The sequence below is a fragment of the Panicum hallii genome, chromosome 9 (genome assembly GCF_002211085.1).
Source record: "Panicum hallii strain FIL2 chromosome 9, PHallii_v3.1, whole genome shotgun sequence".
In the NCBI taxonomy this organism is placed as follows: domain Eukaryota; kingdom Viridiplantae; phylum Streptophyta; class Magnoliopsida; order Poales; family Poaceae; genus Panicum; species Panicum hallii.
The window spans coordinates 42789249-42861337 of NC_038050.1; positions in this window are offsets into that span (position 1 = coordinate 42789249).

The window sequence follows — 72089 nt, forward strand, 5'->3', positions numbered from 1 at the left end:
AAAATTCAGCAACACTGCTAGCATCATCAGTTTTATGACAAGGTATAAAATGAGCCATTTTGGAGAATCTATCAACAACCACAAAAATGCTATCCCTCCCCTTCTTAGTTCTAGGCAATCCCAAAACAAAGTCCATAGATATATCAAGCCAAGGGGAAGTAGGGACAGGCAAAGGCATATACAAACCATGGTTGCTCAATCGTGACTTAGCTTTCTGACAAGTAGTGCAGCATGCAACAAGGCGCTCGACATCACGGCGCATCCGTGGCCAGAAGAAGTGTGCAGCCAACACCTCATGTGTCTTGTAGATACCAAAGTGTCCCATGAGGCCACCTCCATGTGCTTTCTGTAACAACAAAAGACGAACCAAGCTTGCTGGAACACATAGCTTGTTAGCGCGAAATAGGAACCCATCCTGCATGTGAAATTTGCCCCATGGTTTGCCATTCATACAATGTGTGAGGATATCATTAAAATCAGCATCGTTGACATATTGATCTTTCACAGTTTGCTAGCCAAAGATTTTAAAATCTAGCTGTGAGAGCATGGTATATCTACGAGACAAAGCATCGGCAATGACATTTTCCTTCCCGTTCTTGTGTTTAATGATGTAAGGAAAGGACTCAATGAATTCTACCCAGTTAGCATGATGATGGTTCAGATTTGTTTAGGTACGAATATGTTTCAAAGCCTCATGATCAGAATGGATTATAAACTCGTGATGCCAAAGATAGTGCTGCCATGTTTGCAAAGTGCGAACTAAAGCATAAAGCTCCTTATCATAAGTAGAATATCTCAGGCTAGCACCGCTTAATTTCTCACTAAAATAAGCAACCGGTTTTCCTTCTTATAACAAAACAGCACCTAGCCCAATACCGCTAGCATCACATTCAAGCTCAAACACTTTATTAAAATCAGGCAATTGCAAGAGGGGAGAATGTGTTAACTTATCTTTCAAAGTGTTGAACGCTACCTCCTACGAGTTGCCCCAAGCAAATGGCACACCTTTCTTTGTAGCTCGTGCAAAGGGGCTGCAATGGAGCTGAAATCACGGACGAACCGACGGTAGAATCCTGCAAGTCCAAGAAAGCTCCAAATCTGTGTGACCGTCGTTGGTGTAGGCCATTCCCGAATGGCATCAATCTTGCTGCTGTCCACCTCAATGCCTTGCGGAGTCACAACATAACCAAGAAACAAAACACGTTGCGTGCAAAAGATGCATTTTTCCACGTTACCAAATAAGTGAGCTGCACGCAACGCATCAAAAACAACACTCAAATGTTCTAAATGCTCTTCCATAGTCTTCCTGTAGATAAGGATATCATCAAAATAGACAACAACAAACAATCCTATGAAGGGCCTTAGAACTTCGTTCATCAAACGCATAAAGGTGCTGGGAGCATTAGTCAAACCAAACGGCATAACCAACCATTCATATAACCCAAATTTTGTTTTAAAAGCCGTTTTCCATTCATCACCCAGTTTCATTCGAATCTGATGATAACCACTACGCAAATCAATTTGAGTGAAAAGAATGGCACCACTAAGCTCATCTAGCATATCATCAAGGCGTGGTATAGGGTATCGATAACGAATGGTGATGTTATTAATAGCGCGACAGTCTACACACATATGCCATGACCCATCTTTCTTTGGAACAAGTAAAACAGGAACTGAGCAAGGGCTAAGAGATTCACGAATGTAACCCTTATCAAGCAATGCCTACACCTGGCGCTGGATCTCCTTTGTCTCATCTAGATTCGTACAGTACAGAGCGCGGTTTGGAAGCTGGGCGCCGGGGATGAGGTCGATCTGGTGGTCAATGCCGTGGAGTGGAGGAAGACCCGGTGGCAAGTCTTTGGGAAACACATCAGCGTACTCCTGCAAAAGGTTAGAAACAGCAGGGGGAATATCCAAAGACGGGGCATCATCAAGTGAAGCGAGCATACTAGAGCATACAAGTGCATAGCAGGGCAAATGATCATCACGTAAAGCATCAAAATCAGCACGTGTAGCAAGTAAAATAGGAGCATTCAACTTGATTTCAGAATTAACAGGGGTAGCTGGTGTAGGGGCGAGTTGTTTTGCCGCTTTAATAGCCCGAGCAAGATCATCTTTTATAATTTGGTCAGGGGTAATTGGATGTATAATGATTTTCTGACCCTTAAACATGAAGGAATAATGATTCGAACGACCATGATGTAAACTATCCGTATCATATTGCCAGGGTCTACCAAGTAACAAAGAGCATGCTTCCATAGGAACAACATCGCAATCAGCATAATCAGAATAAGAGCCCAACGAAAAAGGAACGCGTACCGAGCGTGTTACTCTGATTTTCCCACCATCATTAAGCCATTGAATGTGATACAGGTTCGGGTGCTTGCGAGTGGGCAAGGACAACTTCTCGACCAAAGTTGTGCTCGCCAAGTTGTTGCAGCTGCCACTGTCGATGATGATGCGAATCGACCGTTCTTGTACAACGCCTTTGGTGTGGAATAGCGTGTGCCGCTGGTTGTTCTCGGGCTGGGCAACCTGTGTGCTAAGAACACGCTGCACAACAAGACTCTCATACCGATCGGCGTCGCCGGGAGCGACATGTACGTCCTCAGGAGCTGCATGGTCAGTGGCAAACATAGTATGTTTAGTTTCCTAGGAATCACTAGCGGACGAGTACTCACCATTGTCACGTATGAGCAAGGTATGTTTGTTTGGGCAGTCCCGAATCATGTGCCCAAATCCTTTGCAACGATGGCACTGAATATCCCGTGTACATCCTGTGGAAGGAGCAGCGCCTGTGGACGGGGGTGCTGCAGGTTTGGCCGGCCTCTCGCGCGGTGTAGTGCTGGTTGTGGATGGCGTAGGCAGGGCAGGTGCTGAGCTGGTTGCCGGGCTTCTTCCTGCAAAAGAGTTAGAATATGTCTTTGAGCGGCAACCCTGCACTTCACGTTCAGCTTTGCAAGCATATGCAAACAATGTGGTCATATCAGAATAATCCTTATAATCAAGTATGTCCTGAATTTCGCGGTTCAACCCACCGCGAAAACGTGCCATAGCAGCATCGTCTGTCTCAAACAAACCACAACGAATCATACCTTTTTGTAACTCCTGATAGTAGTCCTCAACAGATTGTTGACCTTGTCGAAAGCACTGCATTTTTTCAAGCAAATCTTGTGCATAATACAAAGGGACAAATCTGTGTCGCATGGCAGCTTTTAATTGAGTCCAAGTGGTGGGAGTGGTAGTGGGATGTCTTTGTTTATATTCACGCCACCAAATTAAAGAAAAATCAGTAAATTCACTAATAGCAGCTTTAAATTGAGAACTAGCAGGAATATCATGGCATGAAAATTTCTGGTCGACCTCTAGTTCCCAATCAAGATATGCAGCAGGATCATATTTGCCATTAAAAGATGGAATTTTAAATTTAATCTTAGCAAATGGGTCATTATGTTGATGACGTACCACACGGCGGGCACGACCGTTGTGAGTTCCCTCTTCCGGCTCCGTGTCACCGCCATAATCCTTCTACAACTCCGTGATCATTGTGTTCAATGCGTCGAGCCGTGCCATGATGGTGTCGAGCGTGGTCTTAGCGGCCGTCTGAGCGAGGTCGAGCTGATCGAACCTCTCGGTCGACGACGTGATCGTCGAGTCAAGCCGTTCATGCATCGTCTTCATGTCCGCAGCAAGTTCGTCAACTCGTGTTCGCATGTCCTGCAGCTGTTCATCCATTGTGCCTTCGTCTCCTGCCATAGTTAGCGCAAACACAAAAACAAAGCCTACGACAACAAGGGTGTAACGGCTCACAAGGCGCTCACAGTAGTGCTGTTATCAAATTCTTATCCGTTCTTACCAAGCACACAGGGGTCATCTGCAACCAACAGGTAGAACCGGTGAAAGATTGGAGGAGCGATTGCCTGGAGAAACAAAGTCTGCTCGTCGTATAACTATGTGGAGTTCTGGGTAGGCTGCACTCAATTCAAGGGTTAGCACAATCAAACAATAATGCAAGGTTGAATTATAGTGCCAAACACATAATCAAAGCTGCTGGAAACAAAGTGCAAAAGTTGAGCAAGGGTGTGGGGGTAAAGGAAACACAAGAGAGAAGAACAAGTAGCAGCAGGTGCGCACACCTGGGCGTCCTGCGTGATGCGCCCAAATGAGGTAACCTCCTTTCTGTTCCCCCTTTTTTTGTTTCTTCATTTCTATTTTTTTTCTTCGCGAGAAACTCACAAACTGATTATATCAACAAAGGAATACAAATGATCAAGTTACCACACTCTCTCTCTCTCTCTCTCTCTCAAGATCCTGACGTCCCTTTGTATGGTAGGACTTCCGAGGCGACCAAAACTTTATCAATTGAGGTCGATCAGGATTAGGCAAACCTATTTTTTTTTGTTGTAAACTTGCCAAAAGAAATACACAACCGGTGGACAGGGAGGCGTGATCCGGAAAAAAAAAGGAAAGGGGAGGGTCGGCGCGTGAGAGGCGCGATCAGGAAACACGCGCGCGGTTGTGTTTCTCTCTTTCCCTTTTTTTTGACTTGCCAAACACACAAGGCAGGGGGGGCGGGGCGATCAGGGGGGCCGCGATCGTAGGGGTTTGCAGTGCTGACCAGGAGAGCGCGATCCCGAGGGGCGCGATCCAGAGAAGCGCGATCAGGGGGAAATCAGTGTATGCTGGAAAGCTGTGTGGTGATGGAGATGGCGGCGGTGCGAGAAAAAGAAAGAACGAGAGACACAATGCAACCAGCAACAATTTAACGCGTAAGCACAAAAATTCGACAATGCAAATTATTGAAAGAAAGTGCAAGGCTCAAAAGGTTGCTGGGACAATGATCTAACCTAAAATATATTTTTGTTTTGGTTTTGTGGACTGTAGGAAAGGGAAGAACACTAGATAAACTCACCGATCAACCTGGAAACCTGATACCACTTGATAGAGTCGGAGTGCCCGATCTTTCGGTGAGTCGGCGAGCAATCTGATTATCACTCGAAGGTGGAGTTCTGAATTACACGAGGACAGTGCTATTTTGCTCGTGTCAAGAGTAGCTAAAGCTAAATGTAAACAAAACTTGAGTCTGGAAAGAAATGATGCCTCTATCTAAATAGAGGGAGAGAGGGGCGCAGCCCCTAGGAGAGGGGCGGCCAGGGAGGGGGCGCAGCCCCTAGTGGTGGCCAGCCCTAGGCGCCCACACAAGGGCCTCAGAGCCAGCATCTATTCTTCTGGGCCTTCATTCTTCAGTAGCATGATGAAGTTCAATTCTCTTGCACGGGCCCGAGTGATTGGCCCAGAAGGAGGTGGCGCTTGGGGTGGAGGAGCATTTGGTGTCGCCGGTAAAGGTACTGCTGGCGTAGATGTACTCGTGTTGTAGTTGATGTCCTCATCAAGAAATAAATAGAACTCCAGTACGCCGCCATCGAGCTTAAGAGACCCATCAAAGTACATGGTCCAGTGCTTTGGCTTGTTGACTAGAGTTGGGATTTGATTCTCCCTCCATTTAGCCATAAAATTGACTAGAGCTTGAGACTTGATTGCAGTGCGTGGCTTGAAGTCGATAGACAAAGCCCTCAGTTCCACTGCCCACTTTGATATATGCTCCGTGGCATCTTGATTATGGAGAATATCTGCCAACGGAAAATCCGTAATCACAGTGATCTTGTACTCGTCAAAATAATGGCGCAACTTTCTTGATGTAATCAGAATTGCATATAAAAGTTTCTGAACTACCGGGTATCGTACCTTGGATTCGGAGAGTACCTCGCTGATGAAATATACAGGCCTCTGCACTCCAAATGCATGGCCTTCCGCACCTCGCTCGACTACAATAGCACTGCTGACAACATGAGTTGTTGCCACAATGTAGAGTAGTAGATCTTCTTGTCAGACTCGGGGCTGCGGGGCTATGTACATAACGTAGTTTAAACAAGGTTAAGAGATAAAGCCCATCTTATCTCTTATTTAAGTTGTTTTCTACTCATTTGAGTAGGAGATAAAGCTAGTCGATACAGAAGGAAACTACCTGAGTTATACCTGGGTACGATTCCTTAGCTCGTATTGATTAGATCCATGTAACCCTGACCTCCCGGATATATAAGGGGGGCAGAGACCCCCTCAAAACATCTCATTCTACACCCAAGGGAATACAAACCACCATACAGGATGTAGGGTATTACGCGCCTCGTGGCCTGAACCTGTCTAAAGTTTTGTGTTCCTTGCACCTTTGAGTTCCTGATCTCGGCGTCTCCTCACCTAAACTTACCACCTTGGGCATACCCCTCGGTGGGCAGCCGGTAAAACACCGACAGCTGGCGCGCCAGGTAGGGGAGAGCATCGAAGATCCACCGGCGAACTCGATGGCATCTTTCCAGTTCACCAGGTTAGTTCCCTCTTAGGGCACGACATTTGTTTTTGGCTCGTGGGTTTGCATTGCAGATGGTGCAGGCAGTTTCCGTCGATTCCGTCGACATGAAGCCAAAAACTTCCCCGGCGGGTCCCCGCAGCGACCTTGACAAGTTTGTTGATGATCTCGACGACTTGTCAAACCATGCATCTGCCGCAAGAACCGAGGTGGAGTCTGCTTCCGGCGCGACTTCATCCGGTGCTGCGGCAACCTTCCTTGGGTTGGACTCATTCCAATCTAAGGATTCGCGTAGCCGATCACGACTCGGTCCACGCAATTTGGCCACTGATCTCTAGGAGGCCGATATCTCTGGGTCCCTCTTCGCATTAGAGAAGGACTTGGATTCTCTGCTCCAACTTGAAGGGCTCGAAGCCACCGCACGTCGGGGGGCTTCTGGTTGTTTTGGTACCAGCGATCTGATGATCACCTCTACCCCGGAGGGATGTTTCGTGCATCGGAAAGGCATGAAACCTTCTGATCTACTCGAGGCTGAGGATCGACTTGTGGCCCACCTCGAGCCTTTGCCTTTTCAGGAGGGTAGGCCGTTAGCCACCGTGGTGGAGGAGTCGACTGAACTAGTCGACGAGAGCTCTGAGGAGCTCATCTCCCGCCAGGTGCTGATGGCAGAAGAAGGCGAGGATGATGGCAACTTGCCCATCGGCGAATTTGATGCGGTCTCCGAAGACGAAGCCACAGCCAACACCGGCGATGAAAATGACGCCGATCGTGAGGCATGGAGGACCCGGAACAGGGATCGCGCCGCTCGCCGAAGGAGGGTCAATGAGCGCATACGATCCATGCATCGCGAGCTCGACGCCGAATTCGCTGCCGTAAGCGAGCGGGGCTTCGGACTCCGATGGCCAACATCACCAGGGTTACAGCCATACTCGAGCGCAGTAACGATCCGAATGTGCGTCAAGCACTTCGTTACGTGCAGAGGGCCTAGATTCAGCTTGATCAGTCAAATCCTGCATCTACTCTCAGGGAGGAGCGCGTGGGCGAAAGCCGAAGCCAGGCTCCTAGCCGAATGGCAGGCGGCCGTCCTCGACCTTAATGTAGCAACAACAATAACGCTCGTGGGAGTCAGGCCCTTAGCGGGAGGCAGCAGCCACCTCCAGGGGGTAACCCGCGACAGGCCAATCACCAGCCTCCTCCAGAAGACCTGCGCTAGCACATCAATGAAGGCCGCGATGCGCGGTCCGTGATCGATTCCAGGCGCAAAGTACGCGAAGAAGTTGAGACAGAAGGTACTGACTGTAGCGATCGTTTCTCAGCTTTCTCTGCACGGTTCAGCAGCTACAAGTACCCTGAGGTCTTCAAGCCGATCGGTATCACCAAATATGATGGTAAGCAAGCTCCTCAGCAATGGCGACGTTGCTACTCCACCGCTATTGAAGTCGCAGGGGGCTCCAACATCACCAAGGTCGTCTACTTCCCGATGGCCTTGGACCCTGCACCGCTCACATGGTTGGAGAGCCTCAGCAACAACTCGATCGACTCCTGGGAGCGGCTCAAGAAGGTCTTCATCGACAACTTCCAGGGGGTGATCGCTCGTGCAGGTACTCGTCACGATCTTGCTCAGTGTAAACAGGAACGTAACGAGCTCCTACGATCCTACACACGCTGTTTCTTTGATGTCCATGCCACCATCGCGAATATCTCAGAGGAGGACATCATGGACTACTTCTACAACGGCATCAACGATCCAGGCATCTATAGAGACTTCGGGCGGAACAGGCCGAAGACTGTTGCGGGGCTGCGTGACATGATGCATGACTGGTCCGAACAGGAGGAGAAGATGCGGGAGCGGTTCCCGAGGCGCCAAGATGGCAATCTGAGGCGTCCTCATGATAACCGCAACGACAAAAGCCAGCAGGACTATCCGGGTCCACCCCGAAAGTGCAAGATAGATGATCTCATCGCGGCTGTGGATCATCCCTCACGAGGGAAGAAGTCGACGACGTAGGAGGAGTTCGAGAAGCTCCTGCAGAAGAAATGCCCATGGCACCCAAGTGCCAATCACGCGGCAATTGATTGTTACCACCTCCGGAGGACTTTCAGCAATTCCGGTGGTGGCAAGAAGAACAAGAAGCCAATGGACAAAGAACCCAAAGATGACATCCAAGGGGACCAAGAGCGCAACTCGAAGTTCCAGGATGCTTCAAAGACCGTCAACATCATCTTCGGAGGGGATGGAGACTTCGGTTCCAGGCGGGAACAAAAACTGCTTCTCCGAGAGTTCATGTCTGTCGAGCCGGCGGCACCACGACCACTCCGCTGGTCGGAGGTGCCCATCTCATTCTCCCGCGATGATCAGTGGACAAGCTTTTCGGAGCCTGGTAAGTTCCCCCTGGTTTTGGACCCCGTGGTGGCAGAAGTCAGGCTCACCAAGGTGCTCATCGACGGTGGGAGTGGTCTCAACCTCATCTTCGCCAGCACTTTGAGGAAAATGGGTCTGGACTTCACGGACATGCTGGTTTCAAGCAAATCTCCTTTCTACGGCATTGTCCCAGGTAATGCAGCGCTTCCACTTGGCATGGTGGTTCTTCCAGTCACTTTCGGTACGAGGGAGAACTACCACACCGAGTTCGTTAAATTCGAAGTTGCTAACTTCGAATCTTCTTATCATGCTATACTGGGTCGTCCAGCACTCACCAAATTCATGGCAGTGCCACATTATGTTTATCTGCTTCTTAAGATGCCAGGACAAAGTGGGATACTCACTCTCTGAGGCGATCTGAAGAAGTCATATGATTGCAACCAGTAGGCGATCCAATATGCTTCGACTACGTGTGCCAGATGCTTAAGGGGAAGTACTCACGGCTGCGCAGCAGCTCTCCCAAGCCGGGCTGGAGATCCCTTCACGAAAGGCTAGCAAGTTGAGCATCCAGTCGACTGGTGACGTGGCCCTCAAGTCAATCCAGCTCTAGGAGGGTGACTCATCTAAGACCGCCGTCATCGGTGCAGGCTTAGATGAAAAATAGGAACTCGCGCTCGTCAGTTTCCTTCGGGCTAACCGAGACATATTCACGTGGAAACTAGCGGATATGCTAGGGGTGCCCAGGGAGCTGATCGAGCATAGTCTGAATGTACACCCAAAGGCTGTGCCCAAAAAGCAACGCCTTCGAAGATTTGCTCATGACAAGCGTGAGGCAATTAAACGGTAAATAGCTAAACTCCTCACAGCTGGCTTCATTAAAGAAGTGATTCATCCAGAGTGGGTGGCTAATCCCGTCCTTGTAAGGAAAAAGAATAATGAATGAAGAATGTGTGTTGACTACACCGATCTCAACAAGCATTGCCCAAAAGATCACTTTGGGCTACCGTGCATTGATCAAGTTGTCCACTAGACAGCGGGTTGTGTACTCCTTTGTTTCCTTGATTGTTATTCAGGATATCACCAGATTGTGCTCAAGGAGGAGGATCAAATCAAGACCGCGTTCATCACCCTGTACGGGACTTATGCCTACAAAACTATGTCTTTTGGTATGAGAAATGCAGGAGCAACTTATCAGCACGCTATTCAGATGTGCTTTGCCGATCAGCTGCATCGAAATGTTGAAGCCTACGTGGACGACATGGTCATCAAGACCAGAAATCCCGACAGTTTGATTGCAAACTTGGAAGAAACATTCAGTAGCCTACGCAGGTTTTGGTGGAAGCTCAACCCAACTAAATGCGTTTTCGGAGTACCATCAGGGAAATTGCTCGGGTTCATCGTCAGCAACTGGGGAATTGAAGCCAACCCTGTGAAGATTTCGGCCATCACTGATATGGGGGCTCCGGCCACAATCAAAGATGTGCAGAAGCTAACAGGCTGCATGGCAGCCCTGAACAGGTTCATCTCCCGGCTCGGAGAGAGAGGACTACCCTTCTTCAAGCTCCTAAAGCGCCAAGACAAGTTCCAATGGATGGAGGAGGCCGAGCGAGCCTTACAAGACCTGAAGCATCACCTTCAGTCCCCTCCGGTCCTTACAGCACCACTACCAGGAGAAGATCTACTGCTCTACATTGCGGCAACAACTCATGTTGTCAGCAGTGCTATTGTAGTCGAGCGAGGCGAGGAAGGCCATGCATTTGGAGTGCAGAGGCCTGTATATTTCATCAGCGAGGTACTCTCCGAATCCAAGGTACGATACCCGGCAGTTAAGAAACTTTTATATGCAATTCTGATTACATCAAGAAAATTGCGCCATTATTTTGCCGAGTACAAGATTACTGTGATTACGGATTTTCCATTGGCGGATATTCTCCATAATCAAGATGCCACGGAGCATATATCAAAGTGGGCAGTGGAACTGGGGGCTTTGTCTATCGACTTCAAGCCACGCACTGCAATCAAGTCCCAAGCTCTAGTCGATTTTATGGCTAAATGGAGGGAGAATCAAATCCCAACTCCGGTCGACAAGCCAGAGCAATGGACCATGTACTTTGATGGGTCTCTTAAGCTCGATGGCGGTGGTGCTGGAGTTCTATTTATTTCTCCAAGAGGTGAACAACTGAAGTACGTCCTCCAGATCCTTTGGGAGGTATCCAATAACGAAGCCGAGTATGAAGCACTCCTTCACGGGCTATGTTTGGCGATATCACTAGGCAACAAGCGACTTCTTGCATATGGTGACTCACTTCTAGTTGTTCAGCAAGTTAACAAAGAGTTGGACTGCAACAAGGAGACAATGGACGCTTATGTACAGGAAGTGCGCAAGATGGAAAACAAATTTTCCGGCCTGGAGGTTCATCATGTGTTACGGGAGCATAATGTTGGCGCAGATATTCTATCCAAGCTGGGGTCTACTCGTGCACAGGTTCCAGCAGGAGTCTTTGTCCAGGAGTTAAAGCAGCCATCCATCAAGTCTTCACCTCAGGTAACCACCGATGCGGGCCCTCAACAACCTGATCAGGAGGTTATGATGCTTGGTGAGGACTGTTGAGAGGCTTATATCGATTTCATCTATGATATGCACACGCCTAGGCAGCACGTGTAGCAAGTTGTTGTGGCCCGATCTTCTCGTAGGATCTGCGAACTTGATAAATTGTCGCTGCGTGACCTGGTGAAGAGGCAGCGCACCGCGAGGCTGTCCACGCGACAAACTACCGAGACAATCACCCTTCCACGTACCGACGAAACAGCCCACGCAATCACGCCCTATAGACGTGAAGGCACGAACTGGGTGAACCGCAGTTCGGCGTTCTACAATTCCCTCAGGAATCGAAAGAACAAATGTTGCAAGCCTCTCAAGACTCACGCATAAACAAAACTCCACGAGTTTGTGTATTCTTAATTCAATAAAATAAGATCTGTCTTTTCATTGTCTAGTACAAGATATATACAGAGATAGGGGCGTTCAGCTTTGAGTAAATGGCTGCATGCGCATGCTCTAGTGGATTTCGTGTCTGGTTCGCGCGTCTTTTCAGCTTCTGGCAGCAGTTACTAAAATGAGCATAACTCCTTATTAGGACATCCAAATAATGAACCGTTTGATGGGCTGGAAAGTAGACTTGAAGACGCTTCCATCCACTTATACAACACCATCTAACTCCTTGTATTCTGTCTGCAGTGATGCTTGGAATTCGTACCATGTGTCAGTCATCTAGCTTCTGGTTGCATTCCCATGCTAAGGTGATGAACCACCATTTTATTCATGCACACCATAGGCTTCTTGGTTCAGATATCCAGAGGCTTGAATCCATCTTGATCCCATGCTAGTTCATACACTCCATCATTCCTAAGGATATTGAAATAAGAACTCAAAAGCATAGGCTCATTCAACATAGACTGATTATTAAACATAAGGTTAGCGTTCACCTAAGAATAAATTTCCTTCTGCAATTGTTTAGCTCTACTCCTTGTAATTGGACCAGCTATATCAAGTGGAGTTTTATTTCAATATGAGTGAATGCTAGGCATGTCCTCATTAGCCTCCCCCTCTTGAGAAGGAGTCGTCCTCGACTCAGGCTCACCAACAAATGGAAGCAAGTCTTTGACATTGAATGTTGTACTCACATTGGAATATTCAAGTGGCAGCTCAATTTTGCAAGCATTATCATTTATCTTTTGGAGAACCTTGAATGGACCATCACCCCGAGGAGATAACTTACTCTTACGCTGTTGGGGAAAGCGATCCTTTCGTAGATGCAACCATACAAGATCTCCTGGCTGAAATGTAACCTTCTTCTTACCTTTGTTTGCTTGCTTTGCATATTGTGCTGATTTCTTCTCAATATTCGTTCTTGTCTCCGCATGTAACCGCTTGATAAAATCCGATCTTTTTGTAGAATCCAAGTTAACTTGTTCCTGTAATGGTAAAGGCAAAAGATCCATGGGAGTATGCGGTTTAAACCCATAAATAATTTCAAATGGACAAGAGTTTGTTGTAGAATGGACTGCCCTGTTATAAGCAAATTCGACATGCGGAAGGCAGTCTTCCCAGAGCTTCAAATTCTTTTTCAACACAGCACGCAACATGGTTGACAAGGTACGGTTGACAACTTCAGTTTGCCCATCTGTTTGTGGATGACAAGTGGTTGAAAATAACAACTTTGTGCCGAGTTAGCCCACAATGTCTTCCAAAAGTAGCTGAGAAATTTTGTATTCCGGTCTGAAATAATAGTCTTTGGAACTCCATGTAAACGAACGATCTCCCTGAAAAACAAATCAGCAACGTGTGAAGCATCATCGCTCTTATGACATGGGATAAAATGTGCCATTTTAGAAAAGCGATCTACAACGACAAAAATAGAACCCTCCCCATCTGAGACCGAGGTAACCCTAGAACAAAGTCCATAGATATATCTTCCCAAGGTACATGTGGAATAGGTAATGGAGTATATAAGCCATGGGGATTGAGGCGGGACTTAGCTTTCAAGCAAACAATGCAGCACCCAACGTGCCACTGGACATCACATCGCATATGTGGCCAAAAGAAATGATTAGAGAGCATGTCCAATATCTTTTTGACACCAAAATGACCAGCTAGTCCACCTGCATGTGCTTCCTGCAAAAGAACTTGATGAATCGAACAAGCTGGAATGCATATTTTGTTAGTCCGAAACAAGAAGCCATCATGCACATAATATTTATCCCAACCTTTTCCATCAATGCAACGAGAGAAAGGTTCTTTAAAATCAGCATTAGCAGCACAAAGTGTTTTAATGGATTTCAAACCAAGCACTTTTGTATCTAGTTGTGTAATCAACGCACATCTTCTAGACAAGGCATCGGCAACAATGTTATCTTTACCACGCTTATGTTTGATAACATAGGGAAACGTTTCAATGAACTCAATCCATTTAGCATGTCGACGGTTCAGCTTGCCTTGACTTTTAAGATATTTCAAAGCTTCATGATCAGAATGGATTACAAATTCTTTAGGTAACAAGTAATGTTGCCAAACTTCCAAAACGCAAACTAAGGCATAAAGCTCTTTGTCATAAACCGAGTAATTCAGATGTGGACCATTTAGTTTTTCAGAAAAGTAGGCAACAGGTTTACCTTCTTGCAGCAGTACACCTCCTATGCCAATACCACTTGCATCACATTCGATCTCAAATGTCTTACCAAAATCAGGAAGTTGTAGCAGTGGTGCTTCACAAAGCTTTGTTTTCAGCTCATTGAAGGCTTGGTCTTGTTCATCTCCCCACTTGAATGGAACATCCTTCTTTGTCAAATTATTGAGGGGTGCAGCGATCATGCTGAAATCTTTAACAAAACGCCTGTAAAAACCTGCAAGACCATGAAAGCTTCAAACTTGGCTCACATTTACCGGTGTAGGCCAATCCTTTATTGCTTTAACCTTCTCTTCATCAACCTGAATACCATCTGCGGAAACAACAAAGCCAAGGAAAACAACATGGTCTGTGCAAAAGGTGCACTTAGCAATGTTGCCATACAATTTCTCTTCCCTTAAAACAGCAAGTACTTGATGGATATGATCAAGATGTTCATCAAATGATTTGCTATAGATCAGAATATCATCAAAATAAACAACTACAAACTTGCCAATGAAAGCTCATAAAACATGATTCATTAAGCGCATAAAAGTTGAAGGAGCATTTGTCAAGCCAAATGGCATCACAAGCCATTCATAGAGACCAAATTTAGTTTTAAACGCTGTTTTCCATTCATCACCAAGTTTCATGCGGATTTGATGATAACCACTACGCAAATCTATCTTGGTGAAAATGATAGAACCACTCAATTCATCTAACATGTCATCAAGTCGTGGAATGGGATGGCGATATCGAACAGTTATAGCATTGATAGCATGACAATCAACACACATGCGCCAAGAGCCATCCTTCTTTGGGACTAAAAGAACAGGAACTGCACATGGTGATAAGGATTCACGAACATACCCTTTGTCCAAAAGCTCTTTTACCTGTCGCTGAATTTCCTTTGTTTCTTCAGGATTGGTGCAGTAGGCTGGACGATTTGGAAGCGAAGCACCTGGTACCAAATCAATTTGATGCTCAATTCCACGGAGTGGAGGAAGTCCAGCTGGTATCTCATCAGGAAAAACATCTTCGAAGTCATGTAAGAGATCAAGAACAACACTAGGCAGCGATGAAGGTAAGTCATTAGTTGAAAGTAGGACCTCCTTGCGCAAGAGCACAAAGAATGGGGCTGTGGTGTTTCTCACTTCTCTCAAATCACTCTTGCTTACAAAGAGACACTCAGTGTGGCGTGGCTGTTTAGGATTGGCATGAGGCTTTATGTGGCTGGATGGGTTAGAACTCTCTCCCTTACTTGGGTTGCGGATCTCACTCAATTTTCTTTTGTTAGATTCCTCTCTTTTCTTGTGAGCCATATCTGAAGTATGTATCTCCTCTGGAGATAATGGAACAAGAACCACCTTCTTGTCATTGTGAATGAAAGTGTGTTTGTTAGACCGTCCAAAATGCACCGAGTCCACATCAAATTGCCAGGGCCGACCAAGCAGCAAATGGCATGCTTGCATGGGGACAATATCACAATCAACCTCTCCATGATAATCACCAATGGAAAATGACAAACGAATCATGGCTGAAACCTTTACTGTCCCGGAATTATTCAGCCATTGCATATGGTACGGATGTGGATGGCGACGTGGCTGCAAACCAAGCTTCTCAACAAGCAAAGCACTAACAATATTATTGCAGCTCCCACCATCTATGATGAAACGGCACACTTGGCCTTGCACTTTGCATCGGGACTGAAATAAATTATGGCGTTGTCCTTGTTCAGCAGCAACAAATTGAGTGGAAAGAACTCTCCTAATCACCAAAGAAGGAGATGGTGTATTCATTGTAGAAGGCTCGAAATCAGGAAAATCAGCAAGCAACTCATCAAAATCAGCACTAGTAATCTCATCAGAAGATGGAGAAATAACATCTTGTAACATGTCATTGTGAGCAAAAGTTGGAATAGGTTGAATCGCTAAACAATTCAAACCTAGCTCAAATGTACCATCCTCTGCTGAATACTCACAAGTGTCAAGATTAAAATCTGAAAATACATTGGTAAACTCGTCCTCCTCTTCACTTTGTGAATCATAAGAACCATCAGCAAGGGCAATAATAGTATGACGATTGGGACATTCAGCTTGTTTATGCCCATGACCACCACACTTAAAACACTCAATCTTGCTTGTCTTGCGTTGGGTGGCTGCAGTAGAAGAAGTGGGCTGATTTGAACTCACAGCTTTACCTTTCGCATCCAATTGTTTGGAGGAAGGTGGAATGGATCTATTTGTTCCACGAGATGAGGATTTAGGCATTGCAGCTCTTTGCTGTTGGAATTGAGGAGTGACATCCCCTTGCTGTTGGGAATGACGCCATGAAGCATTGTATTTGTAAGACGTAGCAACTTGCCGTTCAGCCCTCTTTGCAAAATGAACCAACTCAGTGAGACAAGTGTAATTTGTCATATCCACTTTATCAGCAATGGATTTATTGAGGCCAACCATAAACCGGGCCATTGTGGATTCCTCATCTTCAGTTATCCCTGTACGAAGTAAACATATTTCCAATTCTTGAAAATATTCATCAACAGTACGAGTACCTTGCACAAGATGTTTCAGCTTCAAATGTAGGTCACGAGAATAATATGCAGGAACAAAACGACGTCGCATTTCCCACTTCATGTCTTCCCAAGTTATACGAACATGCCCAACTCTTTGATATTCAGTACGGACCTGATTCCACCAAGTTATGGCATAGCCTTTAAACTCAATGGCTGCAAGCTTTGCCTTCTTTTCAGCAGGGTATTCATACAAATCAAATAGTTGCTCCACTTTGGTTTCCCATTCAAAGTAATCATCAGCATTCTCCTTGCCGCTGAATGGAGGAATGGACACTTTAACCTTGCCCAAACCATCATCATTGTGACGTCGTTCATGATGACGTTGACGGTGATGACCCTAACGACCACGGGCTCCAAAAGGGCCAAAGTTATCACCACCATGATCATCATATGCACCACGGCGACCATAAGGATCACCTCCATGTTCAGCACTATAATTTGAAAATGTTTCAGCATCAAAATCAGGAGGATGCCCAATAGGAACACGTCATGCATGACCAAAACCAGCAGCAAATCCTCGGCCATGGCCACCTGCAAAGTTATCAAAACCAGCAGCGAAACCTCGGCCACAACCACCACCACCGCCACCGGCATGTTGATCATCATCCTCAATGTGTTCATCATCATGAGGTGGATGCTCCCCATGTTGCTGTTGTAGTGATCGTTGAAGCACTTGCATCCCTTGCATCAATTGTTGCATTTGTGCACACACTTCCTGAATTTCTTGTGCAGAAACAGTGTGAGAAGGGGAATCTTCATTTCCTGCCATGTTAGTAACAAAGAGAGAAAGTAATAGGACAAAATATATGTGGAATCACTCCCTCACCACTTACAAAACAAGTTCTTTCTCTCCCTGAAAAGAGGAAGAACCGTGGCTGCAATCTGTAGTGGAAGAGTGATTGTAATAGCGACGACGGTGCAACAACTCATGGTGCTTGTAATTGGAGCTTGGTGGGATAATATGTAAGTGGAATGCGCTGAAATGTAGTGATGCAAAACCGAATAATAATCCAAGAACACAAGTCTAAGTTGCTGAATATAAAGGAATAGATGCACAAAGAAACGAACAAGATGTAGGAAGTGGATAGACGAACACCAATTGCACCAAACGAAACTTGTTGCTGCCCAAACCCCTTTTTGGTGTGCTGAACACAATTCTCTTTTATTTCTTTTCTTTCCTTTTTGTTGAACAGAACTTGTTGTTTTCAGTCCTTCTTTTGACCAATATACATCTTTTCTTTTAACATTTGTGACAATACAGCACAACTTTCAACTGAGGGGGCGCACAAGGATTAACCAAGATGGATGGTGCAGCACAAAAACAAGAAACTCGGGAGGGGAATATGTGGCGGGTAGAAAACAAGGGTGGGACTGGTGGGTATTTTTTTTGTTATATATATGCAGCAAGCAATGACGATCAGATCAAGGATGGGATGGAACAAAGATAACAGCTAGAACGATGAGGGGAAAAAAATTTAGCAACTAGACAAATCTTAAAGGATTAAAACTCGATAAAGCGAGCTACAAAATCAGTAGCACGTATGAATTTGGGCTGTAGGTTTTCTTTTTGGCTATTAGTGGACAGTAGGTATATAAAATCTATCCTACCAAAAACGAGAACAATCCTACTGAGAAAACGGAGTCTCTGATACCAGATGATATGCACACGCCTAGGCAGCACGTGTAGCAAGTTGTTGTGGCCCGATCTTCTCGTAGGATCTGCGAACTTGATAAATTGTCGCTGCGTGACATTTAGAAGAGGCAGCGCACCACGAGGCTGTCCACGCGACGAACTACCGAGATAATCACCCTTCCACGTACCGATGAAACAGCCCACGCAATCACGCCCTATAGACATGAAGGCACAAACTGGGTGAACCGCAGTTCGGCGTTCTACAATTGCCTCAGGAATCGAAAGAACAAATGTTGCAAGCCTCTCAAGACTCACGCATAAACAAAACTCCATGAGTTTGTGTATTCTGAATTCAATAAAATAATATCTATCTTTTCATTGTCTAGTACAAGATATATATAGAGATAGGGGTGTTCAGCTTTGAGTAAATGGCTGCATGCGCATGCTCTAGTGGATTTCGTGGCTGGTTCGCGCGTCTTTTCAGCTTCTGGCAGCAGTTACTAAAATGAGCATAACTCCTTATTAGGATATCCAAATAATGAACCGTTTGATGGGATGGAAAGTAGACTTGAAGATGCTTCCATCCACTTATATAACACCATCTAACTCCTTGTATTCTGTCCGCAGTGATGCTTGGAATTCGTACCATGTGTCAGTCATCTAGCTTCTGGTTGCATTCCCATGCTAAGGTGATGAACCACCATTTTATTCATGCACACCATAGGCTTCTTGGTTCAGATGTCCAGAGGCTTGAATCCATCTTGATCCCATGCTGGTTCATACACTCCATCATTCCTAAGGATATTGAAACAAGAACTCAAAAGCATAGGCTCATTCAACATAGACTGATTATTAAACATAAGGTTAGCGTTCACCTGAGAATGAATTTCCTTCTGCAATTGTTTAGCTCTACTCCTTGTAATTGGACCAGCTATATCAAGTAGAGTTTCATTTCAAGATGAGTGAATGCTAGGCATGTCCTCATTAATCTGGGATCAAAGGCTACCGGCGGGGACGGACGCAAGAAGCGCAGAGGCAGCTCGTGTCATGCGCAGAAGTAAGGGGTTCATCCAAGTCGACAGCAAGCTTTACCAGTGTGGTGCACGTTCAAGCGTTGTCATGAAGTGCGTCACGAAAGAAGACGGCTATGACATATTGCGGGAGATACATGAGGTTGTTTGCGGCAACCACGCAGCCTCAAGAACGCTGGTGGGGAAAGCATACAGAGCTGGTTTCTGGTGGCCCACTGCAGTGTCTGATGCTGAGGATCTTGTGCGAAGATGTCAAAACTGCTAATTCTTCGGCAAGCAGTCTCACATCCTAGCTCACAGTCTCATCACCATACCGCCATCCTGGCCGTTTGCTTGATGGAGCCTTGATATGATTGGGCCCTTCACAACAGCGTCAGGCGGCTTCACCCATGTGTTGGTGGCTATTGATAAGTTTACCAAGTGGATCGAGTACAAGCCGATAGCCAAGCTCACACCAGATCGAGTTGTTGATTTCCTCTCCAATATCTCGCATCGCTTCGGCTTCCCGAATACCATCATCACGGACTTGGGATCAAACTTCACGGCCAACCAGTTCTGGGAGTTCTGTGAAAATACGTGCATCGAGATTAAATATGTCTCTGTTGCAACCAATGATTTTTCCACCCGGGAATGTTGGACGGGAATTTGTACGAAAGGTACATGTTGCCAGCTTGTTGTCTAAGTTGGATGCCGGCGCCCCCTACAACAGATGGATTTTTGGAGGTGGGTTGTGGTTTTACTTGGAAAAGGAAGCGGAAAAGATCCCAATGGGGTTCGATTCCGAGGAAGCCTTCACAGAAACGGATAAAGATTGCGATATGGTAAATGGAATTTGGGTTGAGATGATGGAGCTCAAGCCCGTAGTAGTAAAGAAGGCCACGAAAAAAAGAGCAAGAGGGGAGGGCCAGATCCCGTTCGGCAAAATGGTAAAATATGATGATTTCGTCTACATTTTCCATGGGGAAAGGTTCGCGAAAAGAGGGGCACCAGTTGACAAGATTCTTGTCTTAAAGCAATCCCTTGAAAACAAGTTTATTGAGGTCATTAAGGGAGCACTTACTGTGTGTCCACTCTCCAGACGGCGACTGTGCCTCTTTCTTCTTCCCATCCTTCTCAGATTTCTTGGGCGCCATTTCCAGATCCGCTCACCACGAGTTGCTCAGGGGCTGCGGGGAGAGGGGTGGGGAGATTTGGGGTGGATTGGAGTTCTCCAAGAGGGGGAAGGCGGAGTACGGCTCTATTTGGGGGATTTTGGAAGTTCTTGCTGGATTGCAGATTGAGAGCACAGTTTTTACTCGGCGTTACCGCGGGGTTAAATAACTATTGGCTGGGTATAGTTTTACTGCTTTGAAGTTGAAGAGTCGTTTCAGAGAATATTCGAAAGTTGAGAGTTCATTTGGTGGACTGTTTAGATAAAATATTCGATTAATCATTTTTTCAGGGTTAATTGTCCCGAAAAAAGGGGTTTTTTCGAATTCCATATCTAACTTCCATCATTTGTACCATCACACCAGTTATTTACCATGTGGACATCTTTACACTGCATGTCACCACTTTTGGATCCTTATTTCCAAACCTGAGAGATTTGGATTCAAGGCTCGGGGGCTGCGGGATACGTGACATCGACTACTTATTTTTTCGAATTTATTTGAAAAAGTAAGTAAGGAAGATTCAAGACTAATGCGACCCTCAACCTGATTCTTCAATTCAACCTAAGGCTCGGGGGCTACTCCATATGGAGTGCGATTTTTCAATCACACACCATATCAAAGGAATAATTCGAGGCATGAGCACCTCATAGCTTCGATGCAGCCAAGTAAGTACTCGAAGAAGAACTTCAAGACGGAGCTTTGCAAGAAGCCGAAGGTTGCTTCGAAAGTACTCGAGAAGCCTGCAGAACTCAGCTACGAAGAGCTCGGGGGCTTGTCAGACCCGGGGCTACGGGGCTGTGTATATAACGTAGTTTAAACAAGGTTAAGAGATAAAGCTTGTCTTATCTCTTATTTAAGTTGTTTTCTACTCGTTTGAGTAGGAGATAAAGCTAGTCGATACAGAAGAAAACTACCCGAGTTATACCTGGGTATGATTCCTTAGCTCATATTAATTAGATCCATGTAACCCTGACCTCCCGGATAAGGGGGGCAGGGACCCCCTCGAAACATCTCATTCTACACCCAAGGGAATACAAACTACCATACAAGACGTAGGGTATTACTGAAAGTGCATCTAGGCCTAATGACCTATTTTGGTGATTAATAACAACCTAAATGTGTATCTAATGTTTCAATTGAGAATAATGAGCAGGGGTCAAAGAAACCAAAAAGGAGAAAAGAAGAAGAACCAATTCCGACGATTCGTTAAAATTGGAGAACGGTACCGGTTCAAGAATTGTGGTTCAAGCGAAGATAATTCTTTGTTTTATATTTTCTTGAGTCTAGGTATACCGTACTATCAAGGGGGATGTGGAAAGTGTGTGGTAGAACACAAATAAACCAAATCCGGAACCCATGCCTTGAACAGAAAAATGCAAACCCGAGTGGTCCTGGCGGACACTAAAAACAGCCTAACGGCTAGTTTTTAGTGAGGCTCTATATATACCCCTTCGACCCCAACGGGAAAACTCTCCTGCCCAACTGCATAAGCTGAGCCTCAAGCACATTCTAAGCACTCCAAAGCTCCCCAAAGTGAAACCCTAGCTTCCCCACTCCAAATCCTTGGTCTAGGGTTGGGTTTGAGCAAGATCCAAGCAAGATTCAAGCTTTCCCTAAGAGATTCACCTCTCTTGGGCATCTCTTGGCTCTCTCCATCGCTTTCCACATCTATTACTCTTGGAGCTTGGCTCCTAGACGGTTAGAGGTGCTCAAGAACAACCAACTCATGGTGTGGTTGGATTGAGAAGTTTGTATTACCCTTGTCGCTAGTGAAAAGCTCAAGTTTGACCTTTGTGGTTGCTTGAGAGAGGAAAGGGTTGAGAGGAACCTGGTCCTTTGTGAACTCCTCAACGGGGACGTAGAATCCTTGAGTGGATTCGAACCTCGGGTGAAAAATCTTATGTCTCTTGTGTTTGATTACTTCACTTCATCACTTGTGCATTTGTTATACTTGCTTTTTGTACCTCCGTGTAGTATTCTTGCCCGATCTACTTGTATATCTATTTTGTGCTAGATTGCTTCCGCATTTAGTGTTCCTAACTTGTATTAGAGCATTTCTATTCAAATAGATTTTGTATACATGTTTTAGTTTTCAAACGGTTACATTTCATACCCGAGACTGCCTAGCGAACATTGGAAGTGCCCAGCGGACAGTCCCAGCGGACGGTCCGCCAGGCAGCCTCGGACTGAGTTCTTGTGTGCAGGTTTTAAGCAACGATCGCCTATTCACCCCCCTCTAGATGTACTTTCAAGTGGTATCAGAGTCAGGTTCCTCAAATTTGAGTCTAACAACTCGAGGAGATCATGGCCGGCGAAGATTCACACAAGAGTCTTGAGAAGAACAAGGGCAAAGAAGGTGAGATGCACAAGGAAGATGACAACGCCAAGTTTGATGTATCCGATTGCTCCAAGAAGAGTGGAGATCATAAGAAAAAGAGTAAGAGCAAGAGCAAGAGTAAGAGAATAGTAATTGAGTCATCCTCATCCTCAACATCAAGTAGTGATGAAGGGTCCATCTATATCAAGAGAAGAAAGAAGAAGAAATCGGTTACTTCTAACTACTCTCGTACTCCTTTTAACTATGATAACATGAGTTCCAACAACAATTTTCTTTCCATTTCTCTTGGTAAACCACCACACTTTGATGGAACTAACTACTCTCAATGGAGGACTAACATGAGATGGCACTTGTTTTCTCTTCACCCTAATCTTTGGAAGATTGTGTGTGTAGGTATTGAGCAACCGGAGAGTGACGATGAAAGCTTTGGACCAACTATGCAACAATTGTTCCACCGCAATGCTCAAGCCGCAACCATCCTCCATTCATCCTTGAGTAGAGAGGAATTTGATAAAGTGGATGGATTGCAAAGTGCAAAGGAGATATGGGATACTCTCAAAGTGGCACATGAAGGCACCAAGACCATTCGAAAAGCAAGAATTGAGATGATTAAAGAAGAACTTGGGAGGTTTGCCATGTTGGATGATGAAACCCCTCAAGAGATGTACACAAGGCTCAAGAAGATGATCAATCAAGTGAGAAGTCTTGGAAGTAAGAAGTGCACCGACCATGAAGTGGTCAAGAGGATGATTAGGGCTTTTTCGGTAAGGAACATAACCTTATGTACCTTGATAAGGGAGAGTCCCAACTACAAGAAGATGACACTGGAAGAAGTACTTGGCAAGATCATCAACCATGAGATGATGGAAAGTGAAGCCAAGTATGTGAAGAGCTTGTCCAAGGGAACCTCAACCTCAAGAGGGCAAGACATTGCCCTCAAGGCAAACAAGAAGGAGAAGAGCAAGAATGTAGTGCAAGAATCCTCATCAAGTGACAATGATAGCGATAGTTCAAGTCTTGATGATGATGACATGGCTCTTCTCATGAAGAACTTCAGCAAATTGATGAGAAACCGCAACTACAAGGGCAACAAGAGGCATGAGTGTTCCAAAATGAGGATAAAAAGAAATTGCTATAATTGTGGCAAGAGTGGGCAGTTCATTGCAAATTGCCCATATGAGAAGAAAGAGGACAAGGAAGAGAAGAGGAAGGACAACAAGGAGAAGAAGTACTTCACTAAGGACAAGAAGTTCTTCAAGAAGAAACAAAGTGGTGAAGCACATCTTGGCAAGGAGTGGGACTCCGATGATGAGAGCTCCAACTCGGATGAAGAAGAAGTGGCCACACTTGCCTTTAACAAGACTTCTTTCTTCCCCAACCTCAAGGATGGGAAAAACATCACACACACTTGTCTTATGGCAAGGGGAGGTAAAAGAAAGGTAAAAACCATCCCATGTTCTTCTCCTAAGTACACCACTAGTGATGATGAAAGTTCATCTAGTAGCTCTAGTGGAAATGATAATGATATTGATATGATTGCCATGCTCAAGAATCTAGATAAAAATGCCATTGCTAAGTTTAACGAACTCATGGAAGAGTTAAATGAGAAGAATGACCTCCTTGAGAAACAAGAGGACTTGCTCATTCTTGAAAAGAAGAGAAACCTTGAACTCAAGGAGCTCATAACTAAGCAAGAAGAAAAATGTAAGGCCTTGGGCAAGGAACTTGTGGAAAGCAAGGAGACTAACACTAGTCTCAAGAGTGCAAATGTTGCACTTGAAGATGAACTTATTTGCTTAAACAAAAGCCTTGAATTGCAATTTGACACTCTCTTGTCCAATGCCTCAACATCTCAACATGATCCATCAATTAGTCTCTCCATAGCACAATCATGCATTAGATGCAAGGATATTGATGTTGATGCTTGTGCTACTAATGTAAAGTTGATTAAAAGCTTGAAAGTTAAGATCACATCCTTAGAAGGTGAGGCACAACAAAAGAAGAAGGATCTTGAGGAGGAAAAACTCAAATATGCAAGAGGTGCATACTTGAACTCAAGACGCCCCAACATCAAGGATGGTATTGGTTTTCAACATTTTGAAAAGCATAATGCAAGAGTCAAGATCAATGGGCATGAGTTCCCTAAGTTTGTGAAGGAAGAAGCAAGTGGGAGAGTGGCTCCTGGAACTGGGCACCCGAGAGTGCCTGGCCGCCAGGACCCAGCGGACAGTCCGCCAGGAACCCTCGGGTGGCAGATTTTCAGTCTTCTGCCCCACTTCTTCCAATGCATCAAAGCTTCCTACTAATCATTTCTATGACTTTAATGCATCTTATGTAATTATGAGAAACAAGTTTGGAAGAGTGTTTGCTAAATATGTTAGGCCACACCACAAGAGTCCAAAGACTTGTGTGTGGGTGCCCAAATCACTTGTGACTAATGTAAGAGGACCCAAGCAAGTTTGGGTACCTAAAAACAAAGTCTAAATCTGTTTTGCAGGGCTATGCCTCCGGTGGATCGAAGTGGATCATTGATAGTGGATGCACAAACCACATGACCGGAGAAAGAAGCATATTTTCAACTTATGAAGAGAACGACGATCCAACCGACTTAATCTCTTTTGGTGACAATAGCCAAGGAAGAGTATTGGGTTTCGGTAACATTGCTATATCTTCCGAGCACTTCATTTCAAAAGTTTTTCTTGTTGAAACCCTAGATTACAACTTACTATCCGTGTCGCAACTTTGTAACATGGGTTACAATTGTATGTTTGCCGATGAAGGAGTGACCGTCTGTAGGAGAAGTGATGGCTCAGTTGCGTTTAAGGGTGTATTAAAGGGAAAGCTTTATATAGTGGACTTCACTAAAGATAAAGCTCACCTTGATACATGCTTAATTGCAAAGTCCAACATGGGTTGGTTGTGGCATCGCCGCCTAGCCCATGTTGGTATGAGAAATCTTCACAAGCTTCTAAAAGGTGGTCATGTCCTAGGACTAACAAATGTTGTATTTGAGAAAGATAGACCTTGTGGAGCGTGTCAAGCGGGAAAGCAAGTTGGATCAAGTCATCCCGCCAAAAACATCATGATGACAAGTAGACCATTGGAGCTACTTCATATGGACTTGTTTGGGTCTATCGCCTACATAAGCATCGGTGGTAACAAATATGGCTTAGTCATTGTTGATGATTATACACGTTTCACTTGGGTATTCTTTTTGCATGATAAGAGTGAAACATAAGGAGTTCTCAAGAAGTTCTTGAGAAGAGCTCAAAACGAGTTCAACTTAAGAATCAAGAAGATTAGAAGCGACAACGGGAGTGAGTTCAAGAACACTCAAGTAGATGACTACTTGGATGAAGAAGGAATCAAGCATGAGTTCTCCGCTCCCTATGCTCCTCAACAAAATGGAGTGGCGGAGAGGAAGAATCGCACACTCATCGAAATGGCAAGGACTGTGCTTGATGAGTACAAGACCTCCGACCGATTTTGGGCGGAAGCAGTCAACACCGCTTGTCACGCCATCAACCGGCTATATCTTCATCGCCTGCTAAAGAAAACTCCTTATGAGCTTCTCACCGGTAACAAACCTAATGTTTCATACTTTAGAGTCTTTGGGAGCAAATGTTACATTCTTAACAAGAGAGGTAAGAGTTCTAAGTTTACTCCTAAAGCTATGGAAGGTTTTCTACTTGGTTATGATTCAAACTCACGAGCATATCGAGTTTTCAACAAAACCACCGAGTGTGTTGAAATCTCATGTGATGTGGTGTTTGATGAGACTAATGGCTCTCAAGAAGAGCAAGTTGATCTTGATGAACTAGATAGTGAAGAAGCTCCAATTGAAGCCTTAAGGAACATGTCAATTGGAGATGTACGCCCTCAAGAATCAAGAAAGGATCAAGGTCAACAATCTTCAACCAAGGCATCTCCTCCAACTCAAGATGATGATCATCAAGAAGATGGCAATGATCAAGGGGGAGGTGTTGAAAAAGATGAAGAAGATAAAGATGATGAACAAGAGGAGTCAAGAAATCAAGTGCCACATCCTAGAGTGCACCAAAGTGTTCAACGGGATCACCCCGTGGACAACATTCTTGGTGACATTAAAAAGGGAGTAACTACTCGTTCTCGTATTGCTACTTTTTGTGAGCATTACTCCTTTGTTTCTTTTCTTGAACCTCTTAAGGTGGAAGATGCTCTACAAGATGCGAATTGGGTATTGGCCATGCAAGAGGAGCTCAACAACTTCAAGAGAAATAAAGTGTGGTCATTGGTGGAGCGACCCAAGCAAAATGTTGTTGGAACCAAATGGGTGTTCCTCAACAAACAAGATGAAAATGGTGTGGTGACAAGAAATAAAGCACGACTTGTGGCAAAAGGTTACTCTCAAGTTGAAGGTTTGGATTTTGATCAAACTTTTGCTCCCGTAGCTAGGCTTGAGTCAATTCGTATTCTTGTTGCCTATGCTACTCACCATAATTTTAAGCTCTATCAAATGGATGTCAAAAGTGTATTCTTGAATGGTCCAATCAAGGAAGAGGTATATGTAGAGCAACCACCGGGGTTTGAGGAAGAAGCGTATCCTAACCATGTTTACAAACTCCATAAGGCGCTCTATGGGCTTAAGCAAGCACCTAGAGCATGGTATGAATGCCTTAGGGATTTTCTCATTGAAAATGGTTTTAAAATTGGTAAAGCCGACTCTACCTTATTCACTAGAAAAGTTGGTAATGATTTATTTATTTGCCAAATATATGTTGATGACATTATATTTGGTTCTACTAACAAAGGTTGTTGTGATGAGTTTAGTCAAACAATGGTCAAGCGATTTGAGATGTCTATGATGGGAGAGTTGAACTTCTTTCTAGGATTTCAAGTCAAGCAACTCAAGGAAGGGACATTCCTATGCCAAACCAAGTACACTCATGACATACTCAAAAGGTTTAGCATGGAGAATGCAAAGCCAATCAAAACCCCCATGGGCACAAATGGACATCTCGATCTTAACATTGAAGGTAAATCCGTAGATCAAAAGGTATATCGATACATGATTGGCTCACTGCTTTATCTTTGTGCATCTAGGCCCGATATTATGCTTATTGTTTGTTTGTGTGCAAGATTTCAATCCAATCCTAAGGAATGCCATTTAAGAGCTGTTAAAAGAATCTTGAGATATTTAGTTCATACACCTTATCTAGGTCTTTGGTATCCAAAAGGTTCAAATTTCAAACTAGTTGGCTATTCCGATGCGGATTATGCCGGATGCAAAATTGATAGGAAAAGCACATCCGGGACTTACCAATTCTTGGGTAGGTCCCTTGTATCATGGGCATCTAAGAAACAAAATTCCGTTGCTCTTTCCACGGCCGAAGCGGAGTATGTTGCAGCCGCACATTGTTGTGCTCAACTTTTGTGGATGCGACAAACTCTAAAGGATTACGGTTACACCTTGAATCGTATTCCACTCCTATGTGACAATGAGAGTGCCATTAAAATTGCCGAAAATCCTTGTGAACACTCTAGAACCAAACACATAGATATTCGGCATCATTTCTTGAGAGATCACTATCTTAAAGGAGACATAGAAATCTCTCATGTGAGAACAAATGACCAAGTAGCCGATATATTCACCAAACCCTTAGATGAGAAAAGATTTTGTGAGTTAAGAAATGAGCTAAACATTATTGACTCTAGGAGTGTTGAATGAAATGTTGCACACCTGCTTGCCTAGTGGAGAATTTCTTTTTGAAACAAAATGAATTTTCAAAATGATGCATGCTTTGTTTGTGAAAATCTTGATTTTTCTTGGTTGTTGATCTAAAGTGGTAAACTTTTTTTGAGATGTTGGCTTGAAAACTGTGTTTTATTTGTCTTCTGCTTTGTCTCATATACATCCAATCCTCTCTCTAAGATATCTAAAAGTTTGGATAAACCCCTTGGAAAGAAGGTTTTTTTTGGCTGGCTGAGAGGTCCTGGTGGACAGTCCGCCAGGCCTGGCGGAGAGTCCGCCAGGACATCTCGGGGTCAGCCAGCAGAACTGATCGTTTTTCTTTCATCCAACGTATCTCTTCGTGGGCCCATCATCTTATGTCCGTGGGAGGCTGTCCAAAACCCCCTATACCCCTTGGATGAAGCTCCTCTCTCTCTCTTCATCCACATAACACAACTCCATCCTCTCACTCTCTCTTCCTTCCCCACGGACACCACCCCCCATTGTCCGTGGAGCTAAGGATTCGGTTCCTCCGCAAGGTCCACGGAAAAGGAGCCCCTCCACAAGCTGCAAGGACCTACTCCCCTCGTTTCCAATCCTTTGGAAGCACTTCCATTCATCCTAGGGCAAGAACAAGGTATATGCAATCCTCCATCGATCTCTCTACTCGATGCATATCTTGAGGAATGCTTTTAGCTATTGATTCCTACTAGGTAGAGCATGCTATTCCTTGAAAATCTTGAAGAATGGATGGCTAAATCTTTAGTTCACATGTTCATATTCATTTCATAACCTAAACCTTGATTCAAGTCGATCTCCCAATCTATCTACCCAAAGTTGTTCAAAATTTAATTCTAGGCTTCCATTATCATCTAGAATGTGCCTACAAAGTTTGAGCCCCATTGGATTAATTCTTGACATCACATGTTTTCGTGGGAACATTCAAAACTGAGGTGTCTTGGCAGACAGTCCACCAGGCCTGGCGGACAGTCCGCCAGGACCTCTCAGTTCTGATTGTTACTGCATAATCCTGTGTTTGTCTCCACCCGTTCTTTCATTACTTCTAATCAAGCAATATACTTCCTATACATGTCCAGATGGTGCATGAGAGGAGGACCAAGTTCTTGCATGATCCCATCTCCAACTCCGATTCCGATGAAATTGAAGTCGTTCCTCCACCTAAGCGCACAAGGAAGCCAACGCCCAAAATTCCAATGAGTCGAGTTGGCCAAATGGGCGGTCCTAGCCATGCGGCACCCAGGCGTAGCTACCAAAGGGCTGCTCAACCACAAGAAGATGTGCCTCAAGAGTCAGTTCCTATCTTTGATGATTACCCTCCACTTCAACCCTACTGGAAGTATATCATGCATAGACCGGAGTACACAAGGATCAACTTCGGTGACCCTGGAGTGAAGCGAGTGGATTACACCACAAAGCAAAGAGGTGCTGCATTTAAGGAAAGAAAGAAAAATCCTTATGATTATGAGAAGTACATCACGGATAGGAGGTTTTGGAGCAAATTTCAAGCTGATTGGTACATATCCGTCTTTATTGAGAAGAAGAATGCTATCACCGTCTCCAAGTACATCAATTGGGTTGAAATGGGTGAGAAACATAATCCAATCTTTGACTTGGTCATAAGTGAATGTGAGAAGAAACACCTCTATGAATTCTTGGCCCTCAATCAAAATTGGAACAATGAGTTAGTTTCTCAATTTTGCTCCACTGCTTGGTTTGAAGGTGAGGGCAAGAATTACTTTATTCACTTCAATCTTCAAGGGCGTGCTTTCTGGGTTTCATACAAGCAATTTGCCACTATCCTTAAGCTTGATGACACTCTAGATGAGATGGAGATTCACGATGAAATCAATCCAACTGATGAAGCTCTTATGACTCTCTATCGGGATGAGGATCCGGATTTAGCGACGACTCATGGACTTCGTCCATATATGGAGATCATGAACAGGATATTCCGGGAGACCTTGACTCCCAAGAGGGGTGATCGCACCAAGATTCATGGTACGATCAAGTTGCTTCTTTTAGCTATGGACTTAGATCACCCGCCCTTTAGTGTCTTTCACTTTTTCTGGACGGAGTTGAGATACATGCTCCATCATGGTAGTAATCCCATTATCTATGCTCCATATATCCAAAGAATGATAAATGTCGTGACGGGCATGGAGTTTGGATACGACTCTGTTCATGCACCATATTGTCCCCAGCCTCCTAAGGAGCAAGAGTTTCCACCAGAAGGCGAGTCTCCTCCATCAGCTCATTCTCCACCCCAGCCCACTGTGGATATGCCCTCCACTTCAGCGATGCCTTCCTCTTCTAGGACTCGTCCTCGCAAGAAAGGCAATGCCTTTATTTCTGGCTTGAAAGCTCTCTTCAAGGTATGCCGCAACACCAACGATGTAGTTCGTGCTCACGCTCGGGCAAATCAGCAGAGCATCAACACGATTGAGCGCCACCTTGGCATTGAGGAGACAGATTGGCCCGCATTTCCACCTTCTTCTCCTAGGGACTTTCCAGCTGCGTGGGAGCATTATATGTAGGTGATGATGATGATGATGATGATGATGATGATGATGATGATGATGATGATGAGTGATTACTGCTCCTAGCTTCCATTTATCTTTTCTCTTTTTGGTGCTTGATGCCAAAAGGGGAGAAGATTGTATCCTAGCATTCCTAGCATTCTTATCTTTCCATCCTTTAGAGTCGTGGTAAGACTTCGGATGTATGTGAGACTTGGCTTATATCGTACTTGAACTAAGTTGGCTTGTAATTTCTAATTTCTTTTTATGGATGATGCTTTGCTTGGTTGTGATCATATTGCTTTTCTATGTTTGTGAAATCATGTGATATTCTATTATCTTGGTTTTATCTCATCATGATGCTTTGACTTTATTTGGTTTGCTCATTATAAAATGGACTTCATGTATATCTTGTGGATGCATGGTTTTAGGGGGAGCTCTTGCAAAAATTTCCTCTATATTGTGAAATGACATACTCAAGCTCTTTTGAATTCATTGTTTTTATAGTTTCATTTTGGTTGTCATCAATCACCAAAAAGAGGGAGATTGAAAGTGCATCTAGGCCTAATGACCTATTTTGGTGATTAATAACAACCTAAATGTGTATCTAATGTTTCAATTGAGAATAATGAGCAGGGGTCAAAGAAACCAAAAAGGAGAAAAGAAGAAGAACCAATTCCGACGATTCATTAAAATTGGAGAACGGTACCGGTTCAAGAAATGTGGTTCAAGCGAAGATAATTCTTTGTTTTATATTTTCTTGAGTCCAGGTATACCGTACTATCAAGGGGGATGTGGAAAGTATGTGGTAGAACACAAATAAACCAAATCCGGAACCCATGCCTTGAACAGAAAAATGCAAACCCGAGTGGTCCTAGCGGACAGTCCGCCAGGACACTAAAAACAGCCTAACGGCTAGTTTTTAGTGAGGCTCTATATATACCCCTTCGACCCCAACGGGAAAACTCTCCTGCCCAACTGCATAAGCTGAGCCTCAAGCACATTCTAAGCACTCCAAAGCTCCCCAAAGTGAAACTCTAGCTTCTCCACTCCAAATCCTTGGTCTAGGGTTGGGTTTGAGTAAGATCCAAGCAAGATTCAAGCTTTCCCCAAGAGATTCACCTCTCTTGGGCATCTCTTGGCTCTCTCCATCACTTTCCACATCTATTACTCTTGGAGCTTGGCTCCTAGACGGTTAGAGGTACTCAAGAACAACCAACTCGTGGTGTGGTTGGATTGAGAAGTTTGTATTACCCTTGTCGCTAGTGAAAAGCTCAAGTTTGACCTTTGTGGTTGCTTGAGAGAGGAAAGGGTTGAGAGGAACCCGGTCCTTTGTGGACTCCTCAACGGGGATGTAGAATCCTTGAGTGGATTCGAACCTCGGGTGAAAAATCTTGTGTCTCTTATGTTTGATTACTTCACTTTATCACTTGTGCATTTGTTATACTTGCTTTTTGTACCTCCGTGTAGTATTCTTGCCCGATCTACTTGTATACCTATTTTGTGCTAGATTGCTTCCTCATTTAGTGTTCCTAACTTGTATTAGAGCATTTCTATTCAAATAGATTTTGTATACATGTTTTAGTTTTTGAACGGTTACATTTCATACCCGAGACTGCCTAGCGGACATTGGAAGTGCCCAGCGGACAGTCCCAGCGGACGGTCCGCCAGGCAGCCTCGGACTGAGTTCTTGTGTGCAGGTTTTAAGCAACGATCGCCTATTCACCCCCCTCTAGGCGTACTTTCAATTACGCGCCTCACGGCCCGAACCTATCTAAAGTTTTGTATTCCTTGCACCTTCAAGTTCCTGATCTCGGCGTCTCCTCACCTAAACTTACCACCTTGGGCATACCCCTTGGTGGGCAGCCGGTAAAACACTAACACTTCTCCCAGCAATGGTGCTGTAAGAACTGGAGGAGTCTGAAGGTGATGCTTCAGATCTTGCAAGGCTCGCTCGGCCTCCTCTGTCCACTGGAACTTGTCTTGGCGCTTTAGGAGCTTGAAGAAGGGCAGTCCTCTCTCCCCGAGCCAGGAGATGAACCTGTTCAGGGCTGCCATACATCCTGTTAGTTTCTGCACATCTTTGATTGTGGCCGGAGCCCCCATATCAGTGATGGCCGAAATCTTCACAGGGTTGGCTTCAATTCCCCAGTTGCTGACGATGAAACCGAGCAATTTCCCTGATGGTACTCCGAAAATGCATTTAGTTGGGTTGAGCTTCCATCGAAACCTGCGGCGGCTGCTGAACATCTCTTCCAAGTCTGCAATCAGGCCATCAGGATTCCTGGTTTTGATGACCACGTCATCCACGTAGGCTTCAACATTCCGATGTAGCTGATCGGCGAAGCACATCTGAATGGCGCGCTGATAGGTTGCTCCAGCATTTTTCAAGCCGAAAGACATAGTTTTGTAGGCGTAAATCCCGAACGGAGTGATGAACGCGGTCTTGATTTGATCCTCCTCCTTGAGCGCAATCTGGTGATATCCTGAATAACATTCAAGGAAACAAAGGAGTACACCACTCGCCGTTGAGTCGATGACTTGATCAATGTGCAGTAGCCCGAAGTGATCCTTTGGGCAATGCTTGTTGAGATCGGTGTAGTCAACACACATTTTCCATTCATTATTCTTTTTCCTTACAAGGACGGGATTAGCTACCCACTCTGGATGAATCACTTCTTTAATGAAGCTAGAGGCGAGGAGTTTAGCTATTTCCCGTTTAATTGCCTCACGCTTGTCGTAAGCAAATCTTCGAAGGCGTTGCTTTTTGGGCACAGCCTATGGCTGTACATTCAGACTATGCTCGATCAGTTCCCTGGGCACCCCTGGCATATCCGCTGGTTTCCACGCAAATATGTCTCGGTTAGCCCGAAGGAAACTGATGAGCGTGAGTTCCTATTTCTCACCTAAGCCCACGCCGATGACGGTGGTCTTAGATGAGTCACCCTCCTGGAGCTGGATTGACTTGAGGGCCACGTCAAGAATCGACTGGATGCTCGACTTGCTAGCCTTTCTTAAAGGGATCTCCAGCCTGGCTGGGGAGAGCTGCTGCGCGGCCGCGAGTACTTCCCCTGAAGCATCTGGCACACGCGTAGCCGAAGCATATTGGATCGCCTCCTGGTTGCAATCATTTGACTTCTTCAAGTCGCCTCGGAGAGTGAGTACCCCACTTTGTCCTGGCATCTTAAGAAGCAGATAAACATAATGCGGCACTACCATGAATTTGGCAAGTGCCGGATGACCCAGTATAGCATGATAAGAAGATTCGAAGTTAGCAACTTCGAATTTAATGAACTCAGTGCGGTAGTTCTCCCTCGTGCCGAAAGTGACTGGAAGAACCATCGTGCCAAGTGGGTGCACCGCATTACCTGGGACAATGCCGTAGAAAGGAGACTTGCTAGGAACCAGCATGTCCATGAAGTCGAGACCCATCTTTCTCAAAGTGCTGGCGAAGATGAGGTTGAGGCCACTCCCACCGTCGATCAGCACCTTGGTGAACCTGACTTCGGCCACCATCGGGTCCAGAACCAGGGGGTTCCACTGATCGTCGCGGGAGAACAAGATGGGCACCTCCGACCAGCGGAGTGGTCATGGTGCCGCTGGCTCGACGGACATGATCTCCTAGAGAAGCAGTTTTTGTTCCCGCCTGGAACCGAAGTCTCCATCCCCCCCGAAGATGACGTTGACGGTCTTTGAAGCATCCTGGAACTTCGGGTTGCACTCTTGGTCCCCTTGGTTGTCATCTTCGGGTTTCTTGTCTAGGGGCTTCTTGTCCTTCTTGCCACCGCCGGAATTGCTGAAAGTTCTCCGGAGGTGGTAACAATCAATTGCTGCATGATTGGCACCTGGATGCCATGGGCATTTCTTCTGCAGGAGCTTCTCGAACTCCTCCTGCATCATCAACTTCTTGCCTCGCGAGGGACGATCCACAGCCGCGATGAGATCATCTGGCTTGCGCTTTTGGGGTGGACCTGGATAGTCCCACTGGCTCTTGTCGTTGCAGTTGTCATGAGGACGCCTCAGATTGCCATCTTGGCTCCTCGGGAACCGTTCCCACATCTTCTCCTCCTGCTCGGACCAGTCATGCATCATGTCACGCAACCCTGCAACAGTCTTCGGCCTCTTCCACCTGAAGTCTCTGTAGATGCCTGGATCGGTGATGCCGTTGTAGAAGCAGTCGATGATGTCATCCTCTGAGATATTCGCGATGGTGGCGCGGACATCGAACAAAATGGCGTGTGTAGGATCGTAGGAGCTTGTTACGTTTCTGTTTACACTGAGCAAGATCGTGACGATTACCTGCATGAGCAATCGCCCCCTGGAAGTTGTCGATGAAGACCTTCTTAAGCCGCTCCCAGGAGTCGATCGAGTTGTTGCTGAGGCTCTTCAACCACGTGAGCAGTGCAGGGTTCTTTGTCCACTGGCTTCTTGTTCTTCTTGCCACCACCAAAATTGCTGAATGTCCTCCGGAGGTGATAACAATCGATTGCCGCATGATTGGCACCTGGATGCCATGGGCATTTCTTCTGCAAGAGCTTCTCGAACTCCTCCTGCGTCGTTGACTTCTTGCCTCGCGAGGGACGATCCACAGCTGCAATGAGATCATCTGGCTTGCGTTTTTAGGATGGACCCGAATAGTCCCACTATCTCTTGTCGTTGCGGTTGTCATGAGGACGCCTCAGATTGCTATCATTGCGCCTCAAGAACCGCTCCCGCATCTTCTCTTCCTGCTCGGACCAGTCATGCATCATGTCATGAAGCCCCACAACAGTCTTCAGCCTGTTCCGCCCAAAGTCCCTGTAGAAGCAGTCGATGATGTCCTCCTCCGAGATATTCGCAATGGTGGCGCAGACATCGAAGAAGCGGCGTGTATAGGACCGTAGGAGCTCGTTACATTCCTATTCACACTGAGCAAGATCCTGACGAGTACCTGCACGAGCGATCACCCCCTGGAAGTTGTGGATGAAGACCTTCTTGAGCCACTCCCAGGAGTCGATCGAGTTGTTGCTGAGGCTCTCCAACCATGTGAGCGGCGCAGGGTCCAAGGCCATCGGGAAGTAGACGACCTTGGTGATGTTGGAGCCTCCTGCGACTTCAATGGCGGTGGAGTAGCGATGTAGCCATTGTTTAGAAGCTTGCTTACCATCATACTTGGTGATGCCGATCGGTTTGAAGCCCTCAGGGTACTTGTAGCTGCTGAACCATGCGGAGAAAGCTGGGAAATGGTCGCTGCAATCAGTACCTTCTGTCTCGACTTCTTCGCGCACTTTGCGCCTGGAATCAATCACGAACCGTGCATCGCGGCCTTCATTGATGTGCTGGCGCAGGTCTTCTGGAGGAGGCCGGTGGTTGGCCTGTCGTGGGTTACCCCCTGGAGGTGGCACTTGCCTCCCGCCAGGGGCCTGACTCCTACGAGCGTTGTCATTGTTGCTGTGCTGAGGTCAATGACGACTGTGAGCCTGGCTTCAGCTCTCGCCCACGTGCTCCTCCCTGATGGTAGATGCCGGGTTTTGCTGATCCAGCTGGATCCAGGCCCTCTGTGCGTAACGAAGTGCTTGACGCACGTTCGGATCGTTACTGCGCTCGAGTATGGCCGTGACCCTAGTGATGTTGGCCACCGAAGTCCTAAAACACCGCTAGCTTACGGCAGCGAATTCGGCGTCAAGCTCGCGATGCATGGACCGCATGCGCTCATTGACCCTCCTTCGGCGAGCTATGCGAGAACTATTCCGAGTTCTCCGTGCCTCATGATTGGCGTCATTTTCGTCGCCGGCATTGGCTATGGCTTCGTCTTCAGAGACCGCATCAAATTCAACGATGGGCAAGTCGCCATCGTCCTTGCCTTCTTCTGCCATCAGCACCTGGCGTGAGATGAGCTCCTCAGAGTTCTCGTCGACTAATTCGGTTGACTCCTCCACCACGGTGGCTAACGGCCTGCCCTCCTGAAAAGGCAAAAGCTCGAGGTGGGCCACAAGTCAATTCTCAGCCTCGAGTAGATCAGAAGGTTACATGCCCTTCCAATGCACGAGACGCCCCTCCGGGGTGGAGGTGACCATCACGTCGCCGGCAACAAGACAACTCGAAGCCCCCTGACGTGCGGTGGCTTCGGGCCCTCCAAGTTGGAGCAGGGAATCCAAGATGTCGGCCTCCTAGAGATCAGTGGCCAAATTGTGTAGACCGAGTCATGATTGGCTACGCGAGTCCTTAGATTGGAATAAGTCCAACCCAAGGAAAGTTGCTGCAGCGACAGATGAAGTCGTGGCGGAAGTGGATGCATGGATTGACAAGTCATCGAGATCATCATTGAGCTTGTCAAGGTCGCCGCGAGGACCCGCCGTGGGAGTTTTCGGCTTCATGTCGACGAGGAATCGACGGAAACTGCTCGCACCATCTGCGATGCAGACCCACGAGCCAAAAACAAATGTCGTGCCCTGAGAGGGAACTAACCTGGTGAACTGGAAAGATGCCATCGAGTTCGCCGGTGAATCTTCGATGCGCTCCCCTACCTGGCGCGCCAGCTGTCGTTGTTTTACCGGCTGCTCACCGAAGGGTATACCCAAGATGGTAAATTTAGGTGAGGAGATGCCGAGATCAGGAACTCGAAGGTGCAAGGAACACAAGATTTAGACAGGTTCGGGCCATGAGGTGCGTAATACCCTACATCCTATATGGTGGTTTGTATTCCCTTGGGTGTAGAATGATCTGTTTTGAGGGGGTCCCTGAGCCCCTTATATATCTGGGAGGTCAGGGTTACATAGATTCTAACCGACACTAGCTAAGGAATCATACTAGAATATATCTTGAGTAGATTCCTTCTGTATCGACTAGCTTTATCTCCTACTCAAACGAGTAGAAAACAACTCAAATAAGAGATCTTAACCCTGTTTAAACTACGTTATGTGCACAGCCCCGTGGCCCCGGGTCTGACACCCTAAGCGATGGAACTTGAATCTGGTGCCTTGATAGAAGGGTGATGCAACTCGTGAATGAAAACTCCCGGTGGGATGTTAGCTCGATCAGAACCCAGTTTTGAGAGCACATCCGCTCCCACATTGTTGTTGTGAATCATATGATAGATTTCCAGCCCCGAGAACTTGTTCTCGAGCTTGCGTATCTCCATGACATACGCGTCCATGGTGTCCTTGCTAACATCCCACTCTTTGTTGATTTGTTGGACCATCAATAAGGAGTCGCCATAAACAAGCAGTTCGCTTGATGCCTAGAGAGACTGCCAGGCGTAGCCCGTGCAATAGCGCCTCATACTCGGCTTCATTGTTAGAGACCTCAAATAGTATTTCAAACACATACTTGAGTTGTTCTCCTCTCAGACTGATGAAAAGTACTCCCACACCACCACCATCGAGCTTGAGTGAGCCATCGAAGTACATGACCTAATGCTCTGGCTGGTTGGTTAGGGCTTCCACTTGGTTTTCTAGCCACTCGGCCATGAAATCGACTAGTGCTTCCGACTTGATGGCCATCTGGGGCTTAAACTTGAGGGTGAGAGCCCCCAGTTCCACTGTCCACTTGCAGATGCGCCCGGTGGCGTCCCGATTGTGGAGGATATCCACCAATGGGAAATCAATGACCACCAAGATGTTGTAAGCGTCGAAATAATGGCGAAGCTTCCTGGAGGTGATGAGTATACCGTAGATTAGTTTCTGAATTGTCGGGTAACGAATCTTGGATTCAGAAAGGACTTCGCTGATGAAGTAGACTGGCCACTACACACCGAAAGCATGGCCTTCCTCATGGCGCTCCACCACGATTGCCGTACTAGCGACGTGAGTAGTCGCGGCGATGTAGAGTAGCAGTTTCTCACCTGGTTGGGGAGCCGTCAGGATTGGGGGCGACTATGAATGATGCTTGAGATCTTGCAGCGCCTGCTTTACCTCCTCACTCCACTGGAAATTGTCGTGACGCTTGAGCAGTTTGAAGAAGGGTAATCCCCGTTCTCCAAGTCGGGAGATAAATCTGTTCAAGGCCACCATACAACTTGTAAGCTTCTGGATATCCTTGATTGTCCGTGGAGCGTCTATAGCTATGATAGCAGTGATCTTCTCTAGGTTTGCTTCAATTCCTCGATGACTAACAATGAAACCGAGTAGTTTTCCTTTTGGCATGCCGAAGATATACTTGGTTGGGTTAAGCTTCCATCAAAACTTGCGTAAGCTGTTGAAGGTTTCCTCGAGATCAGGGATGAACTCGTCATGGGATCTAGTCTTGATGACCACGTTGTCCGCATAGGTTTCAACTTTGCGATGTAGCTGATCAGCAAGGCATAGTTGGATGGCCCGCTGATAGGTGGCTCCTGCATTCTTTAACCCGAAGGACATTGTTATGTATGCATATGCTCCAAAGAGGGTGATGAATGCCGGTTTGATCTTATCTTTTTCCTTGAGAGCAATCTGGTGGTAACCTGAGTAGCAGTCAAGGAAGGAGAGAAGGACGCAGCCAGCCGTGGAGTCGATGACCTGGTCGATGCGTGGGAGCGCGAAGGGATCCTTCGGGCAGTGTTTGTTGAGATCAGTGTAATCCAAACACATCCTCCATTCATTATTATTCTTTTTCAAGATTAGTACAGGATTAGCTAACCACTCGGGGTGATATACTTCTTAAACCAGCCGCGAGTAGTTTTGCTAGCTCCTTCTTGATGGCCTCCCTCTTATCGGGAGCAAAGCATCGTAGTCATTGCTTCTTCAAAGTGGCTTTAGGGTCAACTTTTAGGGAATGCTCGATCAACTCCTTGGGCACCCCTGGCATATACGCTGGTTTCCACAGGAATATGTCTCGGTTAACCCTAAGGAAGCTGACGAGTGCGCTTTCCTATTTGTCACTCAAGCCGCCTCTGATCAAAGAAGTCTTGGACGGGGGTCGCATTCTTGCAGCTGTATGGCCTTGATGCCGACGTCGCTAGGGTTGGGTTTAACCCTCAACTGGCTAGGTCTTTGGCAAGAGATCTCCATCTCTGAGTTGGTGAGCTTGTGCGCGGCCGTGAGTATTTCTGCAGAAGGCTCTGGCACGCGTGATGTTGCGGGGTACTCGATCGCTTCCTGGTCGCAGTCGTACGACTTCTTCAGGTCGCCACGGAACGTGAGTACGCCTATCTTGCCTGGCATCTTGAGTAGCAGGTAGACGTAGTGGGGCACGACCATGAACTTGGTGAGTGCTGGTCTACCGAGGATGGCATGGTATGACAACTCGAAGTCAGCCACCTCGAACTTAATGTACTCGATACGGTAGTTGTCCTTCATCCCAAACGTAACTCGCAGGACCACTGAGCCGAGTAGTGTAGCCGCATTTCTCGGGACGATGCTGTAGAATGGAGTTCTGCTGGGGGTGAGCATCTTGGAGATGTCCAGACCCATCTTCTTCAGAGTACTCGCGAAAAGTAGGTTGAGACCGCTCCCGCCATTGATGAGTACTCGGGTCAGCTATGAGCCTGCCACGATAGGATCTAGGACGAGCGGGAATTTTCCTGGCTCGAAGCAGCTGGTCCATTGATCATCCCTATAGAAGGAGATTAGGACCTCGCTATATCACAGAGACTTTTGCGTGGCAGGTTCTACAGAGAGGATTTCGCGGAGGGTCAACTTCTGCACGCGCTTGGAGGGGAATCTGCTGTCTCCATCGAAGATGACATTGACAACGTTCTTCGGGACCTGGAAATCTTGAGCCCCCAACTTGTCACCCTCGTTGTCATCCTCCTGGTCCTTTCACTTTCCTTCTTGGGGAAGGGGTCGAGCGTTGAGTGTCTTGCGGAGGCTAACGCACTCGAAGAGCATATGTCGTGACTTCAGGTGCATCGGGCATTGTTTGTGCAAGACTTTCTCAAATTGTGCGTCGTTGTTCCCCGACTTCTAGCCACGCAAATTGCGCTCAACAGCCACAACTTCTTGGTCTGGCTTGCGCTTTTTGGGGTTCCACGAGTGGTTCCGTTGGCCCTTGTCGAAGTGGCTGTTGCTGTTGCCTTACTTGTTGTTGTTTCGCTTGGGGAAGCAGTTGTTCTGCTCGTCCTCCTGGTCAGCCCACCGTGCCATCATGTCACGTAGCTCCACGGCAATAGTCGGGCAGTTGCGTCCGAAGTTGTGGTACCTGTGCTTTGAGAAGAGTCCGTTCTTGAAGCAGCGGATGACATCCTCATCGGTGATGTTGGCGATGGTGGCTCGCATCTCGAAGAAATGTCGGGTGTAGGACCTAGGGTTTCGTTCATCTCTTGCTTGACCTGGGACAGATTGTGATGAGTGCCTGCTCTGATCATGGATCCCTGGAAGTTATCGATGAAGTCCCACTTGAGGTCCTCCCAGGAGGCGATGGAGTTTGGCTTGAGGCTTTCAAGCCTAGTGAGGGACACGGATTTCAAAACTACCAGGAAGTAGAGTGCTTTGGTGGAGTTGGATCCCCTTGAGACCTTGATGGCAATAGAGTAGCATCAGATCCACTAGCGCGGGTCCTGCTTGCCATTGTACTTGGGGATTCTGACTGGTTTAAACTCCTTGGGATGGGATTTTTCAGTGATGTTGGAGGTGAAGGCGGGGAAGCGATCGTTGTCATCGTCTCGTGGTACCTATCGGGATGGTCCCTTCTCCTTGCCTCAATGACGCATCACGCGTCATGGCCGTCATTGATCTTCTGCCTGAGCTCGATTGTGGGAGCATCGTGAAGGCTGGCATCGGGTGGAGCTTGGCCTTGAGGCCTTGCGCCATGCTGGTTGCGAGGTTGGAATGTAGATTGTTGTACTTCTTGTTTGGCGTTGCTGCGTGCGGACTGGTGGCCCTTGTTGCGCTGGCGACTGTCGTTCCTCTAGTTCCTAGAGCCTCCTCCAGGGGTGCGACTGATCAGCATAGTGTCACCTTGGCACTCAGACCTCGAGGGCAAGTTGTGAGTGGAAGACACTAGATGCTACCCATCGAGTTGCATGAGCGCGCATTGGGTTAAATCTTGCAGCCTTTGTATCTCACGGTTGGGTGGTAGTTGTTGGGCTAGGAGCACTACTTCTGCAATGGCGCCAATCAGTCTACGATACTCCTGATCCACGGCTGCTGCAAAAGTGTTGTTGAGATTCCTTTGGTACATTGGATTGCAAGCACGATTTTCTGCGTTTCCGCCTACGCTGGGCGCGGTTGGAGTTCTTCAACCGCCGGACCCTTCGGTGCTCCTCGTTCTCGTCTTGGGGGGGGGCATCTGCCATAGGCTCGTTAGTAGACACGTCCACAAGTTGTTCATCATCGAACTCGGGACTCTTCTCGTCATCATCCGCGTTGCAAAGCGAGGCCATGTAGACTTGATGATCCGGCGAGCTGTCAGCCGTATGGCTGTACTCGAGTAGCTCTATGCTACCATCTCCCTCTTTTGTGATGGGAGAGAGGGGTTTGCCCTCCTGGAAGGGCAGTTCCTGCATGAAGGCCACAAGGCGGGAGTCGTAGTCGAGTAGTTCATAGGGCTCTAAGCCCTTCTAGTACACGAAATGGCCTTGCGGCGTAGATGTTATGGTTAAACCCAGACGATTGCCGAAAAATGATTCGGGATAATCATCAGGTTGCGAGTGGTTTTCAAGAGTGGGGGGCCCCTGACGGGCGGTGGCTCCCTCATCTCCAAGTCCTCCTCGGCTCTGGTTTGAAGGTGTAGTACTAAACGATTAGTACTCTTCATTGGAGTCCGAGTAATTGTCGAAAATGGGGGTCCCCCAACAAGCGCTGGCTCCCATGTCCTTTAGCTTGAGCAGTAGATCTAAATCCTCCTCCAAGTCGAAGAGGGGCTTAGATTATGTGGTCCCCTCAGATCGATTTGAGTCCGATCCAACTAGTTCTGGTGCATCACGAGTGGAAGTTGTGTCAAAAATGGACATCTTTTCGATCTGCAAGACCAGATCGGGGAGCAGCAACTCGTCAAAGTTGTCGATGAACTCGTTGAGTTTGCTGCTTCGAGTTGTTGTAGAGGCCTCCGTGTTGCTAGAGTCGACTAGGTGGCTGTTGAATCCACCCAAGCCGTTGGCAACGCAGATCCAGTAGCCGAAGATGAAAGTTGTGCCCTCGTCAAGCACGGCACTGGTGAAGTTGAAGGACGCCATTGAGTTCTCCGGTGGATGCTCGATGAACACCCCTACCTGGTGTGTCAGCTGTTAGTGTTTTACCACCACGCCCACCGAGGGATACCCCCGAGGTGGTGAGTTTGTAGGTAGGGTGTAGCCGAGATCAGGAACTCAAAGGTGCAAGGAACACAAAGTTCATACAGGTTCGGGCCAACAAGAGCGTAATACCTTACGTCCTGTGTGGTTTGTATTGCCTTAGGTGGTGATCGGGTGATCTCCTATTTGGAAGGGGTCCCTATCCACCCTTATATAGTCTAGGGGACAGAGTTACATGGAAGTCCTAGTCGGGCACAAGCCCAGGAGTTCTACCCGAGTACTTTTCGGGTAGTTTCCTATCATCTCCGACTAGTTTTAATACTGTACGAGTAGTTACAGTAGATGTAGGGCGTGGGCCATGTCCCATCCCTTATCCTAGGGAATGTATGCTATGTGCACAGTCCTGTGGGTCCGAGTCTGATAGCTGCCTCATATGGTCTTATCGTTCATTAGATGGACGTAAAGACATCTTTCCTAAACGGAGAGTTGGATGAGGAGATTTACATGGATCAGCCAGATGGGTTTGTAGCTATGGGTCAAGAAAGTGAAGCGTCCCCCCATCAGGGAAGACTTAAAAGTGTTACTTTATCAGTCCCAGGAGGCTGATAACACTTTTAGTACATCAGATGGTACTTCACCGTACAACTCTTCGCGGTAATGGGCAGTGAAGCACCACTATCGCGAGGATTACAACTAAAACCCATACTACTACATTAACTACAAAAAGGGGATCATCAGAGTCTTGCGCCATGCGGAACTTCAGCGGTGACCTCACCCACAGGCAAGACTGGGTGCAGGACGGAACCCTACTCGACGTCTTCGGGGATGTAGTCTGGATCTTCCACTGTAAAAGTAATAATGGGGTGAATACGAACGTACTCAGCAAGTCCAATCACACCCACGGAGGGAGTTATAACAGAAATTAATGCATAGGACAGTCCAAGGGTAAGGTTATGGTTCGTTTGCGTAAAACTCGGTTGTATGCAAAGGTTTATGTTAAAAACATTTTCAAAACAAGTTTTCTAGTACCAAGGAGCACACGATGTCGATCCACACAGGATCCAAGTTTTAAATTGCTACCGGACTCCCCGTCCGCCGTAGCACACGGCACAACTGCCGGACACCTTCCAAACAACTCACACCAGCCCAACCGTTCCCAGAGAGAAACACTAGTTATGTGACCACACCATAACTTACCCAATACCGTGGGCACGGCTATTCGAATAGATTTTAACTCTGCAGAGGTGTGCAACTTTACCCACAGGTGGGGTACCGCAGCACGATCACCTTAGTGTCGGTGCAGATCCCAACAAAGCCATTACCCACCTTAGCTAGACCTGACTAGCCACCACGGGATCCATCAAGGGGCCATTCGACCTATCTCCGAGGTTTAACCGGGGCATAAGTCACACAGAGCTTATCCCTTCTCCTTGATCACCCGTTGCTCTCAGCTCTCCTGATGGCTATCAGGCTAACTAGTGGGATTTATGCTAAGCCATTGCCCATACAACGGTCAAGTGGTTTGCACGACAGGAAGCTAGGTGAGATGACACATCAACTCGGTCCTTAGGGGTGACAAGATGGATATCTCCCTTCCTTGCCCAACCACACAGGTACGGGCACACCAATCGGCAAATCACACAGAAATGCCATCCATCCCGTCTGACTCATCTTTCAAAACCACATTTTATCCCTTCCCACATTTTCTTTATAAAACCAGGTGGTCAAGGTATGGTTATCACAAACAAGGGTGGCTATCCTACCATGTTTTCAGCAAGCAAAACCATGCAATTTTATAAAACAGGCCACTGGGTTGTGTTTATAAAAACTAGGACAGAAACATGCATCAAAGGGCGGGATTGAACTTGCCATCGTCAAGTCCTTGCGGAAGGTCCTGATCGAAGCACTGTCCCTCAGGTTCAGGGTCGCAGAACTGGTCCTCGTTCGCTTGGTCATAGTCGGGACCTTCCTCGTTCACTCCGTGTCCTATGACGCAAACAAGCAGACACACAATCAAGCGCAAGAACTAAAAGCTTTTATCGTTGAGCTTGAATCGAAAATAATTTAGTTACGGAGGTAGGGGTAATATTTTTGGGTGGTTTCCTAATGGCATGGCTAGAACTATACTAGAAAGGGCGTGGTAAAGTTTCGGGTTGATCGGAGATCGTTTGGCGCATAAAATGACGAGGCGAAGGGGGTTTCAGGGGCTAAACAGGAGTCCAGGGGCTTATTCGTAACTATCCGGAAAGAGTAAGGACCTATTTGTAAATCCTAGAAATACCGTGAGCATGCTAGAAGGTGTCAAGTATATCTAGGTTTATGTATCGAGGGGTTTGGTTTGAAATAACGGAAAGAGTAGGGCTTCTTTTGCAAAAGGGAGTGGATAGGGGGTTCCTTTGGGGAAAAACAGGAAAGGGGGGGGGGGGTTTGGCAAAAACGCCCTTTCTTCCTCCTCTCCCGTTGACAGGAAACAGGGGAGGGAGGTGGGGGCGCCGGCGGCGGCGGCCCAATCCCGGTGGTCCGGGGTCTGGGGCGGCTCGGGGTTGAGGGGAAAGGGAGAGGGGAAGGAGGGGGTCCTATTCCGGGCCTTACTTCGGGCGGGGGTGGCGTGAGGCGGCCGGCCGACGGGGCGGGCGGCGGCGGGCAGTGCGGGCCGGCGGGGCGGCGAGGGTACCTGGGGAGGCGAGGGCTAGGCGGCGTGGTTGGTTGTAGGGGTGCCGGGGGTGCCCCTCGGCCCTATTTATAGGCGGCCGAGGCGGTGGAGGCCGGGGCGCGGCAATGGAGGCCGGCGAGCGGCGCGGGGCGCCTTAATGGCGTTCGTCCGTTTACCCGCGTCGTGACGCGGCGTGCGGTGCGAGCACAGGACGGTGGCGGTGTGTGGCAGCGGCGGGCGGCGCGTCGGGGCGGGTGCGGCAGCGGCGGGTGGCACGGCGTCGCGGGGCGCGGCAACGGCGGGCGGCGCGGCGTCACGGGGTCGGGCGCGAGCGCGTGCGCGCGCGGCGCGGCGAGGCGCGGGCCAGAGCGGGGCGCGGGCACGGCGTGGCGCACGTGATGCGAACCCGTTAGGGTTTGTTCCCAATCTTTCAGTGAGAGGGGATGGATAACTCGATTGGTGGATGGAGACGACGTTCACGGCCCGACTACAGCCTTCCAAGGATGCTGCGCCTTAGCAACCGATACACCACCTCCAATGGCTGCTGCGATCTTGTGGAGCGCAACACCCGGCCACTAGGGCACTCGTCCTGCAAGCAATTGAAGAACAAGCAAGAACAAGTAGAACAAGCAACTCAATTGCAAATATGGAGATAAGAACCAATCTAAAATCACAAAGGTAGGATTCTGAATCGAGTAGAACGGATGGTCTAGCCGACACATGCGTCTACAAGCAAGTAGCAATGGCTAAACTTTCAACAAAATAAAACCCAATCTGTTCGTGGTGGCTATGGAGGTATATGAGAGGGTAGAGGATGACCAGGACGTGGTGGAGGTCATCCCTAAACCCTAGGATGCGCCGCTATTGGGCCCCAATTGATACACGCCCCATCAGGCCAAAATCAGGTGACGCAGCACCGTGGACAGAAAAGTTCTTTATAGTAAATCAACGATTGTGGCCTCCTCGGAGAAGATATGGACATGAGTCCGGATCCATATGAAAGTAGACTTTATAAGCTTTCCGTGAAGTCCAAGAACTCCCCAATTGGAGTCCGTATGAAGTCGTGGCAGCCGTTACAACTTGATTCTGTCCTCCAGTCCGAATCCAATATCCAAAACGTGTTGGATTTGGACTCTTCCTTTCCTTGCACCAAAAGTGACGTGGTGGCCTGGTGGAGAACATTGGGAAGACTTGGGCTTGGTCCCCAATCTATTTCTTTGGTCCTCCATGTTTTCCATGTAATTTCCACACACGGCTTTATCCAGTCAAGTAATTCTAAAAACGAGAATGCACAGAAATCATCATGCAGCATTAATTGTTCAAATGTATCAAATTTAATCTTGATATGGAGTTGATTCACCTTTGGACAAGAAGGCACTAATATGGTCGTATCCATGCTAGTGATGTCCTCATCATTCTCCCCTTCTTGGCTGCAAACCGTCCTCGGTTTGGCGTTACGAGTGTTGTTCAGTAATGGAGTCTTTTCAAGTTCTTTCAAATATAATCCTGAAACTTCCAATAAAATACAAGGCAGCAAGATTTGCTCCCCTTCTTGAAAATAGACCTGCAACATGTTATCAATAGCAAAGAAACTCGATATGGTATAAGTAGTTTCAATGCAAGTCATTTGCTGATCGCTTTGAGGCACTCTTAAAGGAGGTTTCAAATCTAAATAAATATACACCCGACGCACCATGTACTCTCCACGAGTGTTATATTTTCCAATTCCATAGAATGAACAATGATCAAAACATGGCGAAATGCAATTCTGAAATAATTTCTTCTCTAAACAATCTAGATTGCAAAGAATATCAAACTCAATGTAACCCAAAGTATTCAAACATGATATGAGTTTCAGCTCTTCGTTCTCATTATTAACGCAACGAACATGAGGAAAAGCAACATGTTCATCATTCAAATCAGATTGCACATGTCCATGTACTAGTTGTGTGGTAGATTTGAGTGAAGTATGATCACACAACTCCTCTTTATCACAAGGATCAACAAACAAATCACCATGTAACAAAGGCAAATCAGCAATGATTTCCACTATTTGATGTTCTCTAGTAGCATGATAAGTGGACAATTACGTTTGATCTTGATGGCACTCACCTCTAGTATCTGAAACACTCCATACATTACCTATATGAGCCTCCTTAGGAAAGGATGGCAGAAGAAGCTTGTCTTCTTGATTATCCATTGATGCACATGGCAGCTCATCTCCCGAGTTGGAGATGGGCCCAATTTCCTGCAAATTGTTAAAACCATACACAGGAACAAAAGGAATCTCCTCTGCTGAAAGCACTTCTTCATTGCAAGTATGCAAGGCTAACAAAATCTCATTTTCAGCAGTGCAAGCTAATTTTAACAATTGAGTCAAGGAAGTGTATGTTTCATGAACAAGAATATCATAGATTTCTTTGTTCAGCCCTCTCAAAAATCTATTTTCAATAGCATCTTCGCATTCTATCAAACCACATTGCAACATGAGAATCTGGAGATCTAAGTAGTATGTTTCAACGGTGTTAGTACCTTGTTTCAAACTTTGTAGCTTAGCAAGCAAATGATTAGCATAATATTCAGGAACAAAGTACTCTCTCAAAATAGTTTTCAACGCATTCCATGTTTTAGGTACCTTATCATGTCTACACAAGCGTTTCCAAACAGCCAAAGCATAATCAATAAGAACTCCACCAGCAGCTAGAATTTTTTGCTCTTCTGACAAATCGTGTTTGCGAAATTCTAAATGTACTGCTAGTTCCCATTTAACATATCCTTTAGGATCAAACTTACCATCATATAGCGGCAAGTGTTGAATGACATCCTGAATCTGAAGGTGTAGTTCCGTTAGCTCAAAAATCACCGTATCACCTGCCATGATTAGTAGAAAACAAGAAACACAAAAATAATATGTATCCTCCTGTCAACTAATAGGATGTGTTGGTTGTAAAACTCTCAAACTCAACTTGTATAAAACAAGCTCTTACAAGTTCTTACCAAGCCAAAACAGGACAGGTCGGCAACCAACAAGTCAAGCACCTGGAAAGAAGTGTATCGGTGCTGCAGCAACAAAACCTATCAAGCCATAGTCGGATATGTGGAGCTGTAGGTGGGCTAAAAAAACACAAGGAAATACTAGCACCACATTAGTCACAAAAGCAAGCTCAGTAATCGTTCAACGGCGGGAGTGTGCTGGTCCTAATCTAGACCGTGCTAGAGGCGCGAGCCTGGACACAAAGGAAAGTCACAACACACCTTCAGAATCAAAACAGAAACACAAAGAACAGCCCCTTTCTTTTTCCTTTACTCTTCTTCTTTTTTTTTCTTTCGTTTCTTTTTATTCTTTTGTTTTTTTTTCTTCTCTTTTCTTTTCAGGGAATAAAATCTTTTGTTTGACAACCAAAACAAAAAGATTACTGCATACAACCTCTACCAACTCAGAATGACAAATCTTGTTTCAGACAGCCAGACGCACAAATCTCCAAGTCGATTCTGGAGTGCTGAGATGAAGTTTGTGATCAAGGTCAGATCCGTTGGAAAGAGCATGAGTTGAGCTCTCTAGATTGTCCTAAAACTCCCAAATCGGATACTGAATACAGAAACTATAGCAGTTTTCTTCCCGGGCTGAATTGAAACTCCGAAACAAAATTTGGTGACAAGAACTCGAAACTCTAAAGGACTACAACTAAGACCAGCAACTCGACATAACCGATGCAACCAAAAACTCAACAAGCCCTAACTAAGTAGTACCAGTAAAGGCTCAAAAGGGTCTATAGGATTGCGGTGGGGGAAAAACAATTCTACTATTTTTGGCATTTTCTGGACTGTAGGAAAATAAAAATAGCGAAGGATTGGAAGTCTCTCACCGAACAACCTTGCTCTGATTACCAACTGATGCGAACCCGTTAGGGTTTGTTCCCAATCTTTCAGTGAGAGGGGATGGATAACTCGATTGGTGGATGGAGACGACGTTCACGGCCCGACTACAGCCTTCCAAGGATGCTGCGCCTTAGCAACCGATACACCACCTCCAATGGCTGCTGCGATCTTGTGGAGCGCAACACCCGGCCACTAGGGCACTCGTCCTGCAAGCAATCGAAGAACAAGCAAGAACAAGTAGAACAAGCAACTCAATTGCAAATATGGAGATAAGAACCAATCTAAAATCACAAAGGTAGGATTCTGAATCGAGTAGAACGGATGGTCTAGCCGACACATGCGTCTACAAGCAAGTAGCAATGGCTAAACTTTCAACAAAACAAAACCCAATCTGTTCGTGGTGGCTACGGAGGTATATGAGAGGGTAGAGGATGACCAGGACGTGGTGGAGGTCATCCCTAAACCCTAGGATGCGCCGCTATTGGGCCCCAATTGATACACGCCCCATCAGGCCAAAATCAGGTGACGCAGCACCGTGGACAGAAAAGTTCTTTATAGTAAATCAACGATTGTGGCCGCCTCGGAGAAGATATGGACATGAGTCCGGATCCATATGAAAGTAGACTTTATAAGCTTTCCGTGAAGTCCAAGAACTCCCCAATTGGAGTCCGTATGAAGTCGTGGCAGCCGTTACAACTTGGTTCTGTCCTCCAGTCCGAATCCAATATCCAAAACATGTTGGATTTGGACTCTTCCTTTCCTTGCACCAAAAGTGACGTGGTGGCCTGGTGGAGAACATTGGGAAGACTTGGGCTTGGTCCCCAATCTATTTCTTTGGTCCTCCATATTTTCCATGTAATTTCCACACACGGCTTTATCCAGTCAAGTAATTCTAAAAACGAGAATGCACAGAAATCATCATGCAGCATTAATTGTTCAAATGTATCAAATTTAATCTTGATATGGAGTTGATTCACCTTTGGACAAGAAGGCACTAATATGGTCGTATCCATGCTAGTGATGTCCTCATCAGCACGGCCACGCGCTGCGCGTGCGCGCGTCGTGGCGTGGCCGAGGTGAGGCGGCGTTCGGGCACGCGGCAGGGGAAGGGAGGGAAAAGAGAAGGAAGGAGGGAGAGGGAAAGGAAGAAGGAAAGAAAAAGAAAAGGGAAGAAAGGAAGAGAAGGAAAAAGAGAGAAAAAGAGAAAAATAGGAGAGAGAAAAAGGAAAAAGGGAGAGAGGGGGGGGGGGGCGTGTCGGCGCCGATCGCGGCGGCGTCCGCGGCCGGTCGGCCACGCGCGTGCGGCATTCGCGCGCTGCGCGAAGAGAAAGGAATCGTGCCGGCACTGATTGCGGAAAGCGGTCGCGCGTGAGTGGTGCGGGATGGGACGGCGGTCAGGCTCACGTCGGCTGTTAGTGTGGCGGGGAAACGGAGAGGGTCAGGGCTAGGGTTTCACGACGGATAGGTTTTTGGTCGGAACACTCTAACGCGTAGTTTAAATTTGGAAATTTTTCAGGGCATCACAGAAAGCAAGGTGTGCAAGCTATTAAAATCCTTGTATGGTTTAAAACAAGCACCTAAGCAATGGCATGAGAAGTTTGACAGAACCTTGACTTCTGCGGGCTTTGTCATTAACGAGGCTGATAGATGTGTGTACTATCACCATGGTGGGGGTCACAGAGTTATATTATGCTTGTATGTGGATGACATACTTATTTTTGGCACAAATATTGATGTGATCAATGATGTCAAGTCTTTCTTGTCAAAGAGCTTTGATATGTAAGATCTAGGAGAAGCTGATGTGATCCTCAACATCAAGCTTATTAAGGATGAGAATGGGATTACTCTTTCACAATCCCATTATGTGGAGAAGATCTTGAGCCGATTCGGTTACATGGACACCAAGCCATCTCCAACACATTATGATCCCAGTGTGATACTTCACAAGAATAAGAAAATTTCTAAGGATCAATTGAGGTACTCTTAGATTATTGGTTCATTCATGTACTTAGCTAGCGCAACGAGTCTCGACATATCTTTTGCTGTGAGCAAATTGAGTAGGTTCATGTCAAACCTGTCGGTGTTTTATCGCCTGCCCACCGAGGGGTATACCCGAGGTGGTAAGTTTTAGGTAGGGTGATGCCGAGATCAGGAACTCAAAGGTGCAAGCAACACAAGGTTTAGACACGTTCGGGCCGTGATGTGCGTAATACCCTACGTCCTGTATGGTGGTTTGTATTGCCGTGGGTATTGATTGATGTTTTGAGGGGGTCCCTGCCCGCCCTTATATATCTGGGAGGACAGGGTTACATGAATCCTAGTCCGACACTAGCCTAGGAATCATACTTGAGTACAACTCGAGTAGTTTCCTTCTATACCGGCTAGTCCTACTTCGCATGCGAGTAGAGTACAACATAGATAAGGTATAGGACATGTCCTATCCCCTAATCCTGTATGAACTACGTTATGTACACAGTCCCATAGTCTCGGGTCTAACAAGCCCCCGAGTTCTTCGTAGCTGAGTATTGCAGGCTTCTCGAGTACTTTCGAAGTAGTCTTCGGCTTCTTTTGAAGCTCCGTCTTGAAGTTCTTCTTTAAGTACTTACTTGGCTGCATCGAAGCTATGAGGTGCTCATGCCCCGAATTACTTCTTTGGTATGGTGTGCGATGAAAAATCGCACTCCATATGGAGTAGCCCCCGAGCTTTAGGTTGAATCGAAGAATCAGGCTGAGGGTCACAGTAGTCTTGAATCTTCCTCACTTACTTTTCAAATAAATTTGAAAAATAAGTAGTCGATGCCACGTATCCCGCAGCCCCCAAGCCTTGAACCCAAATCTCTCGGGTTTGGGAAAAAGGATCCAAAAGTCATGGCATGCAGTGAAAAAATGCCTTGGGAGATAATTGGTGTGATGATACAGATGATGGAAGTTAGATTTGGAATTCGAGAAACCCCTTTTTTTGGGACAATTAACCCTGAAAAAATGATTAATCGAATAAGTTATCTAAAAAATCCAACAAATGACCCCTCATCTTCCGAATATTCCCTGAGATGACTCTTTAACTTCAGAACAGTAAACCTGTATCCGACCGCTAGTTATTTAACCCCGCGGTAACTTAAGGTAAAATCCGTGCTTCCAATCTTCAATCCGTCGAGAAATTTCCGAATCCCCAGTCAGATCTATGATTCGCCTTCACCCCCTTTGTCAAGCCCCCAAACTAGCCAAATCTCTCCGCCCCTTCTCTACAGCCCCCGAGCAACTCGTGGTAAGCAGATCTAGAAATGGCGCCCAAGAGATCCAACGAGAAGGATGGGAAGGGAAAAGAGTCGCAGCCGCCATCTGGGGAGAACAATAAGTGCTCCAACAACGGACTCATGAATCTTGTTTCCGAGAGGTTGCTTCGGGAGAAAAGTCTTGTCAACTGGTGCCCCTCTTTTCGTGAACTCTTCCCATGGAAAATGTGGATGAAATTGTCTCATTTTACCATTTTCTGAACGGGGTTTGGCTCTCCCCTCTTGCTCTTTCTTCCGGGGCCTTCTTTACTTCTACGGGCTTGAGCTCCATCACCTCAACCTGAATTCAATCTGCCACATTGCTATCTTCATCCACTTTTGCGAAGCTTTTATTGGAATTGAACCCCATTGGGATCTTTTCCGGATAAAGCCGCAACCCACCTCTAAAAATCCATCCGTTGTAGGGGGCGTCGGCATCCAGCTTAGACAACAAGCCGGCGATAGATACCTTTCCTACAAATTCCCCTCCAACATTCCTGGATTGAAAAGCCAATGGTTCTACATCGGAAACCATGTCCCCCAGCTTCCTGAAAGATCCGGTAAACCCCCTGTCGTGAGGCCAGAGTGGAACACCGAACTCTCCAGAGGGGACATGGATCAAGTCGACGAGTTGCTAGCCATCATAGCAGCCCATAAAGAAATAGGAGTGATTGGCGCATCCGTAATATTTTCCTTCTTCAAATGCCGGATCCAGCCAATCCAACAGCGCCATACGCTAGGCTTCGAGTACATAGGTGCTGAAGACCCGTCTCAGATGTGCGCAGAGGAGCTGACTGACGGTGCCGCGTTGATCCGGGTCAAGCGAGTTGTTTTCTGCACAAAATCCTCCAAAGCCAGTAAGTGTTTGACTTCTTTGGAATAAGTTCTATTTTTCTGTAACTGCTAACTAAAAAATTCTCTGAAGGGAGACACAGAGTTGTATCGGAGTTATCCACCACAACCCGACATCCCCCGACCGGACCACCTTCTTCCCAGCGCCGCGGCCGAAGCGAAAAAAGCTCAAGCATCTGATGCTCAGCCCGGCAGCGAGACGACCAAAAGTGGGAGCCCCTTGGCAGAAAGGGTAACCGAAGGGAAGGTAAAGAAGAACAACTCCCTCGGATCATCCGTGGAGTTGGCCGAAGCCTTGCCATTGGTCCCTCGGGGTCGTCGGGTACTGCGTAGACGTAAAGTGCATGCAGTCGAACCCCCCAGGTATGAAGTTGTTGTCCTGTAGAATTGTCAAATATCGGAGTTGTTGCATGCTTACATTGTCTGTTTTGCAGTCCTTCTACTTCTCCACCCGACCCCAAGCGTCAAAAGGTGATCGGGACAGAATTCGCTGGGGATGATGTTCCAGCAGGTGGCGCCGCAGAAACTGCTGGGACGAACCCATCGACTACCTCAGCAGGGATGGTAACCATTGCCGTGGTGGGTACCACGCAATCGGCTGGTGTGACTCCGCCACCGGCAACGAGTACCGTGGTTATAAAACCACGGGCCCTGAGACTAAAGAAATCCGCCATGAAGAAATCTTCGCTGTAAGTGCAGATCCTTTTTCATAATGTATCTTCTGTTCCATTTTGACTTGTTTGATAACTGATTCTGCTTCATTAGGACTGCGTCTGCATTGGGGTTTAAGCCAGAGCATGTCTCAGCTACTCCAGCCCCCGAGCCACCAGCCCCCGAGGAGGACACGACACTGCCCGACTCACCACCCCCCGAGCCCCAGCAACCCGAAGCCAGTGCCGGTGGTGAAGAACAAGTCGAGGCCACTAATGTCGCTCCTGCAGATGGCACAAGTAAGTGTCTGACTTCCCATGGCTAACTGCTTAGACCACAAACTTCATGTACTGAATGCGTCTTGACTTGCAGGTGCCCCACAACAAACAACTGAAGAAGCTGCGGGTACCTCAAGAAACCCTGAAGATCTGCTGGTGTCCGGGAGTGGATACCGGAACATTATCACCACAGATCTAGTGGATGATCCGCTCCTGACGGTCAACAACATGTGATACTTATAGAAGATCTCCAAGGAGATGTACCAATTTACCGTGGTAAGGCATGATTACTCTTCTGCATTATACTTTGTCGAGTTACTTGTCTTAGTCTTTGCCCTTATGCATGATGTGCCCAAACTCTCCCAACAAAAATCCGAAAAGCTGAAAGCAGTGGTGAGTGGCCTCCAGGAACTCCGAGAAAAGGATCAACGCATATCATAAGAACATCAGAAGAACGTGTATCTTCAGAGGGAACTCGACAAGCTGAAGCTGGAGCGGACAGGAGAAACATGGCTCCTCAAGAACGATCTTCGCAATCTTGAGAAATCCAATGCCGAACTCCAAGAACAGCTTAAAGAGCAGAAAAAAGCACACCAAGGCAAGTCCTTTGCTCGCTCGAGTACTTTCGCTTAGCAGTTTGACTTGAGCTCTGAAAATTGTCTTCACCGCAGAGCTTAGGAAAATCTTAACATATAAAGAAGAGTTGCTTACTGACGTGAAGAATATGCTGTAGCGCCATACAAATGACGTCGAGAGGCTATAGAAGGTGATCGCCAACACTGAACAACAGTTCGTTGACTGCCTTCAGCAGATCAAGACGCTGGGCGAAGAAAAGGAACAGCGACAGAAGGAGCTGGAGCAGCGCCAGAAGGAGCTAGAGGACTTTAAGGGGGCCGCTCAACAGCTTGTTGACATGGTGGATCCACAGGAAGGCAGCGAAGCAGACGGGCGATCCCTGCTGGAGCGACTCCTCGGAGCTCCGCAAAAAGTCCTCAGTTTCATCACCGAAGCCCCCATCACATGTGTCAGCCACGCGCTAAGTTTTGTAAAATCCTTTTGGCCTCAGGCTCGACTAGAAGTATTCGCGCAGGGTGTGGCTGCAGAGTGCTCTGAAGAGCAATTCAGCGAGTACCTCCTAGAAGCCCGACCTGTAGCTGAAAAAATAGTGGAAAGTGTAATACAGGATTGAGATATTGTAAAAACAAGTACTCTTCTCCTTGTATATATTTGTCACTGACATCTATACCCATCTTTGCCTTACGATTTTTTGGATTATCCATGTTCATAGGCTGAGTAGTAGACACTACCCCGGGTGCAGCGACTCTGGGAGTAGTCGAAATAGCTCCTCATAGGAACCCGTCCAACAAGTTAGATACAATCCGATCGAGCAGATCTAACCAGTTAGGAAAGAACGCGATCATCATCGCAACGACTATCATGCTCATGGCAAGAAGTCGAAACTACCCCGAGTGCAACGACTCTGGGCGTAGTCGAAATAGCTTCTCATGTGAGCCTGTCCAACAAGTCAGATATAATCCGATCAAGCGGAACTGACCTGTTAGGAAAAACACGATCGTCATCGCAATGACTGTCAAAGCTTATGGCAAGAAGTCGAGTCATATAGAACATGAACATGGCTGTAGCCTCCGTATTTAACGACCATCAAAGCTCATGGCAAGAAGTCGATTCATATAAAACATGAATGTGGCTATAGCCTCCGTATCTTAACATAAAATTTACATTCCGGATTCTATAGCACATAGCCTCCAAATTGAATTCGGAAGAAAAACATCTAGGCGCTCGGAGAACAGCTGTCCCTGCACGTTGTCTTTATGGGTAAAACTTGCGCAGGTTCTGAACATTCCAAGAATTTGGGATGTCTTGGCCCTCGGGGTATTGTAGTCGATAAGACCCCGGTCTTATAAATTGCTTGACGATGAACGGTCCTTCCCATCTCGAGTTGAGCTTGTGTAAGCCGGACTCGTCTTGGATGTGGCGTAGGACCAAATCACCTATACTAAACAACCATTCTCTCACGTTGCGGTCGTGATATCGCCGGATCCCCTGCAGGTATCGTGCTGACTGAACAAGAACGGTGCAGCGAGCCTCTTCGACAGAGTCAAGCTCTAACTGCCTTTCTTTATCCGCCTCGTCTTCATTGTACATTTCAACACTTGGGGATTTACACATGATGTCGGCCGGTAAGATAGCTTTAGAGCCGTAGACAAGGAAGAAAAGTGTTTGTCCTGTGGGTTTGGATGACTGAGTCCTGAGCCCCCAGACGACATGTGGCAACTCGTGTATCCACTTTCCAAAAGATACATTTACTTGTGAAATAGTGAACATATTATATTTTTATGAGTATTTTGGTATATAGATAGTCCCACAAACCTTCAGGGGTATTACAGTTATTTCACCCACAGCATACAGTTTCCCACGGCTCACGGCCGGTCTAACCAAACGGTCTTCTACTTTTTCCATAGCAGCTTTTCTACAGCCCAAAGCGTACAGTAGTTTTTTCAAAACCCACAGCCTAACCAAACACACCCTTAACACACCCTTATAGTAGGAACAACTTTTTGTAAGCTTTAGCAAATTAACACAAAGTTGGAAAAATTTGGGTTTTCCCCTCTATGACACACGGTATGGTGGCTTGCAAGCAAATGAACAAATTTACGGTATCCACTAGGATTATAAACGAGTGCGGTGTGTTTCAGACCAAACCATTTCATTGCACGTCCTGGAGACAAAAGTCCATTCACCGAAACTGGCCGTCGGTTGTGTGTGGTGCAGCGCCGTGTTCGCCGTCGACTGGGCCCGCTGGTCAGCTAAACATTATTAGCTCGCGCAGTCGGAGATACTACATCGCCCGTGCAAAATTGCGGCTCGATCGACAGCCCCGGCCGGTTCCTTATTTTCTACACGGCCGGGTGTGCCCGTCAACTCTGTGTGCATCTCCGTGTATAGATACGCAGCATACATATGCTCTGTGCTTTTGCTTTAGCCGCTATCCGTGGCTTGAAGCCATGCAATGGATTTTTGGTGACGCCCCACGCCTCAGCCAAATCCTGTGGCGGCTGCAACTTGCAATCAGCGCCAGTTGAAGCTAATTAAGGGCTTCTCCAGTGGCCGACTCCTCGTCCTACATGGCAGCTTCACGAATCGATGCAGTGACTGCAGGTAGCGAATCATGAAGGAGAGAGATGAACTGATTTATCTTTTGGAGTCGACTCCTGCTGGAGTAAAGAAATAAGTGGTCTAATCGGTCACTGTTGCTGTGAGGAGAGACACCGAGCAAATGAAGAAGGCACTCGTTTTTTATTCTGTAGTGGGTCCTATTGCAAATTATTTAATTGATGAAACAATTGGAGAGAGAAAATAATGGCTTGCATGGACTGCATGAGTCGACTCATGCCAAAAGGCCAGATGCTGTAAGTACTTTGTGTACGCACTCAATCTGCGTGCTCCTTTGCACGATATTGATGTAATTTTCTGTGTATCCATAACTAAAGCTTTACTACTTGAGTAAAATGCACCAGAGGTCCATCAACTTCGAAATTGCATTTCTGGACCTATAAACTTGCAATTTGTGTCACTTAGGTCCATAAACTTTGAAAGTCCATTTCTGGATTCATAAACTTGTAATTTATATCACCTAAGTCCATACCCCGCCACCTAGACTTAATGCACTGATATCCATCAATATGAATCTACCCGGTGCCCACACGCTGTTGGAGCTTCATCGGAAGGGTCAAATTTGAGCCCCGTTTTCGAATAAATGCATAGGGCGATGGTTTGGGAAAGGTGGAGGAGGTCACAGAGGGACTCAACAATATGTGTACTGATAGAGCCAGAGTGCCCGATCTTTCGGTGAGTGGGAATAATTTTGACTTGATGGAAGTAGACCCTCACGATCCGACTACGACGAGCGAACCCGAAGCGCCAATGCAATCGCTAAACCAACTCCCTGTGGTTACCGACCTTGTTGGTGCAAGATCAGCCTGATCATGAAGATCAATTCCTGTTCGCAATCGAAGAACGAACAAGAATAAGAGGCCAGCAATCTATATATCACTCGAAGGTGGAGTTCTGTAATACACGAGGACAGCGCTGATTTGCGCGTGTTCAGGAGTAGCTAAAGCTAGACGTAAAACAAAACTCAAGTCTGAAAATAAAAAATAAGTCTATCTAAATAGGGGACGCAGCCCCTGGCGGCCAGGAGGGGCGGCGCGCTACAGTACCCAAGGGTACTGTTCATGCCTAGGGTTGCGAAGGTTGGGCCTCCTGTTGGGCCAACTGCTATTCTTCTAGGCCTTCGTTCTTCAATAGCATGATGTAGTTCAATTCCCTCGCACGGGCTCGAGTAATTGGCCCAAGTGTAGGGGATGGTGCCTGGGCCTGGAGTGGAGGTGCGCCTGGTGGTGTAGGTGGCGCCTGGAATGCTTCTGGTGCTGCTGATGTAGATGTTCTTGTATTGTAGTTGATGTCCTCATCATCCTCCCCTTCTTGAACTGAAGTCGCCCTCGACGGCAACTCCTCATCTTCTCCCGCGTACAGTTTCAAATCTGCTACATTAAAACTAGTGGAAATACCAAACTCCGCAAGCAGGTCAAGGATATAAGCATTATCATTAATCTTGGTTAGTACCTTGAAAGGACCAGGAGCACGACAATTTAGAACGGTGCAAAGTAGGAAAATGATACTTTCTCAAATGCAACCAAACCATATCACCAGGTTCAAAAGTAACAAGTTTTCTACCTTTACTACCAGCAACCTAATATTTAGCATTAGCAGCAGTAATGTTTTGTTGAGTCTGTTCATGCAAATTAATCATATGTTCAACATAGGCAACAGCATCTATGTGTGGGGCGTCCGCAGCATCAAGCGAAAACAAATCAATAGGCGCCCGAGGAATATAACCAGAAACAATCTGAAAAGGGCACATCTTTGTAGAAGAATGTGTTGCATAATTATAAGCAAACTCAACATGAGGTAGGCAATCTTCCCAACGTTTCAAATTTTTGTCTAAAACAGCCCTAAGCATGGTTGACAAAGTTCTATTAACCACCTCAGTTTGTCCATCAGTCTGAGGGTGACAAGTTGTGCTAAACAGCAATTTAGTTCCTAATTTATTCCAAAGTGATCTCCAAAAATGACTGAGAAACTTAGCATCACGATCAGAGACTATTGTATTCGGAATACCATGCAAACGAATAATCTCTCAAAAGAACAATTCAGCAACACTGCTAGCATCATCAGTCTTATGACATGGTATAAAATGAGCCATTTTGAAGAATCTATCAACAACCATGAAAATGCTATCCCTCCCCTTCTTAGTTCTAGGCAATCCCAAAACAAAGTCCATAGAAATATCAAGCCAAGGGGAAGTAGGGACAGGCAAAGGCATATACAAACCATGGTTGTTCAGTCGTGACTTAGCTTTCTGACAAGTAGTGCAGCGGGCAACAAGGCGCTCGACATCACGGCGCATCCGGGGCCAAAAGAAGTGGGCGGCCAGCACCTCATGCGTCTTGTAGACGCCAAAGTGTCCCATGAGACCGCCTTCGTATGCTTCCTGTAACAACAAAAGACGAACTGAGCTTGCTGGAACACATAGCTTGTTAGCGCCAAACAGGAACCCATCCTGCATGTGAAATTTGCCCCATGGTTTGCCATTCATACAATGAGCTAAGATATATTTAAAATCAGCATCATCGACATATTGATCTTTCACAGTTTGCAAGCCAAAGATTTTAAAATCTAACTGGACAGCATGGTATATCGACGAGACAAAGCATCAGCAATGACATTTTCCTTCCCATTCTTGTGTTTAATAATGTAAGGGAAAGACCCAATGAATTCTACCCAATTAGCATGACGACGGTTCAGATTTGTTTGGCTACGAATATGTTTCAAAGCCTCATGATCAGAATGGATTATAAACTCGCGATGCAAAAAATAGTGCTGCCATGTTTGCAAAGTGCGAACTAAAGCATAAAGCTCCTTATCATAAGTAGAATATCTCAGGCTAGCACCGCTTAATTTCTCACTAAAATAAGCAACCGGTTTTCCTTCTTGTAACAAAACAGCACCTAGCCCAATACCGCTAGCATCACATTCAAGCTCAAACACTTTATTAAAATCAGGCAATTGCAAGAGGGGAGCATGTGTTAACTTATATTTCAAAGTGTTGAACGCTACCTCCTGCGAGTCGCCCCAAGCAAATGGCGCACCTTTCTTTGTAAGCTCGTGCAAAGGGGCTGCAATGGAGCTGAAATCACGGACGAACCGACGGTAGAATCCTGCAAGTCCAAGAAAGCTCCGAATCTGTGTGACCGTCGTCGGTGTAGGCCATTCCCGAATGGCATCGATCTTGCTGCTGTCCACCTCAATTCCCTATGGAGTAACAACATAGCCAAGAAACGAGACACGTTGTGTGCAAAAGATACATTTTTCTATGTTGCCAAACAAGTGAGCAGCACGCAATGCATCAAAAACAGCACGCAAATGTTCTAAATGTTCTTGCATAGACTTGCTGTAAAGCAGGATATCATCAAAATAGACAACAACGAACAATCCTATGAAAGGCCTTATAACTTCATTCATTAAGCGCATAAAGGTACCGGGAGCGTTAGTCAATCCAAACGGCATAACCAACCATTCATATAACCCAAATTTTATTTTAAAGGCCGTTTTCCATTCATCACCCAGTTTCATTCTAATCTGGTGGTAACCACTACGCAAATCAATCTTAGTGAAAATAATGGCACCACTAAGCTCATCTAGCATATCATCAAGGCTGGTATAGGATATCGATAACGAATGGTGATATTATTAATAGCACGACAGTCTGCACACATACGCCATGATCCATCTTTCTTTGGAACAAGTAACACAGGAACTGAGCAAGGGCTAAGAGACTCACGAATGTACCCCTTGTCAAGCAACGCCTGCACCTAGCGCTGGATATCCTTCGTCTCATACGGATTTGTACGGTATGGTGTGCGGTTCGGAAGCTGTGCGCCGGGGATGAGATCGATCTGATGCTCAATACCACGGAGCGGTGGAAGACCCGGTGGAAGTCTTTGGGAAAGACATCAGCGTACTCCTGCAAAAGGTTAGCAACCGCAGGGGGAATATCCAAAGACGGTGCATCATCAAGTGAAATGAGCATACTAGAGCATACAAGTGCATAGCAGGGCAAATGAGCATCGCGGAGATCATCAAAATCAGCACGTGTAGCAAGTAAAACAGGAGCATTCAACTTGATTTCAGAATTAGAGGTCAATGGTGATGGTTCAAGTTGTTTAGCATTCCTAGCAGCTCGAGCAAGATCATCTTTAACAATTTGTTCAGGTGTCATTGGATGTATAATTATTTTCTGACCCTTAAACATGAAAGAATAATGATTCGAACGACCATGATGCAAGCTATCAGTATCATATTGCCAAGGTCTACCAAGTAACAAAGAGCATGCTTCCATGGGAATAACGTCACAATCGACAAAATCAGAATAAGCACCCATGGAAAAAGGGACACGCACCGACCGTGTTACTCTAATTTTTCCACCATCATTAAGCCACTGAATGTGATATGGATTCGGATGCTTACGAGTGGGTAATGACAACTTCTCGACCAGCACGGTACTCGCCAAGTTGTTGCAGCTGTCGTTGTCGATGATGATGCGAATCGACCGCTCCTTCACAACGCCCTTTGTATAGAACAGAGTTTGTCGCTGATTCTTCTCAGGCAGGACGACTTGTGTACTAAGAACACGCTGCACAACAAGACTTTCATACCTATCGGCGTCGCCCGGATTGACATGTACCTCCGCCTTAGCTGCATGGTCAGTGGCAAACATAGCATATTGAGTTTCCTCAGAATCACTAGCGGAAGAGTACTCACCATCGTCACGAATGAGCAAAGTGCGCTTGTTAGGACAATCCCGAATCACGTGTCCAAATCCTCTGCAACGATGACACTGAATATCCCGTGTACGGCCTATGGCGGGAGCTGCGCCTGTGGACAGTGGTGCTGCAGGTTTGGCCGGCCTCTCGCGCGGCGTAGTGCTTGTCGTGGATGGCGTAGGCAGGGCAGGTGCTGAGCTGGTTGCCAGGCTTCTTCCTGCAAAAGAGTTAGAATATGTCTTCGAGCGGTGACCCTGCACTTCACGTTCAGCTTTGCAAGCATATGCAAACAATGTGGTCATATCATTATATTCCTTATAATCAAGTATATCCTGAATTTCTTGGTTCAAACCATCGCGAAAACGTGCCATAGCAGCATCATCTGTCTCAAACAAACCACAACGAATCATACCTTTTTGTAACTCCTGATAGTAGTCCTCAACAGATTGTTGACCTTGTCAAAAGCACTGCATTTTTTCAAGCAAATCTCGTGCATAATATGAAGGGACAAATCTGTGTCGCATGGCAGCTTTTAATTGAGGCCAAGTGGTGGGAGGGGGATGTTTTTGCTTATATTCACGCCACCAAATTAAAGCAAAATCAGTAAATTCACTAATAGCAGCTTTAACTTGAGAACTAGCAGGAATATCATGGCATGACAATTTCTGATCGACCTCTAGTTCCCAATCAAGATAAGCAGCAAGATCATATTTGCCATTAAAAGATGGAATTTTAAATTTAATCTAAGCAAAAGAGTCATTATGTTGATGACGTACCACACGGCGGGCACGACCGCTGCGAGTTCCCTCTTCCTGTTCCATGTCACCACCATAATCCTTCTGCAACTCCATGATCGTCATGTTCAACGCATCGAGGCGTGACACGATGTCGTCGAGCATGGTCTTAGTGGCCGTCTGAGCGAGGTCTAGCTGGTCGAACCGCTCGTTCGACGACGTGATCGTTGAGTCAAGCCGTACATGCATCGTCTTTATGTCCGCGGCAAGTCCGTCAACCCGTGTCCGCATGTTCAGTAGCTGGTCATCCGTCGTGCCTTCGTCTCCTGCCATAGTGAGCGCAAACACAAAAACAAAGCCTACGACAACAAGGGTGTAACGGCTCACAAGGCGCTCACAATAGTGCTGTTATCAAATTCTTATCCGTTCTTAACAAGCATACAGGTTTGAGCTGCAACCAACAGGTAGAACCGGTGCAAGATTGGAGGAGCGATTGCCTGGAGAAACAACGTCTGCTCGTCGTAGAACTATGTGGAATTCTAGATAGGCTGCACTCAATGCAAGGATTAGCACAATCAAACAATAATGCAAGGTTGAATTATAGTGCCAAACACGTCACAAAGCTGCTGGAAACAAAGTGCAAAAGGTGGAGCAAGGTTAGGAAAAAAAAGAACACGAAAAAAGAAGTGCAGCAGGGAGCGCACACGGCTTGCGCGCAGCCAGAACCGAGCGTGCCCCAAACAAACAGATCGCCCACCTCCTTGCTGTTTCCTTCTTTTGTTTTTTTCTTTTTTTCCGGAGAAACTCACAAACTGATTATATGAACAAAGGAAAAAAAATGAGCAATGATGAGGACATCCCTCCCAACGATATACCCATGCCTACTACGCAGCAAGGACCAATGACAAGAGCTCGTGCACGAGAGCTAAATTATCAGGTAAACTCGTTCCTCGCTGTCCATAAACCATCATCCATAAATGGGGTACTACTAAATTCTTGTGATGCTTTTCTTATTCTTAGGAACATGGGACATGAACCAGATTGGAGGGAGAGCAAACACGACAAGAAAGCGAGTGTGGATGATCAGATCGGACCATACCAGTTCGGACCTCCAGGAAGGGGCAACTTCGGAAGGCCATAACTCTTAGCTCCGAATATTGTTTGAAGCCCATGAGTACTTGTTGGAAAGCTCCTGAAGTCTACTTTCAGATGGATGCAACCTCAAGATGAAATTCCAAAGGAGTTAAGCAGAATCACCAAAATGACGTTCAGTCTTCCAGTCTTGGGCTGAGGCCCTTGTATCTACTTCAGCCCACTAGGGGCCCATTCTAAGTTAGGGTTTACACCCCCCACGCCTCTTGGCTGCCCCCCCACCTATATAAACCACCAGCAGCCACCATTTGATACTTGGGTTTTGTTTGGTTGTAAGTTAGCTGTTGCTACTTCCTTGTAAACGCGTGTGTCGATTAGACCACCCGATTTGCTCGATTCAAAACCCCAACTTCGTGTGTATCAGATTTATCCTTTGGGCAAGGTCTGTGTGCTACTTGCTTGTCCCCTTGTTCTTGCTTGTTCTTCGATTTGCTTGCAGGTTCAAGGTTGTTCTTTGTGACATCCCAGAAAAATTTACCAAAGAAATCACACGCTAAAAATATCTTTTTCAGAAACCTTTTTGTCGAAGCCCTAATTCCCCTGAACCCGGAACCGACACCCGAATCCGATCGCTGTAACGCCCCCCCCCCCATTTTTTTTCTCCTCACACAGCGTGCGAACGTCGCGCGCGCGTGGCCGACCAGCCGCGGTCGCCGCCGTGAACATCGCCGGCGCGCGTCACCCCTTTTTCTCCCTTTCTCTCTTTCCCTTTTTCCTTCCACCATTTCTTCTTTCTTTTTCCCCATTTTCCTTTCTTTCTCCTTCTCTTTTCTTTTCCTCCCCTTTTCTTTTTCCCTCCCTCCCTTTTCTTTCCTTCCTTTTCCCTCCTCCTCCCTTCTCCTCCCTTCTCCTCTCTCCTTCCTCTGCTCCTGAGCGCCGCTCGGCCGCGCGCCGGTCCTGCCCACGCCGTGCACGAGCCCTGCCCCGGCCTCCCTCCGTGACGCGCACGTGCAACGCGTGGCCGTGCGCCACGCCGTGCCGCCCGCCGCTCGCACCCCCGCCCCTGGCCCGCGCCTCGCCGCGCCGTGCGCGCACGCGCGCGCCCTCCCCTGCGCGTGTCCGCGCCGCCCGTCGCCTGCCGCGCCACCCGCCGCGCGCGCTGCTGCTGCCGTGCTCCGCACTGTGCCTCGCACTGCACCCACGTGCACCACACGCCGCTCCACGACGGCCACAAGCAGCCGAACGCCATTAATGGCGCCCGCCGAGCTCTACGACCGGCCACCGCACGGCCCCCTCCTCCCCACCGCCTCATTCCTCCTATAAATAGGCCCTCGCCCCGCTCACCCTTCCCCCACGGCCTCCACCGCCACCGCCCGCCGCCTTCCTAGCCCCCAACGCCGCCATGCCGAGCCCCCTAGCGCCGCCGCCTCCTGCTCCCGTGGGCACGCCCCCTCGCTCCATCTCGGTCCAAGGTGAGGCCGGGGATGGAATTCCCTTGCGCCCCTCTCTCTTTTGCCCCTAACCCCGACTGCCGCCGCGCCCTGGGCCGCCGGAATCGGCCAGGCGCCGGACCTTCCCTCCCCTCCTCTGTTCTCTGCCGATGGGAGGAAGAAGAAAGGGGAAACTTGCCCCTAGGCCCTCCCCTTTCCCCTATTCCTTCAAGAGCCCTTCCACCCTTTACATTCTTTTGCAAAAGAAACCCTGTCCTTTCTAATAATCCGAAATACACCCTTCACCATACAAATCTAATATCAAATAAACCCTTGCACCTTTCTGTTATGCCCCAAATGTTTCTAAAATTTATAACCAAGTCCTTTTCCGTTTCATAACCATTTACAAATGAGCCCCTGGGCCCTTGTTTAGACCCTAACACCTCGTTAACTTATCATTTTATGTACCAAACGATCTTCGATCAACCCGAAACTTTACCACGCCCTTTCTAGTATAGTTCTAACCATGCCATTAAGAAACCACCCAAAAATATTACCCCTATCTCCATAACTAAATTATTTTCGATTCAAGCTCAACGATAAAAGCTTTTAGTTCTTTCGCTTGATTGTGTGCCTGTTTGTTTGCGTCATAGGACACGGAGTGAACGAGGAAGGTCCCGACCATGATCAAGTGAACGAGGACCAGTTTTGCGACCCCGAACCCGAGGGACAGTGCTTCGATCAGGACCTCCCACAAGGATTTGAGGATGGCAAGTTCAATCCCGCCCTTTGATGCATGTTTCTGTCCTAGTTTTTATCAACACAACCCATTGGCCTCTTTTATAAAATTGCATGTGTTTTGTTTGCTGAAAACATTGTAGGATAGCCACCCCTTGATTTGTGATAACCATTCCTTGACCACCTAGTTTTATAAAGAAAATGTGTGCGTGTGTGGGAGGGATAAATTTGGAATTTTGAAAGATGGGTTTAGACGGGATGGATGGCATTTCTGTGTGATTTGCCGATTGGAGTGCTCGTGCCTGTGTGGCAGGGCAAGGAAGGGAGATATCCATCTTGTCACAACTAAGGACCGAGTTGATGTGTCATCTCACCTAACTTCACTATCGTGCAAACCACTTGACCGTTGTATGGGCAACGGCTTAGCATAAATCCCACTAGTTAGTCTGATAGCCATCAGGAGAGCTGAGAGCAATGGGTGATCAAGGAGAAGGGATAAGCTCTGTGTGACTTATGCCCCGGTTAAACCTCGGAGATAGGTCGAATGACCCCTTGATGGATCCCGTGGTGGCTAGTCAGGTTTAGCTGAGGTGGGTAATAGCTTTGTTGGGATCTGCACCGACACTAAGGTGATCGTGCTGTGGTACCCCACCTGTGGGTAAAGTTGCACACCTCTGCAGAGTTAAAATCTATTCGAATAGCCGTGCCCACGGTATTGGGCAAGTTATGGTGTGGTCACCTAACTAGTGTTTCTCTTTGGGAATGGTTGGACTGGTGTGGGTTGTTTGGAAAGTGTTCGGCAGTTGTGCCGTGTGCTACGGCGGATGGGGAATCCGGTAGCAGCTTAAAACTTGGATCCTGTGTGGATCAACAACATGTGCTCCTTGGTACTTAAAAACTTGTTTTGAAACATATTTTTAAACGAACCTTTGCATATAACCGAGTTTTCCACAAATGAACCCTAACCTTATCCTTGGATTGTCCTGTGCATTGATTTCTGCTATAACCCCCCCCCCCCATGGGTGTGCTTGGACTTGCTGAGTACGTTTGTACTCACCCCCACTCTTACTTTTTACAGCAGAAGATCCAGACTACCTCCCCGAAGACGTCAAGTAGGGTTTCGTCCTGCACCCAGTCTTGCCTGTGGTTAAGGCCACCGCTGGAGTTCCGCATGGTGCAAGACTCTGATGACCCTCTTTTCGTAGCTAGTGTAGTAGTGTGGGTTTTAGTTGTAATCCTCGCGATAGTGGCGCTTCACTGCCCATTACCGCGTAGAGTTGTACGGTGATGTACCATCTGATGTAATAAAAGTGTTATCAGCCTCCTGGGACTGATAAAGCATCACTTTTAAGTCTTCCCTGATGGGGGGATGCTTCAGGTGGTATCAGAGCCGTAGGCTAGCTGTAGGACGTGACCCTAGAAACGAGACCCTTTTTAGGCCCCAGGACTTGTTCTGGCTTAGCTCTTTTCCTGCACAAACGCTCACCACTGGTTCTTGCCCTGTTCCAGATGGCTGACAATGGATGGGTTGACGGAATCTGCCACGCAGAGGCCGGCCTTCCTAAGTTATTAATACTCAGCCTGGAACGCATCGGAGTTATGGAACCATCAGAGTATGCCTACCGAGAATACACCTCCAAGGGCACCCTTCGGAGCGACATGATGGTCTTTGTGGGAAAAAGCACCCGCTACCCTGATGTGGACCCCTGGTTCATCTCCACCTCTGGCTTTCGCCTCCCTGACACCTACCGAAAGGCCGCCCGTAAAGCCCTGCGACGACTGCGTGTGATCTACAAGCACCACCTTCAGCGGACTCCTATGGGATTTTTCCCACCTACTGAAGAAAGAGGACACACTTGGATTGCCCGGATGAGAGGACTCGGAGGAGAAGAAGAAGACCTAGAAGATACGGTCTCCCACCTATCCATCTACCTTACCGGCTTGGATGAACTCTACCACGAACAGGCGGCACAGCTGAAGCAGCTAATCCATAGGGTAGAAAAAGCAACCCAAGAACTGGAAGAACAACGGATAAGGGCCGCATGCGCTGAGTATTCCTTAGCCATTCTCCAAGCCCGGATGCAAGAATACGAGACCCACAGAGGAATAGGTGGATGGATAGAGGAAGAAGAGGAACCCGAGGAAATCCATTGGGATAAAGGTACTCAGACCGAAGACGAGGTGATGGATCGGTGCCTCCCAATAAAGAAGCGCCCTATCAGAATCGGGGAAGAATCCCCATGATAGGAGTAGCACTCCAAGCTAGAACCCTAATAACCACGTATCCATGGAAACTGTACCCCCATGTTGTAATAATAAATGTTATCTACTCCCTTTCGTACCAGTGCAAGATTGTTTACCCTATCCTTGTTTCAGATGGCTGAGGAAGGATGGACCCAGGGCGATTGTCAAGATGCACCTGGCTTTCCCAACCTTTTGATCAACGCCCTGGAAAGCCTTGGCGTTACGGAACGCCCAAGGTACTACAGCAGAGAGTACGAACACCATGGTACCCTCCGCTGCAGGGTGATCCTGGTCATCGCCAGGAGCAACCGCTACCCCCGACATCCAGCCATGGCGTGTGACTGCCACAGGGTTTAGGCACCAGGACACCTACCCCTTGGCCGTCAGAAAAGCACTCCGTTATTTATGCCAGATTTTTGAAAGACACCTCGACCCCACACCAGTGAGGTTCTTCCCGCCGGCCATCAGAACCCCAGTTTGGGAAGCACGCATGAGAAGTCTGGAACGACGTCGCCATGAAGAAGGCCCTCTGTACCAAGTGGCTACTTATCTAGCCGCCTTGGACCAACTCTTCGATGAGCAAGCCAACCTTCTGAGGGAGCAGACCCATCGAGCCGAGCAAGCAGAGCTCGCAGTGAGACTGCAGCAGATCCGAGCAGCCCAAGCCGAAGCAAGAGCCGCAGCCGCGATCAGCAGCGAAGCAGTCGCCCAAGAGAGCCTCAGGCAGGCCCGAGACTGGCGTATGCAAGAATGGACCCGAAGCGGAACACCAGTCCCGGCAATTGGAGAAGACCATGTTTTACTCGGGACACCCGTCATAGGATGGGGACCACTCTTTGGAAACTCACCAGCCCCATCCGAGAACCCTGAAAGTTCTGGTACCGCCGTGGAAAGAAATGGTGCTGCACAACCTTTGGCAAATGGAAATCCAGAGAACGGCGAGCAAGGATTACTCACACTCCCCGCCCCAGAAGAAGGCACGCCCCGCGAGTAAAATAACCGACGCCACCCTAGTGATGAGTCCCCAGCCGCTTTTGCTTAAGTCGTGCCCTTAGGCCTGACCCCGAACGAGTAGTACGAGACCTAGTCTTACCCCCAAGCTGTACCCCCTTGCAGTAATGAAGTTGTTTGTGCTTGTTGTTTGTGATGTTGTGTGCTGGTTTGTTGTGTGCTGCTTGTTTATGTGACTACTGGCAGGAGGTAGATTCTGCCTTATATACGAATTAAACAACTTAAACATCACATAATCGTAACCCCACTCTACCCAATCAACAGATGGCTCCCCGGAGCGTCACGAGGGCCTCCCGTAGCCGGAACCCCGCAGCCGCTGGTGCCGGAGCGCAGCCTGTTGGACAAAATCTTCCTCAGGGAGAACAGGAAGTAAGCCAGAACCGAGGAGAAAATCAAAGAGGAGAGCAACTACCAACACCCCCACCCCTCGGAGACCTGGCACAGATAATCCACAACCAGACCCTTATACTGGAGACACTGGCCAATGCCCTCGTTAACCGGCAACCACGAGGGCAGAACATGAATGACAAGCTGACAGCTTTTCTGAGGGCCAAGCCGCCCACCTTTGCTGGATCCTGCAACCCTTTGGATGCAGACGACTGGTTACGAGTAATTCAGAGGAAACTTGAACCGTTTGAATGCCAGGACCGAGACAAAGTCCTTCTGGCAGCCCACCAACTCCCCGGGACAGCATTAGCCTAGTGGGAAAATTATTGTGCCGCAGCCGAGGATGCCTCTACCATCACTTGGGAGGAATTTGTGAGGGAGTTCCGCTGTTATCACATCCCTTCGGCCACCATGAAGCGCAAGGCGGATGAGTTCCGCGCACTGCAACAAGGGAGCATGACGGTGGAAGAGTACACCCACCGGTTCATAGAGTTGGCTCGATATGCACCGGAGGAAGTGAACGACGATGACAAGAAACAAGACATGTTCAAGAAGGGACTAAACCTAGAACTCCGGACCTTGCTTACCCCTCAGATCTATCCTGACTTCAATACCCTGATGAACAAGGTTATCCTTACGAAAAGGGCCAAGACCGAAGAGAGGAAGGATAACAAACGCAAATTCCTGGAAAGTAAGGCCCGCCAACAGGACCGTTTCCAAAAGCCGAGGAACTTCAGCTATACTGCACCAAGATCTTAGGCCCCAATGCAGTATAGGACTCAGTCTCAAGTGACAGAACCACGGGCCCCTAACACACAGCCTAGGAGCCAGAATATCATGAGGGCCCCGCAGAGCAATGCAAGCCTGGTCGCCTCCGACAACAACAATGTTAAGGCCTGTTTCAACTGCCGTGAGACAGGGCATTTCATTGCCAATTGTCCTTATGCCAAGAATAAGCCGGCTACATCAACCTTCTCCAACACGGTGAATGGACCCAGACCAGCCCTGACCGGTGCCAACCGAGTGCCCATCCGCAACAATGACAACAGTCAGCAGATGAAGCAGCCCCAGCAGTCATTTGGATGAGCCCGCGTCAATCACATCGACGCGCAGGAGGCTCAAGAAGCTCAGGGCGTAGTGCTCGGTGAGTACCTAGTCAACTCAACTCTGGCAACAGTACTATTTGATTCTGGAGCATCGCACTCGTTTATATCCTCAAGTTTTGTGGAAAAACACAAAATACCTACAGTACTACTAAAAACACCCTTATTTACCCGGACGCCTGGAGGCGACATCAATTGTCAATTAGGTTGTCCACGGGTAAGGATCAATTTAAGTGGGGTAGAATTTCTAGCAGACTTGGTAGTACTTAAGTCTGGGGGACTAGACGTGATTCTTGGAATGGACTGGTTAAGCCGACACAATGGTTTCATAGGCTGTACTGACAAAGTGGTACACCTAACAAACCCCGAAGGAGTACAAGTAATCTGCCATACCCGGGAAAGTGAGTTTAACCCGATGGTGTTTAGCATGGAAGCCAAGCCCTTAGAAGAAGTCCCGGTAGTAAACGAATACCCAGATGTCTTCCCTGAAGAACTTCCTGGTATGCCACCGGACAGGGATATAGAGTTCATCATTGACCTTATCCCTAGGACCTCCCCTATAGCCAAGAGACCCTATAGGATGGCGGCCTCTGAATTGATGGAGTTAAAGAAGCAACTAGAAGAACTGCAATGAATTGGCTTCATCAGACCAAGCTCATCGCCATGGGGAGCCCAGTTCTATTTGTTAAGAAGAAAGATGGGAGTATGAGGTTGTGTGTAGATTACCGAGCACTGAACGAGGTTACCATTAAGAATAAGTACCCCCTCCCCAGGATTGATGACCTTTTCAATCAGCTAAAAGGAGCCAAGTACTTTTCCAAGATCGATCTAAGGTCAGGATATTTTCAGCTCAAGATTAGAGAAA